The sequence below is a fragment of the Xiphophorus maculatus genome, chromosome 7 (genome assembly GCF_002775205.1).
Source record: "Xiphophorus maculatus strain JP 163 A chromosome 7, X_maculatus-5.0-male, whole genome shotgun sequence".
In the NCBI taxonomy this organism is placed as follows: domain Eukaryota; kingdom Metazoa; phylum Chordata; class Actinopteri; order Cyprinodontiformes; family Poeciliidae; genus Xiphophorus; species Xiphophorus maculatus.
The window spans coordinates 15,841,715-15,902,870 of record NC_036449.1 but is presented as its reverse complement, the minus strand read 5'-3'; the positions used below and the strand labels follow the sequence as shown (position 1 = coordinate 15,902,870).

The 61,156-nt window shown below is 37.6% G+C and overlaps 5 protein-coding genes across 6 annotated transcripts; 2 read left to right on the top strand and 3 right to left on the bottom strand.

The window, feature by feature from the left end:
- Window positions 1-433: 433 nt before the first annotated feature.
- Window positions 434-26,172, bottom strand: LOC102234260 (cytoplasmic dynein 1 intermediate chain 2-like). Of its 2 annotated transcripts, XM_023336819.1 has the most exons (17): window positions 26,090-26,172; window positions 23,861-23,972; window positions 23,391-23,508; window positions 21,017-21,104; window positions 19,993-20,082; window positions 19,591-19,706; window positions 11,841-11,930; window positions 10,785-10,947; window positions 10,606-10,705; window positions 8,939-9,064; window positions 5,338-5,484; window positions 5,136-5,249; window positions 4,564-4,697; window positions 3,471-3,615; window positions 2,105-2,245; window positions 1,855-1,980; window positions 434-1,347 (listed from the first exon to the last, which is right to left on the bottom strand). In XM_023336819.1, exons 2-17 carry the CDS (start codon window positions 23,960-23,962, stop codon window positions 1,234-1,236), a joined length of 1,914 nt encoding a protein of 637 aa, XP_023192587.1. In that variant the 5' UTR covers window positions 23,963-23,972; window positions 26,090-26,172; the 3' UTR covers window positions 434-1,233. The 2 variants fall into 2 exon arrangements, with proteins under 2 accessions (XP_023192587.1, XP_005799405.1); XM_005799348.3 differs by lacking the exon at window positions 19,993-20,082.
- Window positions 26,173-28,490: 2,318 nt separating this feature from the next.
- Window positions 28,491-31,667, bottom strand: LOC102234003 (cytochrome b reductase 1). The gene is made up of 4 exons (XM_005799345.2): window positions 31,173-31,667; window positions 29,845-30,053; window positions 29,496-29,650; window positions 28,491-29,412 (listed from the first exon to the last, which is right to left on the bottom strand). The coding sequence occupies exons 1-4, from the start codon at window positions 31,357-31,359 to the stop codon at window positions 29,151-29,153; spliced, it is 813 nt and encodes a 270-aa protein (XP_005799402.1). The 5' UTR covers window positions 31,360-31,667; the 3' UTR covers window positions 28,491-29,150.
- Window positions 31,668-32,367: 700 nt separating this feature from the next.
- On the bottom strand, window positions 32,368-38,446 carry dcaf17 (DDB1 and CUL4 associated factor 17). The gene is made up of 14 exons (XM_005799399.3): window positions 38,294-38,446; window positions 38,105-38,208; window positions 37,512-37,602; window positions 37,213-37,349; window positions 37,039-37,117; window positions 36,701-36,790; window positions 36,519-36,626; window positions 36,317-36,419; window positions 34,927-35,066; window positions 33,925-34,034; window positions 33,731-33,815; window positions 33,583-33,666; window positions 32,937-33,092; window positions 32,368-32,632 (listed from the first exon to the last, which is right to left on the bottom strand). The coding sequence occupies exons 1-14, from the start codon at window positions 38,420-38,422 to the stop codon at window positions 32,525-32,527; spliced, it is 1,524 nt and encodes a 507-aa protein (XP_005799456.2). The 5' UTR covers window positions 38,423-38,446; the 3' UTR covers window positions 32,368-32,524.
- Window positions 38,378-45,220, top strand: mettl8 (methyltransferase like 8). The gene is made up of 11 exons (XM_023337531.1): window positions 38,378-38,495; window positions 39,826-39,982; window positions 40,125-40,216; window positions 40,309-40,466; window positions 40,577-40,648; window positions 40,763-40,812; window positions 41,470-41,530; window positions 42,535-42,674; window positions 43,728-43,834; window positions 44,490-44,555; window positions 44,938-45,220. Exons 2-11 carry the CDS (start codon window positions 39,831-39,833, stop codon window positions 45,090-45,092), a joined length of 1,053 nt encoding a protein of 350 aa, XP_023193299.1. The 5' UTR covers window positions 38,378-38,495; window positions 39,826-39,830; the 3' UTR covers window positions 45,093-45,220.
- A 1,673-nt stretch (window positions 45,221-46,893) lies between these two features.
- tlk1 (tousled like kinase 1) lies at window positions 46,894-60,759 on the top strand. The gene is given in 23 exon segments (XM_014468869.2): window positions 46,894-46,959; window positions 46,961-46,996; window positions 46,998-47,037; window positions 52,618-52,739; window positions 52,845-52,916; window positions 54,348-54,423; window positions 54,526-54,569; window positions 54,702-54,797; window positions 54,881-54,967; window positions 55,074-55,166; window positions 55,286-55,396; window positions 55,477-55,613; window positions 55,724-55,912; window positions 56,621-56,687; window positions 57,041-57,138; window positions 57,317-57,398; window positions 57,492-57,583; window positions 57,684-57,773; window positions 57,856-58,025; window positions 58,109-58,244; window positions 58,379-58,490; window positions 58,559-58,666; window positions 59,696-60,759. Coding segments are annotated over 23 exon segments (2,271 nt in total). The 5' UTR covers window positions 46,894-46,917; the 3' UTR covers window positions 59,867-60,759.
- The last annotated feature ends 397 nt before the right edge of the window (window positions 60,760-61,156 follow it).

Here is a 61,156-nt window from a genome sequence, read left to right as displayed (position 1 = left end):
TCTTCCATTTTAATATTTAATGATTTAAACTATTTGAACCGATCTGTAGTCAATCTGGGATACTGTTTCAACAGAAAACCGTAACCTATTTTGAAAATAATTTGAATTGATGCACATTTTCTATCTACAGTACACGAGCCAAAATTCTGCATGCAGTAAAACACATGGATAGAAATGAAACCACTGTAGTTGGGAGTCGTCAAAACTCATAGAAGATGGAAAATTGGTCAGCATGTTAAAAAAACGCCAGGAATTTTAAACACACCAATACATAGCACCAATGACAAGAAATCTGTTTGGAGGAGACAAGGCGAGGCTTTTAAACTGCACAATGTAGTAACCCTTGCATGGTGGTGGCAACATCATGATATGGGCCTCGTGAGCCGACAGTGGTGCAGATGAATCTGTTTGGTGAAAATAAACAGGGAAGAGGCATGTATCCAGATTCTTTAATTAACCTGAAATCAACAGAAAATTGAAACTTGGACAAAAACCACACATCAGAACTGGCTTTGGAACAGAAAAACCAGGCCAACATCAAACTTCTGGAAAGGACCCAACCTAACTCAAATTTAAAATGTTCATGCTGAGAAATCAACCAATTTAAATTAGTTTGAGATAAAAGATCCATATATAAGAAAGAAGCTTGCAGATGTCTATATAAAAAAAAAAAGTGTACATGTATGCATGTACTGATGTTTAGTAATCATTCTATGCTGAAACTGAGTGGTTCAGTTTATCATTAAAAGCCTGTAGTTAATATGACCTTCGAGTCCAAGGTGAGTGAAAGAAAACCTCTGAAATGATCACACCACTGGATTATTTTAGACCTGGTTGGTTCATCATAACTTTAATAGAAATAGAACAACTAGAGCATGACTGACATTTCTGAGTTTGTGCAGTGGTGCATCTATTTGGCTTGCAAAACACAAAAGTTAAGGCTCTCGTCAACATGCACCAACATACTGACAGGTAAAGATTTTACAGATAAACATTAAGGCATCTGGTTGAAGAGAAGACGACCATTTTTTTTTATTTATTTATTTTTTAATAAATGGCTTCATGTTTGCGTCGCTGTTTGATAACCCTGCTGCTTGGATCTCTATTTGAGGAAGACTGGTGATGGAAATCGGAAAACATTTCATCCTACAGTCATGTGGTCAGAAAACAGGGCTGACAGTAACGAGCACCCAGCTGATCCCTTAAACGCCGCAGCGAGCCGCAGAGACGAGCTCACGCAGCCAGACGCTGAGCGGCGAGCTCCTCCGCGTCGTCTCTGTTCTCGTTGATCTCTGCCAGCGTGCAGACGAAGCGCGTCCACTCGTCGTTTCGCGGAACTGCAATTTGCTGAAAGGAGGGGCACAGAAGAGTTACTCCAGGCCATTTGCGCAGATAATGGCTAAATAACACAGACCCGAACTGCTCAGAGCGGTTCATTAAACGATCCTTTAAATACATCTCATTAGGCTGAAGTGAGTATTTTAAATAATTAATCACTCATTTGTGCAACAAATCTCAGGGTGGCTACACAGTTTGCATGTCAAATCTCTTCTCCAGAGTGAAATGTCCAGAGTTGTCATTATTTCTGGTTTATTTTTAAAGGTAAACTTTACTCTAAACTCAGCACATATTCAGATGTAGAAATTAGAAATTTAAATGTAGAAACTGCAACAAAAAAAAAAAAAAACAGGAAAATGTATGGATGGACAAACGGAAAGATGGATGGATGAAAATGAGGACAAAAACAAACGGGATATGGAATCACTTTCATTCCCTTTTTTAAGTTTTCATACCAATCATGACCTGGAAAATATTAGTGTAGCTCATGCCGGATCAACAGTCATGTTTGCTCACCTCTTTAACCTCATAAACAAGAACGCGTCCATCGGAGTCTCCCACTGCGATCTCTCTCCCGGTATGAGCCCATCTGACCCTGTTGAGGGCCGGGCTCCCCTCCACCACAACGCTAGCAGTGGGGACCTGAAACAACAACAGCAGCCGTGCAGAATATCAATCAGAGGAGGAACGGTGCTCTGCGGACAACTCTGCTGCTGCTGCTGCATGTGGAGGCCAGGAGAGGAAGGTGCCAGAGGAGGAACCGTACCTCAGTGTCGTTGTTCAGGTTCCACAGGTCCAGGTGGCCGATGCCGTCCACGCATGCAAACAGAGCCGGGTGAGTGGGAGACCACATGACGTCATACACGTAGTCGGAATTGTCTTCAAATGAGTAGAGCGGCTTGTTATTCTGCACAGGAGAAACACATGGGAGCACTCATTCTGATGAAAATAAAACATAATGTGAGTTTTTTCACACACTGGCTGCTCAGAAACTAGAAAATAAATCTTATTCTGATCATTTGTGACCCGACTGTTACTACGACTTTACTTACAACTACGATATTTAGACAGGACGTTAGAAATGACACAATGTTCACTTGCATATCACACACTGCTCTCTCTTCTGCCTGGATAATTTCTTGAAAACTTCAAAATAATGCAAGCAAGCTTAAAAGGTTACAAAAAAGAAACGGTTTTTATCTATATTTTCTCTTCATTACATTTGTTTAAATTGATAATTAAACCCGAGATTCTAGAAATGACAAAACACTGTATTGTTTAACATATTGTTTTACAGATTATATTTATTTAGACTTCGGATGTAGGTCAACTACTATTAAAGATGATTCAAATAAAAGTTTTTGAAAATATTTTTATTTAATTTGTAAGTGTTTGTAATTGCAATTGTAATTTTTAAGTGAAGAAAAATGTATTTGGAAATTGGATTTGGCTTGAAAAAGCAAGAGATTTTATTTTTAAGCCCTAAATGCACCTCTATGTATCTCCATCCATTTCCCCAGCTTCATTGTTTGCCACCGCCATATTTCACTGTGGGAATGAACTTCAACAGCGCATGTGTAAGACTCAATGCCCACAGGTCCAAATTCTGCGTGCCATAACGTTTCTCTGTGCCACTCTCAACTCCAACATGAATTGTGTGTCCAAGTATTATTTTATGAATCAAATTACATCTATTTTTATCTGTGCTCTGCCTGATTACATCAATGTGAAGAAATGTTCAATATTATTAAACTTTAGTTGGTACTCATTAAATGCAAAGACAGCTATTAGTCACATTTTTAACAGTTTAATGGGTTTCATCAGTACATACTGGTGGAATCGGCCCTTTAAAGACATTCATGATTTTGATGTGGCTCAAAATGAAAATGAGTTTGACGCAAAAGATGGAATTTATTTCCAGTTTAGGCAACTGGTTGCACTGCTTACATGGTAAGAGGGAGAAAAAGTGAAACTGGTTTGTTTTGTACAAAGATGCAGAATAAAATCCCAATAAAACACATTGAAGTCTCTTTCCCACATGACAAAATTAGAAAAAGTTGCTCCAAAACTCACAACCACTGCAGTTTAAGAAACCCCTCATATCTCCTCCGTTCGCCTTTTAGCAGTCTTACCTTGGTGCTCCACAGTTTGACGGTCCAGTCGAAGGATGAGGTGACAAACAGGTGGGAGAAGTCCAGCGGCCCTGCAGCTGTGTGGCAGTGGATCCCGGTGATGGGGCCGTGGTGGCCCTCAAACATCTCGCTGATCCCCGCTTTGCTGTGGAGCGCACAGATCCGAATGAGCGTGATAACGAGCAACAGATGTGAAGAAGTGACCCTCGGATTAGATACGCATGCTCACACTATGCCAAAGCTTTCAGAGCAACAAAACCCTAAAAAGGTTAACAGTTGGGTTTGCTGCTGTTCGTGACTATTTAAGCGTTTCATTAAGCATGAAGGGACTCAACAGGCGCAGACGGACCTCTCCTGGACACGCTCACAGTAATCATTTACTTAGATCATGTAATTAGCAGCAGGGAGGCAGAAAGTGCCCGCGTCCCTTCAACCACATGTTGCAGAGCTGTTATCCAACTGAGGCTCTGATAATTAATGTAGAGGGGTAAATACTCAGCATGAGTGATGCTTATGCATTATTAACTGCGATGAGAGTATCACACCATTGTAAATGAGGTGGAAAATTATTCCCCCCAATTACAGAGGTGATTCTGCTGTGCAGAACCTCGCAGCGATGCCCTCTCTGGATGCACTGCGGAGGTGGCTGACACGCCACCGAGCGGCTGCGCTGATTCAAGCCACATTTCGACACTCGGGGAGGGCAGCTCCGGACTCACAGACGGGAACATTGTGGGATGAACTGCAGTTTTAATTCTCTCTGGGACAACGGACTGTAAACAAACTGTCTGGAGCGCAGAAACACGCCAAGAGGGGAAAAAATGATTTGTTTCCCCTGCATGTGTGCCCTGTTTATATTGAATGACCTTTGCAAACATAAACTGACAAGCGGAAAAGAAAAACAGGATGACTGGGCAGGAGTGAAACCTCAAACAGCAGGAGATCAAGTGCTGGATTTGGGCTGTGCTGGGAAGCGAGTGGGCTTTATTTATTTGACACCCGGTCCTAGGTGGGCTTAACAGGTTGCCTCAGCTTCCTGCAGGAGTTATGGAAGAAAAAAAAAGAAAAAGGGGGCGGGGGACTGCGGTTGCACCTTCCATGACGACACGACATGTAGACGGAGCCGTCCTCGCTGCCCACCACAAAGTTGTTGACGTCTCCGAAAGGGAAGGACATGGAGGTGACGGCGACGGCTTTGGACTGCTTGAAGACGAGCTCCATGCTGTCCTGTGGAGGGAAAACATGGAACAACGTCCGTTACGGATATCGCGTTTTGTTGCCAAGAGCAACCTATTAAACTCAAAGCATAGTTCAATCGTGCGAACCCAGTACTTTGACATCAGGATCTTGGCAGGACAGGTGGTCCAAAACTACTTCCTTCAAAGTGAAGGACGAGTGAACTTGAATGTTGAAATAAATCGGAAGTGACATTCAGCATGAATGAGACTCAGGGTAACATGTTTTAGTCTCCAGTGAACAGAAAGAGAAGTTGTGGAAAGTGACGTCGATTTTCTGCGCTGTGTTAGAATTGTAGCCTGTAGTTTTAGCAATGGCAGCAGAAGAAGTGAAGTGTTGGCCACGCTTCCAAATATTGAATTAACATAAACAGACACTTCGCTCAGATCAGAGCTTCTCTGTTCGAACAGAGGTTTGAATTTTCCTCACCTGCGGCTGGGAGAGCATATCCAGACTCCAGGAGCAGATCTTGCCGTCCGTTGAGATGCTAATCAGGTTGTGGGCGTTCTGCGTGCCGACTACGTTCACACAATACACCGGGTGCTGCGAACGCAGTGAAGGTGAATTTATTTTCTGCTACTATGTTGAAGATAAATCAAGTTAATTCGCCCGCGTGGGGCGTCCGCAGTACCGTGTGTGCTGCTGCTGAGAGCGGGGTCCTCTGCACTGGGGTCCTCTTACTGCTCCTGTTGTCCCACAGAACGATCTGCCCAGAGTACGTCCCTCCAACCACGACGTTTGGGTGAAACTTTGCAAATGCCGCAGACATCACGGCCGACTGCAAGACCACAGACAAAAAGGTCAAACAGTGAGATCTCTGATACTTGTCAAACAAATGAAACATTTCAAGTGAACTTTTGAGGGAAAACTTGACTCAAGGTTTGCATTTCATTAACTGTGGGAGAGACAGACTAGAAAATGAGGTGATTTATTTTTTAGTGTTGCAATGCAACATACCCGAGTAAAGCTGATGCTTCCAGCTGAGAAAAGGTCAACAAAAACCGCCTCCGAGAACCAAACTGAACTGGTTTATGTACGTTTGGCTTCCAGGAGCCAAAATTTCTGTGAATCTTCTAAAAACGCTAATGAGTAATATTTCTTTAGGTTGTTCTTCATATTTTGCCTTCTTTTTCACTCATTTTGGTCACACTGCATTTTATTAAACCAATTAAAATGAACCACCTATTTTTTTCTATTCCTTCAAACATCACTTTCAGACGGGCCAAGTGCTGCAGACGACTGTCAGACTGCACAAATCACCAATATGTTCAGGTGTAGAGACAGAAGAGAAAATCTGAGAAAAAGCAAAGTCTAAAGACGAACTTGGTATGGCCTTCAGAAAGCCTGAATAAATTACTCTTTCGCCTGTCGCAATAAATTGGTAAATCAATCGCATAATAAAATTAAAATGAGCTTAATGATTTCCATTCTGGTGATTAACATTTTTTTGAAGGGTAGTTTTGTTTATAAAGACTCCATAATCCATTTTATTTATAATTTTGCTTGTGTGTGGTTTTTATTTCCATTTTCTTCATAGTTTGTGGTTGTGTTTTATTTTGGGTATTTAAAATGAATGGCAACTCCAGTGTTAAGTGTTCTGTACAAAATTAAAGTACGAGGGCAAACTTGCATTATGCCATTTCCAATATACGAGTTAAAAACAATATCAAAACAACAATATTATCATTTATCGCAGTTACTTCTTGGACAATTCCAGTAAAAATTGTTATTGTGACAGGTCCAATTACCCATAATATTTTTAAATGTTTCAGATCACCAAACTGAGTGAAGTTAAAATTGCATTTATTAAAGTAATTGCTCCCTAATCCCAATAACTAGTCAAGCAGTAGTGATAACTGGCAATGGACTGCATTGCTATGGAGGAACTATGGCCCACTCCTCTGTGAGCCTGAATTGTTTTAAAATCAGTCACAGTGTAGTGGATAGGAGCATAAACAACCTGTTTAAGGTCACTCCACATCAGGGGTCAGAACCTCCAGTTCTTAAAGGGCCGGTGTCCTGCAACTTTTAAATGTGCCCCTGGTCCAACACACCTGAATTAAATGACTAAATTACCCCCAGAGTTCTCCAAAATCCTGATAACCCGATTATTTCATTGAAGTGTGTTGAAGCAGAGATGCAGTTAAAAGTCGAAGGACAGCAGTTCTTGAGGACGGAAGTTGAAGACCCCTGCTTTACAGCATCTAAATCGATTTCAAGTCTAAGCTCAACTTTGCTTCTTGAGTCACTTAAAGGTCAGATATTCAATGTTAGAAAGCAGAGTTCATGTTTCCTTTGTTTTCAGCCAGTTGTCCTGGTCTTGAAACAGCAAAGCAGCTGCAGATAATCACACTGTGTTCTTTTTCTGAAATGCTGTTTAATGCCATGTGTAATCTTCCACAAATGTATTTTTTTTGTCTCTGTACACAGAATATTTTTTCGCAAAAGTCTTGGTCATCATAAAGATATGTTTGTGTTCATTTTGATCCACGGTGGTTTTGACCTTGATGGACGTTGCCTTTCAGTTGAGATTTATTCAAGTCCCAAATGGGCAATTAATGTTACAGCAAGTACATAATCAGTCTCTTTACTGAGTCATGAATGGTTTGCTAACCTCTCAAATCCTTTGAAAGCATTTTATTTCTCATCCGTTATTGAATTTCTTCCATGAAGTGTTGCTTTTTGACATGCTCTATCCTACTTCATGTTGTCACAATATCCATTTAAGTGACTTTTTCCATTTCATTTTTTTCAACTTCAGTGGAAACTCAAGGTACAACACCCAACGCTCCCATCAAGGTAAAACTAAGTACAGCAGTCGAGCTTCAAGCAGCATGTTTCTCGTCATCACACTCCAGCTGGAGTTGCAAGGCTCACAAACAAACTACTGCTGAACGTTCCCAGATCCAGACTGCAATCTGAAGAGACAGAGTCCCTGCCTAAAACCCACTTGTAATTCTAGGACTTCTTGATTTTTTTAATTTGGTACTTTATTTTATTAGTTGCATTTTAACAGAACTGTATTATTTTTATTTATCCTATCTTTGAAAATTACAGCTAAAATTAGCTTGAGTTATTAAACACAGAGAAGAGTGGGGGAAAATATTCTGCATTATTAAAAACCACCGTGAATTTAAAGAATCTGTATATTTGCTGCTATGTACGAAAAGCTAAATGAACGTGAAAGGCGTCATCATTTTTAATGTAGTGACATTACTTTAACAGCAAAAGGAATAATTATTGCTTTTCTTTTCTAATTAAAAGCTAAAAAAATCATGTTTTAAATTTCTGTTTTTGAATTTGTGTGTCATATTTAAATTGCTGCGACATTTTACTTCAAGTTTATCTTACTGACCCCATGATTACAGACAGGTAACTCATCACCTGCCTCATATTCTTCCAGAATATTAATAACCAGTGTGTTCTTTTCTGATTATGCTTCATAGTCAAATGAAAAGGTTCCATTTTGTCCAGGAAAACAAAAATGAAACCAGATTTGCATATCCACCAGTGTTGACAAACTAACTTTCTAATAGAATCCATGTTTGTTTGAACTGCAGTGAAGGTGTTATAAACACTCTGACCGCTTCAGCTACAACCACCTTTTAATCAAATAATCATCGAGAGGGAAATAATGCGACAAAAACGTAGAGAAAAAGAAAAAAACAGCCAGCTTTTGAGCCAACTTGGAAGCACAAAGCAAACTGCATTCACACTTCTGTTCAGTTTTATTCATCTCAGCAGCGAGCCTTCGATGACATCCGCTCTGAAGGCAACATGTGGTTCTACTCAACTCGTCTTGGTGAAGGAGCCTCGGGGCAGCATTAATATAAAGCTGAGCAGAGCCATGGCGCTCAACGGCTCTCCCAGCTCACTCTGTCTGAACACAGAGCCCTTGTTTAGATGCACATGATAACCAGCCCTGCGCCCCCTCCTCTTCCACACCCCCAAACCCACCCAGACTTAATCCTGCTGCAGCTCTTGGAGTCCGTTCAGGTCTTGCGCCACGGGTCTTCTCCAGAACATGTGTTTGTGGAAAGATGTGGTGGAGGTGAATGCCAGCGTGGTGAACTCACCATGTGAATGGAGGCAGGAAGGGGGAGCGAAAGGGTTGGCGCTGCTCCACACTTGTGGAGCGAGGTGGATTTTTGGGGGTGGGGCAGGAAAAAAAAAACAAAAAAAAAACAGAAGGGAGTTCAAGAAGGAAAAGTGAGGGATGTTGGTTTTGGTACCTGACAGTGGAAGACGTATTCTGGCGTGGCTTTCTTGTACTTCATGTTCCAGACTAAAGCCACGCCGTCTGGTTCGTGTGGAGCCTCCTCGTTGTTGTTGTAGGAGGCGACCAGGAGCTCAGGATACTAGTGAAAGAAAAAAGAAAACAAATGGATAAAATAGACACACTCCTCACATCTAGTTGTATTTGGAAAAGCAACAGCTGCCAGTATAGGGGTGGGCAATATGGCTTGAAAATAAAATCTCTGACTTTTTGTCATGTCAGATCCAATTTTAGTACATTTTTTCTCGCTTTCTTTTCTAAAAAACAACATCGCCAACATGAAGTATTTAATGTTTTTATTCAATCTCCTCTTCTGTGAATTTGTACGATGGAGTATTAGGGCCAGGCTACAAGAACTTTTGTTTAATTACGAGAATAAAGTCATAATATTAGCAGATCATATATTCGATTTTACCAGAAGAACATCTCAAAATTAAGAAAAAAAGTTGTTTTAATAAAAAAAAAAAAAAAGCTTCTAGTTATCAACCTCTGACATGAGCAGTTTAGTTGTGTGGCTTTTTTCTCCAAAATAGACCCAGTCGTTTGCTCAGTCGATTCAAGTCCTACTCCTGATAATGATTTAATGCTGACTTGTTAAAAGATAAAGTATTTTATTATTCGCAAAACTGATAGCAAAGTATAACTTCACAAGATGTTAAAATTCTTCATTTTAGTTTTTTGCTATTTTTTGTGAAGGAGCTTTCATAAAACTACAACTGAAGTCTCCTAATATAATGACTTTATTGATATTTGAGGCATGATTTTATTGTAAAACAAAATTGTAAAAAAAAAATTGGCCCTAATATTCTGTCGTAGCGTTGACCTGAAATCAAGATCCAAAAATTAAAATCTGTAAAACATGCTTGTCAAACAAGATGGCGAGTTGACATCACTCTGAACTATGGAAATAAAACGAGATGATGGATATTATTTATTTTTTTAACAAATAAAATTTTCAAAAGCCCAAACGTCTACGATGAAAAAGTGACTCTTTTCGTACATATTTGTGGCTCGTTTCACACAGCTAGTCCATTTCAGATCCTTAATAATATCCTTTATTCCTTTTATTATTTCATAAAAACATGACTACTCCAGGAACAGTTAAAAATTAAATTAAATTAAAAAAAACTTTGTTTCAAAATGGTGATAAAACTGCATCCAAAATCAAAAAGGAAACAGCATCTAAATATACAAACACGTTGTGGATGTTTGCAGGATGCTGCTGAGGTTTTTCAGGTGTTAATGTTGCTCTTGGCTAGAAATACAGTGAACAAAGAGGTGGTGCTCAGTCACTGTCAAAATCCATTGCAGAATCAGGAGTGAAATGACCTTAGACACCAGAGGAAATAAATCATTACAGCCGACGGACTCGGGTACAATGTGTACGGGACCAAACTTGGTTTTCCTGAGGGAGTTTTGGCTGAAAGGGAAATGTTGTCAAACTGAAGCAAGGTAACCATAAAACATGATCAAAGCCCTTTAAAAAGCCAATTAGAAACCATTACATTCAATTTTTCCTTCAATTTTTTTTTTTTTTTTTAAGAAAAAGGAGTTTGATTAAACAATTGCTTAATGGCGCTTTGAGGGATGTGTTAAAATGGTGCAACTGTCAGAGAAAATCACCAGCGGAGACCAGTCCAGACAGGTGACGACCCGATGTTTGGACCAGCGCTCGTCCATGAACTGCCTGTTCAGTGAAAGCTTTGCTCCCGCCTGAATTTCCCTGGAGAGGAAATAACATCAATCAATAAAAAGTAATACTTCAAATAAAAAATTACGGCTTTCGAATTAAGCACCATTACCCTTCCTTGTCCTCCAGGTCACGACCGCTGTAGTCAAATAAGATGTCCACGTGCTCAGAGAGCGCTCGCTCGATAATGCGGGTGCTCTGGTCGAAGAAGTTAGCAAACTCCTCGGAGTGGAGGATCTGGAGTTTTTCCTCCTCGGTCAGCTCATGCGGCGGGGCTTGACATAGAAACGGAAACTTATTGTTGTGGAGATGTGGAAAATAAAAAAAATTGGAAAAGTAAAAAAAGAAATCTAAAACCTTTCCATTTTTGTTAAGCCAAAACCACAAAGGTTAATGGATTTTATTGGGATTCTATGTGGCAGACCAGTACAAAGAGGAAGGACAATAACTTTTTTTTTTCTACAATTGAAATTCCTGAAAAGTTTCAGATGAGTTGCAGTTGCAAGGCTTACTAGCAACGTTGTTGCCTGTTCTCCGTGAAAAAATAGTTTAAGTCAGTCAGACGGATTGGAAGAAAATCTGCGAAAAGGATTTTTTTTTCACAGGTTTTCTTTGATTTCAATCACATTGTGTGGATCACACTGTGATGCTGCCACAACCATGTGTCACTGTGTGGATTACTACAAAGACTTTTGGTTTTTTTCCCCAAAAGTAGGTCAAAAAGCAACATTTTTGTCTCAACTGACCAGGGTAACCACCTGGCTTAAGGCAAATTGCAAGCTGGACTTTTTTATGGCGTTATAAGTATGGCAATTTCACACAATAGTTACTCTGTTGCCAGATATTTCCATCTGAGTTTTAGATCTCTGCAGATCCAGATTAATAGTAGGTCCTCTTTGCTGCTTCTCTAATTAATGTTCTGCCTGCCTGGCCTTGTGATGCTGGTGGTTTTCTTATGTTCTCTACCAAAGATCTGAGGTCAGAATTACAGTTCTAAAGGCAGTCGATTTTATTTTAAGGTAAAGGGCTCTGGATTCAAAAGCACTTTGTGATGGTCTATCTAAAGATGTATGAATGTCTTTGGGGGGCATCTATGTGATGCTCTGTAAAAATCCCAACAACTCCAATTGAAATTTTAGTACAGTTAGGATTAGTAGTAGTGAATTACCTTCTTCTTCTACTTCTTTCTGGTACAGTGTCTCAGTTTGGTCCTCGACTACTGGTTGAGCTGGAGCAATTTCTTCCTCCTCTTCTTCCTCTGTTGATCAAAAAGTCATAAAAACTCAGATTACAGATTAAACGAGCCTCTACAAACTTTATCTCCAGATGCGTAAAACAAACCCTAGAAGGTTACATCCTTGTGATTACCTGTTTTTTGTCAGATTTCTATATTACAATAGCATTTAAAAATCAAAATAAAGTGGAAAACTTTCTCAAGAGGAACGATTACGCCGCCAAACGGATGCTTCATGCAGCTTGGCTGTTTTATTTCACACCTTCATTATTTTCGCTTTCAATAAAAGCTCCACCCAGCGATTACGGGCGCAGCAATAGAGTGATTTTGTATCGCTGCCTTGCATTTGTTTGGTTTGTCAGCACTATGTTGCTTTTCAAAGAGGAACCTGCTCCTTCATAGAAGGGAAGTTTGTATTAAAGGGACACGGCGCAGCGGGTGTCTTGTTGTCATAGGGACCCCTGTCTTTCCCCAACTGTTAATGAGACACAATCCATTCAAAGGGAGTCTGGCTGTCAGTGTAGCCGTTTCCTCTGTGTCCCAGTTGCAGGTTGCCCCCTTATAGGCCACGGGGCAGAGGGTGAGGAGCAGCTGCCTCGGCCCATCCTTTTGGACTTGACCAGATGACGGCATGGTGCAAAAGCAGATGGTGATGCAGGGATTGTCTTACGCACTTCAGAGGTGGCATGGGGATGGCACAGAGGTTTTCCGCATGGCCGCCTCCAGACAAGCCTCCCCCTGAACGGCAAGCCTGCGCAATTACCGTCCTAGCAGGAGGTCCTGCAGCTCCTATTCAGGCTCCGAGAATGTACAACAAAATACAGGCCACACCAGCTGGCAAACTGCACACAGGTTTCACCTCAAAGAAGACTAACGTGATTCTTCCCAAGACATCTTCTCGAGGTGGTATTAAACGTAAAATGAAAGGAGAAAAGACGCAATTCAAACTGGGGAGGGGAACGTTCTTGCTTTGTTTCCAAAAGCGTTTGCAGTTAATCTAAGATCACCACACCACAAGCAAGAGTTTCTCTCCCAGTGCGATAATCTAAATGATAATGTCATCCATCACTTTGTCCATAAAGTGATTTATCCCTTTCCTCAGACGGAGGGTTGAGGGACGAAGGTTATTGGGAGCGCTGATGAGTTTACAGAATCGGGTTGATGACACGAGTCATTTCGACGTGCAGCCATACCCTACTCCCAACAGGAGAAGGTTAAAATCTTTCCTTTCAAGGGCCTCAATCAGGCTTAAAGGAAAACAGTAATCACTGTCTTTCAGCTAGTCCCGGCCGCGCTCGTCAGCCCTTTCCCTGGCGAGGCAGCCGGAGCAATCAACCTGCCAGGCATTAGGAGCGGACAGACAATCTGAAAATAAAGGGTATAATGCACCTGCCAGCCAAAATGGCCATTTGGAGAAAAGCTAGTGATCCTGGTGACCCCGCTGGGGGGCTGTGCGCGCGTGCGGGTGGGGGGTAGAAGCAGCAAGGGTGGGTGGGTTGCATTTAGCAGAATTCACCCGGATCACCAATGTCCCATACACTGACACCTCTTTCAAAGCAAGTCCAATTATGGCTTTTGTACCACTTAAGAAATAAAAGCTTTTTTGGGGGGGGAGGGGGAGAGTTGCAGTATAGGACAGGGAGTGGAGGGGTGGAAAGAGCAACGGCAAGTCCAAGTCAAAAGACAACCCATTAATGCAAACATGGTAAAGGATAAACAAGTATTAAACAACTGTTGTACCCAGCTGGAGAAGTCAGCCAGGCTTCGTCTTTAGCGCCGCACTTTAAGAACTCAAAGATCAGAGATGTACAGAGCAAAATTTTGAGATTAAATTTTAGTCTTTGGCTTTTTTAAAGCTTTGATTTGCTGATACAGATTTTAAAATGATATAAGCAACTATAGGAATGGCACTGAAAGGATTTTCTACAGTCTTTCTTATTTCCGCTGTTGGGGGTGCAGCAAATCAGCGCTAAGGAAATGAAATTGCACTTCTGGTTTGGCTGTTTTGCAAATGCTAGCCAGTAGCATGTCAAGTAGCCTTGCATCTAGGTATTTTAGCAGTCAACACTGCATTTTTTCCAACCAAATATTTTGAAAATGATCTACTGAAAAATCCACAAATAGGTGAATTTTCTACAAATAATTTAGAGTTACGGTCTAGAAAATCTATGGATAAATTTCTCCACGAATACTCCATTCAGTCTGTTATCTGATGAAAGTCCAGCTCTCTTGCAGCCTGAATTCACCACAATAAATCTCCACATGTCATTAAAATATAGCTACTTTTTAAATAGCTGTGATCCCTCTGCCTTCATCTAAAGCTAAGCGAAGAGTTGTGCTGCTACTGCAACCTGGTAAAGCTTAGCATCGTGTGATCAAGGATTAAAAACAAGATCTGATTTGAGTTTTCAACCAGCCAGCATATCACTGGTCTGGAACGATCAAGCTGAAAATCCTATGTTTCCAGGCATTAGCTGATATTTCTCTATTAAACATCATTTACAAACCCACAGAAAACCAGTAGTCTAATACCACAGACATACAATAGTACTACCATCGTTCATCTTAAAAGTAAAGTGGTTCTAACATAAGTATCTAAACCTTCTAAATAGCGAACGGCAGTATTGGTTGAAGGAAAAAAGTAAACCTCCGGGAGACTCGCATGTCAAAATCAAAAAGGGCGCACATTAATAAAAATCATACAATGAGAAAAATTAAAAAAAGAAAACATCACATTTTCTCCTTGAAATGATCAGCTACTCTACGACAGATATTCAAGCACTACTAATCATCAAGTGCATAAAAGCTGACCACAATTCCAAGTGGCACTTGAAGCAAGCAGGCCTTTAAGGACTTTATGATTAAAAGTTTTGACCTACCTCTAAATTTAAAATGATTAAAACAATCGCATTCAATTAAATATGAGATTTACTGAACCGCTCGGCATACTTGTGTTCCTGACAAGTCTTTTGAAATGCAGTGCTGAACCAACCAATCCACCCTCCACCCTCCCCACAGCGTCCAACAATATCTTATTCCATAATTACAGCCTTGTATTGAAGACAGCATATTGATGCAGTCTGGGAATACTGCAGCATTGACACGTTCACCAGTTTAGTAGATTAACACAACACTTCCTTTACTACAAACTCCACACATATGGAGAGCCATCAATGGATTGGAAACAGAAATTAGGAAACAAACAGAGCCAATGTAATTGTTGAAAATTACACCTGAGTCTTTCCTTTTTTGTCATCACAACTCTTCACAAGTTTCAGTGTTTCAGACACTAAATATATCAGAAGTAAGCATCAAGGGCACTCGAAGTTTAGCCGATATACTGAATGTATATTTTTTGCATGCAGAGCATGAATGTATGACATTTGAATATATATTAGCTGGCAAAATATCGCATCAAAGCAACCCTTTGCAAGAATGACAATCATGAGTTGATATGCTGTGCAACTCTAACGGAAAGTGTGCCGTTTACATTGCTGCAATGAAAAGTGTTTATTCAGTTAACTTTGCAGTCAGGATTTGTATTGAATTTAATAAACCAATTCTTTTAAATTCATTAGTGTTGTTTTGTGAATTTAAATGTCAGCTTTATCGCTCTGAAAGCAAAATATTCTTCTACAGGTTTGTTTTTTTAAACTCAATAAACTTTTATGATAGGAGTTAGTCATATGGTCTTGTACAGCCTCGGAGTACTAGTTAAACTAATTAGATGTCTCACAAATAGCACTGTGGAAAAAATCGAAAGAACTGAAGCCCAACAAAGTACAGATGCACCAGTTATCCTCTGTTCATCCTCCAATTTTCAGTCTGACCAAATTTCTTGACCAGTGACGAGATGATGAACCACAAAAAATTTGACTTTTATTTTTTAACAGCTAGGTGAATATTTTGTGCTACTATCAGCAGATCTTAGCAACAAATAACATTCCAGGTCAGCACTCCATTATGTCTATAAGGTGTTTTATATAAATATTACAGGAAGCACAAAAGGTTTAAGAGGTTACTTAAAAAAACAGTTTTTTCTAAGGTCTGTCTGCTGCTCACTTGGCTGAAAAGTCATCTTTAAAATATGATTTTAATGTTTTTTTCCATCATGCTTACTTGATAAGACTTTATTAACAGTAAGATGACAATTTAATCCAAAACATGATATTGTAAATGTAAAAAACATTTTTTCCCCAAATTATATTGAAAACGGCTGCAAATTATTTAACATCGGATCTAGGAAAACAAAAAAGGATACGATAAAGAAAGATAATGTATTGGTTTTGAGTATGGTTTTATTATTTTCTTAATATAGTTAGGACAAAAATTATTTATGAACACTGGTAAACTCAGGTTTAACACTGGTCGTTCAATTTTACCAGCATGTTTCTTCTGAGCAGAGGTAATGACATTTTGGAGTGGCCCGGACAGAGTCCAGACTTGAGTCTGTGGAGGGATTTAAAGATGAGGGTGATGGAAAGGAGGCCTTCCAATCTCAAAGACTTGGTGCTTCACCATCAAATTGTTAAAAAAAATGTTATTGTGGAAATATCTTCCCTTGATATAACTACAATCACACTTCTATCAAATCAAATTCCATATTTAAATTGAAGTAAAACCATTTTTTAGTCATTTTTTCAGATTGTTCAAATATTTTGCCAATTATACCTTACAACTATGGTGATTATAAAAACAATCAGATGCCTTCAGGTTTGTAATATCAAATAATGGAGCATCAGAACAATTTAGGTCCCAAAAATTATTACTTTTTTGTATTGTGGCTACAAATACTTTCTTCTACACATAAAAATAAGATAAAGACTACAAGATTTCAAGGTCACTAGGACATCAAGGATTGCTTAGTAGCTCCATTTTGCAGCATTAGCAGAAGCTTCTCAGGAAAAAAACAAACAAAAAAATTAGATAGCATTCTCCTTGATTGCTCATTGTTGTTCTCGCTTATAGGTGTGAACATAGCTGGTGATCTCGAATCTTCAACTCGTTTTTCTGGGATGTCAGGAACACACAGTGGGAACCCTCAACCTGCAGCAGCCAGTGCGCGATAGCCGCTCCCTCTAATGCCACCGCCTGCTGACCTTGAGAGTGCGGCACCGCTGCCTCCTTTCCACAACACAATAAATAACTCAATCAGAAAGCAGGCCAGACGCCACCCCACGCATCACAAATGTGGCAAACGGGAGCAAGATGGGGAGGCATCGCCGTCTCATCGGGCGCCAGAAGTGATGGTGTGAAAATGCACAATGTCACTGAGTGCGTTTTGTTATGTGCCTGTTCAGTGAAGGGAGAAGACAGGGGAAGCGAAGGAGTTGATGAAATGATTACATAGTGGCAGAGAGGGGAAGGGGGGGCTCTGTGTTGAACAGCTGGAAGAGAGCATCGTTGTTTAACACAGTCTTACTATACCCAGTGGAGGCCAGAGAAATAAGGAGCAAAAAAAGATGCTCTTCATCCTTCACTAGTTTGGTTTGTAGTATACCCCCACAAGCCCCTTTCCAAAACAAGAGAAAAATCTGACCTTATGCACTCTGCATGTCATCTCTGAATTTTCTACACATCAGTATGTTTAAAATCCAAACCAAGCTTTCATGGACTCTGAAGACGTGTGTTAACTGGTGCAAACTGAGATGAGTTAAAAGACAAATTCATCCAGTAGCTTAAAGTGAAGGTTCAAAACCAAAATCCTCATCAGGATGTCAGACAAGGCCATTATTCATCATCTGTCGTTGCAAAAAATAAAACAAAAACAAAAAAAAAAATCATCCAAGAACAAGCAGCTCAACTGGGAATATTGAATATTTAATACAACATGTGTTCAACATGTGGATTTCGGCACAAATATTCTGTTTGTCCATCCACATGAAAGCTTCAGAGCAGCAATTACATACATATCAACACGCTTCAGAGGCAATAAGCAGCTGAACGCACAGCGCTTCATATCTTCCGCTCCAATCGCATTTCTCCTTCCTGTCACTGGTTTCTCATCCTGCTCGCTAATTACACCAAAGCCGAGCTGATGGTGGGGTTCAGAGGAGCAGAGCCCGTCTGAACTGAGTCTCTGCTCTGACTTCTTGTGTTTCCTACATCTCATTTTCCCATCACTTTCATCTCAGGGCTTTGTAAAGCTTTTCCACACGTCATTCATTTTCCTCTTTTCCCCAAATATTCCCGTTACCTCCCCCTCCAACCTCAAGAAATAATACATATCTTAAAGAAGCAACATTTTGAAACCTTATTAGTCCGAACATAACGAATAAGTGGAGATGAACAGAGAAATCAGCTTGTGACCAGAACTAGATGATTTTTAGCTCGACCTGTAACTTGCAAATGCGAAACTCTTTTTGTCATTTCCTGCAGCGCTGCAGATGACATATCAAAGGACTACTAGGTCATGGTAGCAACAACACTCTTCAGTGTGGAAGTTGTTATAGCAGTAAGAAGACACAAAGGTAATTATTTTCAGTGTTGTTGAATTGCTTAAGTGAAATCAGAGAAGCGGTGGGATCCAGGAAGCTTTTTAAAAGACTAAATGTCTGTGTTTAATTCAAGCATTTAGGATGCTAAAAATAGCATTCTTTTCACATCAATTCTGTAATCATTTTCTTAATTTAAATAATAGTAAAACCTGTTTTGTCAGCAACTGAGCTCTCTTACATAGTGTGACGTCACCTCTGCTCCAAATAGGGTCACATTATTTAAAAGAAAGTCAAATAGCTTCAATATTATTGAATATTAGATCTAACTCACATTATTCTCATTCTTCTTTCCTTTCCACGGTGAACCCACCACTCCCTGTGAGCTTTAGCATCTTAATCGCTATGAACTATAACAGGTGTGGGTAAGACAGTTTGCACTTCATCCAACTTTGCAGCTACATTTGGAAGGTTACATTATTTCATTTACACCCTGATGATTAGTATATATTTGAAGAGAGTATGAAATGATCCTATTAATATTACTTTTTGCAACATTGCAAACACAAATGATTGCTTGGGTACAACATTTAGTAGGATAATACTACACAATTTTACACACTGTATATCAGTATATACTGATTGTACTGATACGAATTATAGGCAATAGTTTATATATCACGCAATATGCACTTACACTGGCCTGATGAATGGTCTCTAACTACCCTTAATGCCCCACAGCTGATGTGTATCTTTAACTGCTGAGACATTAAAGCTCACTGAGTGGCAGGGAAATTACATAATGGTAAAGAAAGAAAAGTGTCAGCAAATGTGGGTTAATTGTAATTAATATAGTCATCGTAATTTTCAAACATACTGTTGCAATTAAATATTTCCCTGATACCATGCAGTCCTACTGATGTCGCATCCAAGAAGTCCTTTTAAATTGCACACTCGGAAATTGCGATGTTGACTGTGATTTGATATATTGTGCAGCTCTCGCTTCTAACAAGATATTTAATGATCGCGTAGGGACAACTAAAAAAAAAAAAAAAAAATATATATATATATATATATATATATATATATATATATATATATATATATATATATATTAATTAATTTTAGAGAGAAAGTGGAATCAGCTAAAATTGGTAGAGACAGGGCAAAGTTGCATAAAAAAAGCACGGATTTCAGATTTTTGAAAAAAAAAAAAAAAAAAATCTAAAAAAAAAACAAACATAAATCACCTTCTTTAGCCTGGGCGGGGGCTGGTGTCTGAGTCTCCTTGGTGTAGGACACTGTTTCACGTGGTGGGAAGTCCACCTGTGTGACTTTGGCCATTCCCAGTTTTGGAGTCACACGCCTATAAAACACAGAACAACTCAAACTCTGCACCACCTAACATCAACCATCCTTAATATATTTTGCAACAATTCTCACCTCACTCAGAGAAACTCTTTAGCTTATCTAAAATAATTTGTCTTTCTTGGTACCGTGAAAGAAATTGATTAGTTCACAATTTATTAGAACTATATAATCAGATTTTTTCAACATGCATGACGTCACCGTTTCTCCTGGACTGAATCAACTTAACAATGACCCTGAAAGCTAAAGTAATCATGCCATAGATTGAGAGAAAGGAAAATGACCAGGAAAGGAGAGAAGAGAGTGTCCAGTACCCCAGCTCAGAATCAGAGTGAAGTTGAAGAGTGGACGGGTCAGAGTCCCAGTGCAGAGTCCTGATTAGTGTCACAGCAACAAGGCAGCATTAGTGACAGACAGACCGACAAGCAAGCACAAATGAAGAGACCAGATAATGTTAGCATCAGAACATGCTGATGGGAACGATCGAAAGTCTGTTCAATTTATACCATTACATATCCAATGCAGATTTAAATTCCCAGCAAAAAGAGAAAAAAACAGAAATTGAACAATGGATCTGTCCAAACTTTGTCACACCAAAGGCTTTGAGCGTTGTGTAGCCAGAATGGTGGCGGTGGAGAGGGGATCCCTCTGGGAGAAAACATGACCTCCATGTGTGTAGGAAATGGCCATGCTGGTGAGGGAAATGAGTCAACACGTAGTGGGAACAGCTCACCGGGCCTGATGGGACACTGGGGGAGCTTGAATTTCAGCCCAGGGAAGGGGGCTTTAATTAGGGGTTAAGAAGTCCCCCAGGCGTCACAGCAACCCGCTGTTTCATTGTTAATTTGGGAGCATTCTAATTTGGTGGCACATAAATGAAATAAACATGTCCTTGGTTGGCATAAATTTGTCATCATTCACTGCAGCAATGGCAGAGCTAATCTGAGTTTAAGCTAAACTGCAGGATTTACTGGCATCTGTAACCTTTATGTCACAGTAAAATGCAGCAACAGGCACATAAAAGCAAAATACACAAGCTGACAATGCGTCTCAGCACATTTACAGCAATATTTACAGCAAAACACATCTGCAATCTGCAAAAGGCTGATCACATGTCAAAGCAGGAGAAAAAAAAAGAAAAAGAGAATGATCTTTTATAAGAGACGCAATGAAGCAATAAATATCTAGAATTTGCTTTAGGTAGGAAATATCTTCCGAAACAGGGAAGCCTGGATGCTCTCCACACTTGTAAATTTCTGCGCTGCGGTTTGGACTCTTGCTGAGGGATTCTTGGGTGTGTTTGTGTACCTGGGTCCCACGGCTCCGTCAGAGTCCTGGCTGCCGGTTTCACTAGGAGTTTCCGCTGATTTGGGAGCAGGAGTCATGGGAGGAGGGGCTACGTTAGAGACAGAGACAGAATATGGTCGGTAAGCTGAATGGTTCACAACTCAACAGCAGAAACACATCAACGTGTTGTTGGATATGTTTTACCACTTAAATCTTGGAAGAATGTATTTTATGTGTAGGAAATAGTGAATTAAGCAAAGCATAATGCCTCAATTTGCAAAAAATTGTATCTGGATTAAAGAAAACATTCTAATACTTTTAGAAAAATTCAGCCAATAAAAACCTACGCACATCTAAGCAAACTTAAACTGCTTTAAAAACACAACCATGGTATCATTGTCTGATTTATGTTCCAAACAGCTTCTGACTTTTTAATGGATCTCTTCTGCCACCTGCTGTTTAAATAGAGAAATTGCTCAGACGTTTTGCACACAGGTTTGGGAAACTTTTACACACACACTTTCTTTTAGAAATACTTTTTGTATAAGGATTTTCTCCTAGATCAAGTGTCTGAAACCTGTGGCTTTTAAATGTAAAAGCAAAAGAAGAGGGTATTTTTAGCAGTTCCTTCATGTGGTTTTTGAAACATCACATACGGTTTCCACTACTAATGCAGTAAAAATTTGATTGATTGATGAGTACTTCTATGAGATTCTGTTCAAATCCCTCCCTTACCTTCTGCTTTATTTTTCATAAATATGAGACAACTCGGTTTGTAAAGAAAGACTATTTTCTCCAATAACAATTAAATAAATTGTACACAACATGTTTGAAACTTGATGAGTAAGTTTTTGTACCAGAGTTTCAAGCAGCGACTCTACTTAGTTGCTTTAGGCAGTGTAGAACCATCTCTTAATTGTAAAGATTGCTGAATTTGTTTCCAGATCAATTGGACATTTTTGGGAACAAATGGGTAATTTTCCTTTGGGAATCAATGAAGTATATTCTATTCTATCTCCGACAAGTTTTTATTAAATTCCCTTAGTATTGTGAGAGTGCATTATGTTCATTTTTATACTAAGTATCAGCTTTCTTCAGTTCTCATGGTTGTTGTCTATAGGACTTACAGTAGACTGCAAACTATTAGGAGAACAAGGCTGACATAAACTTACACAAAAACAAAACACCACAATATTATAATGCGGTTTGCTTTAAGAGTCAGTCAGTCTACGATTGTTAAAACAATAACCCAAATTGAAGAAATATTCAGTTATTTAGCATTGGTAACATAGTAGATATTCATTGCTATCACAGCCATCTTTATCTTTTTAAAACTTTATAAATTCTCTGCAACTTGTAAACACCACCATGCCGTAGTGTCAAATTTTATTCTGCAAATTTTGAGCAATACAGAGATAAAAGCAGATATGTTGCAAATGAACAATGTATGCATGTCTCAATGTTGCCCAAATTTAAGTTTCTCGACTCAATCTACAGACAAAACTTCAAATGTGCATTTTGACATATTTGTTGAAACTGTCACTATGTCTTGACAGTATCTTTCTCATATAATGTAGGACATACAGTCTGTGAATAAAAACATCTGCCTTCACCTAATGCTAACGAGATATAACCAATCAGACCCAGGAGGAGGGTATTACTGCTGTCATTCACAATCTTATGTGGCGTTTGCTCTCTGCTACGCTGCAGCTAGCAGAGACTGTTGTGAATACTCAGCCTACTAAACAAGAGGAGCTTGAGCTTCTCACAAATTATTTGCCTTATAGCATACTGTCACGACATGGTGACAGTTTTAACAAATATACATATTTGTTATTATATATATATATTTTACATAATTAATGCATTGTTGATCAATCAGATTATTTTCATCCCTGACAATTTCAGACACTTTTATTGTTTTACCATACAACAGAAAGAGCATTATCAATTATGAGACCTAGATAGAATCTGTATTGACGGATCCAATGAATTTGCGTACCTTAAAAACTTATGATTGCTAAAACTCATGTTACTTTATTACTCTTACAGTTAGAGGATAACATCAACCTGGATTTGTCTGCGTTTAAAACTAGCTTTAAACTGTCTGTGTTGTTTTTAACAACGTAGATAAACAGGCTCAGGAAATCTGATTTTTATTTTTTGTAGTGAAAAATGGAAAAGAAAAAAAAACTCCCAAACTTTCAAAACAGCCAGTCATGCACAACACAGTATCGAATTGAGTTTTTCTTTTTTTAAGTAGATTTAAGCAACTGTCTGACCTTTATAAATTATGCAGCTAAACAGTTGTGACTGAATTAGTTTTGATCTATGCAGTTCCATAATTACCAAGACAGTATATAGAAGCAATCCAGCATCAGATAAATAAACATACCAACTGCAGCATCTGGTGTTATCCCCATACTTTGCAGAAGAGCGTCAGCTTCTCGTCTTTTTTTCTCCAGGTCGGAGTCATCCTGCTGTTGTGAAATGTCTTTCTGCTGTTGGTCCGCCTGCGAACAGAGAAACATCAAGCATTCAGGACTATTTCAGGAATCAACATTACATTCAGCTGCTCTCGTTCAGACCTTGCTCTGAAGGAAGACAATAATTACCTTTCTAATTTAAACTAACAAGGAAAGAAACTCACAGCTGTCGCAGAAAATGGCAAATGCAAAAAGACTGAGATGAAGCTCAGTTACACTAGAAAGCCTGGAGGAAGAATCGTTTTAGAAGATTTGAACATTTCCATGATTGCTTTTCATTTCTGTCGTGTACATTGAACTTGGCCAAATATATTTTCCATTTCACTAATGAAGATACAATGTCGGACTACGACAAATCCTTAAGTCAGAAAATTCATACCTTCTTTCGCTCCTCCTCCTTCCTTCTTTTCTCCTCCCGGATTTGTGCCAAACGTAGCTTCTTCCTTTCGAGTTCTGCTTTCAGCTCACTTTTGTCAGACATGATGTCACAGCTGTGGGAAGGGAAGGAAAGAAATATACACTGCTCAAAAAAATAAAGGGAACACTCAAATAACACATCCTAGATCTGAATGAAAGAAATATTCCCATTGAATACTTTGTTCTGTACAAAGTTTCATTTGCACAACAGCATGTGAAATTGATTGTCAATCAGTGTTGCTTCCTAAGTGGACAGTTTGATTTCACAGAAGTTTGATTTACTTGGAGTTATATTGTGTTGTTTAAGTGTTCCCATTATTTTTTTGAGCAGTGTATATATACTGTATATATATGCTAAACTGTTGCATTAGATTTCCAAGAGGGATAAGTCAACTTTAAAAGTCACGCCTCTTTCTGATGATAAGCCTTCCACTTAAGGATTTCCTTAGAAAGATCCTAAAGGAAACTCACCTACACTTAATGGTTTTCTATGTTTCTTCTGCGACCACACCAGTTAAATATTTCTGATTGATTTTTGACAAGAGGGATTCTTTCTCAACAACAAATAGCTTTCTCAAAACAAAATGGGAATTTTGGTTTGCATTCATTGGCGTGCATATCTTTTAAAGTAAACTTCATCTACGCATGTCTAGAAATATACACAACTATCCAACAATCTTAGGACAGCCCTTAGCTTAATCATGCTTTCCATCACTTTTGCACTAAATTATTTACAAATATAATAAACAAAAAAAGCAAATATGTTTGAGTGTGACCAGAAAATAATGCAAATCAAGCTCATCTTACTAATGCAACTCAATAAGGAGAAAAGAGTAGATGCCATTCTTGCACAGCAAAACTTTTTTAGAAGGCGCTGTTTGCTTGAGAGGCAGCGCTTTCATAGCTTTGCTCTCTAATCTTTTCTAGCACAAGTTACAGCAAAGTGAGAGAATCTGGTAAGATGTGAACCAGGTTCCCGATTATGACAAGCCACAACTTTACATTAAGGGACCTTAATCGGCTACTGATCCAAGTGAAAGTAGGAGATATAAAAAGGGAAAAGTATATTTTTGTAACAAATCACTTTAAAGAACAAAACAAAAACAAAAAAAAAGCCTGACATATAAATTATGACTCAGTTGATCATCCACTGCCTCGTACCTCTATATGAATAATTGTTTTTTGGCAGCAACATATTATTGTCTGTTGGTTTGTTTTAATTTTAAAAAAGAAAGAAAATTAACTCCTTGTATTTACAAAATTATACAAAATACTTTCTGCTGTATAACTTTTTATTACATCTGGTGTAAGGACAAAAAAAAAACAACAACAGCCAAATGCACCTCGATGTGCTCACAAATAGTTAACACACTGCAGTACCTTTTAAACATAAAATATGTCACAGATTTTCATTTGTTTAAATAGCAGAAGTCAGTGTGCGTGGATCTCAGCTGTCAGTACTGATAACTTATTTAGTTGTAACACTTAATCTATTGTCTATATAATATGCGAGTGGGGAAAAAAATTCACGAAATTTTGTAAATACTAAGTCAGTGAAATGTTTTAGAAGATCTATATGAAAAAGTATAAATAAAAGCAAAGCATTAAACACATCTTTCAACAAGATGCTTTTTGGTCACTGTCCACTCACGGTCATTAGATTAGGTTAAATGAGCCCCACCCTAAAGCTAATACCTTATTTCCATATGTTCTTAGTTCAAAACATTGCTTGACTGATTGTAATTATATATATAAAAACGTTAAATGATATAATCTAAAACTTGTACAACTTTTAAACTTAAAGCCAATTCATTAAGCGTCGAAATTTAATGAATAAACTGCAACATTCAACCGCTGGCCTCTCTACTGCTAGCATTAGCCTTCCTTGTTTTTCATAATTTGCCTTGTAGCTTAATGCCGTCCTTTTTTTTTAAAATCAGCAAGCTTTCGCATTTCAGGTTACATTGTAACTTTTTATGGAATGTGTTAATATAGTTCATGCAACAGAAAATGTGTCAATTTAACCAACGCAAACCTGAAGCGACTGAGTTAGCTTAGCTGCTAGTCAACCGGTAGAAACTAAAAGCTGCTGAATAAAAGGCTAATTTAGATTCTAACACCACTACCAAAAAGTGAACTGATAAATGGCTTATCTTATAATCATCTTAATAATAAACCTTGGATTACAAACCTCGAAGTAGACTTCCAACTTGACCACCAAAACAAAACAATTGAGCTGCCAACTCAACTACAGGTGCCGAGTAGGTTCAAAAGGGAAAATAAACGGTCAAGCGATTCACAACAGGTGCAAAGAAGGAAAACATTAATACTTATTGTTTTGTACGGTATTCTAACGAATATAAAAATAAAATAGTAATTTGTTCAACATTATAAACTAACCTGTTGACAACTTTGAAAAAATTACCATTATTTTATATATATATATTCTAACAATATCATAATAACAGCAAAATTGATTTTAAGTCTAGATTTAGTCAAACTCAATGTCTCTAGAGATACCAGAGACCATAACCAGATTCTGTTGCATCTGGCAACAGAAGCTGTAAAGTTCAATTTCTCAGCTCAAGGATAATGCAGAGCAGTTCTGAAGTGGGTTGTGTGCCCAATTGTTGTGAAAAATAAGGCACATGTGTGTCCACATGCTTTAAAGGTTCATTCATTCATTCGTGTTGCTACAGTGATTTTATGGCTGGGAACTCTATATTGATAATGGCTTATGAACTTTTTGATGTACTCCTCTTGCAATAAAAGTTTAAAGACTATATTTACTTAGTTTATCTTAACTTCTTTGATGAGTTTTAGAGAGAAAAAATATTTGTAGAACATATAATGTCACATCTGGTTCATAACATAGTACTGCTCAGACATGTGCATTGAAATTATTGACTTGGACAACTTTCAACAGTGGAATCATAACAAATCTAAAAACTTAAAAATTAATAAAAAGCTGATAGAAAAGTTAACTTATTGTGAATTTTCTATCTATTTGCATGTTATTATTTTTACATCAGTGTCTATAAAAAGCATTCGCCTCTTTGGATGTCTTACTCTTTTAATACAATTACAAATCAATCATGAGAAACATAGTTGGGATTTTTGGCCAAAAAAAAAAATCTTTAATAGAGTAAGAACTGATTTCTACAAAATACTGCAAAATTAATGTAAAATAAGTGATTTTATAAATATTTACCTCCTTCAAGTCAGTATTCAGTAGTTGCAATCAGAGTATGGAGAATGTGTGGATAGGTCCCATTAAGACTTTCACATCTGGACACTGCAATTTTACTCCATGCTTCCTCGCAGAACTGTTCCAACTTTGTCCGGTTGCTGTGGCTGAGCTGTGACCTGCCATTTTCAAGTTCTCCCACAAATTCTCTATCGGATTGAGGTCTGGGCTTTGATTGGGCCACTCCAGAACATTTACCTTGTTGTCTTCAAATCATTTCTGTGAAGCTTTAGGTCACTGATGGCGTCATCTTCTTGATGGAAAATAAATGTTTTCCGAAGTTCTGTAGCAGGTGGAAACAAATTGCCCTCCAGGATTTCTTCATATTTTGCAGTATTTATTTTACCTTCTTCCTTTACCAACTTTCCAGGAGCTGCTGGTGAGAAGTGTCACCACAGCGTGATGCTGCTGCTGCCACCGCCATGCTTTACAGCAGGGATGGCATGCTTTTGGTGATGTGCAGTGTTTGGTCTGGAAGGTGATACTACAATCATTTGATCTCCATTTCATACCTTGTGAGACGAGCAGCACCAATTGGCTGGACCTCTGGTTAATTGGGTCGGTCACTTTAAAAGGGGTGAACATTTTAGCACTTATTTTGTGTTGCACATTTTTATTTGTCATAATATTGTGGAAATCAGTTTTTACCTGGAAATTAAATGTGCTTTTTGTCACCATGTCAAAAATATTTTTTTTTAAGCTATGATTGATCTGTAAAGAGTAAAACATCCAATGAGGCGAGAACTTTATAGCTATTGTATTCCACAGTAGAGACAAAATAAATGCAAAGCAAAACATGTAAAGCAACAAACAGTACAAAATTTATTAAAAACTCAGTAAAAGTAAAAAAAAGAAAATCATCTATATTAGGATAAAAAATTAACTGTGGGATTATTCTACAGTGCATATCTATTCCATTGTGAGCGTCTACATCCTGTTCCCACACAGATTATTGATATTTACATGCACATGTAGCAATAAATGTTGGTGAAATATAAACTAAAATAATATTTTGGTGTGCAAAAAAGTTACAATTCAAAGTTTAGTAGTATTTTAAGTTTTTTTGTATTTTCTAAACAGTGTATGCTGGTTTAACAATACAACCATCTTCATAATGTCAGTTTGTGTCACTGCTTGGGGACACCAGGTGGTCCCCTTTTGTGGTGTTGCAAACATTTACAGGGACTTGCATGTTGTGCAGAGACATATCAGGGCCAAATAATAGAGTGCAAATATCTTCAAACATCCCTTATCTTATTGGTCTTGGCTTTCAACTAAAGGATATTTGACAATTATTTTGCAGTTTGAAAGTTGAAAGACCAAAATGTAAAAATACCAAATTACATGCAACAAAAAAAAAATCTTCATTTGCAAAAAATCTGGGTGGGGGGTCATAATTTGAGAACTGAGTACAATACTGAGCTTGATGTCAATAAAGCATGCTGGTGGCTCTGGAATGATTTGGTGACTAAGCTGATGTCAGGTGCGGTGTCAAATTGTATATACAGTATATGTGAATGCAGGAAGGCATTTTTAAGATTATGGTCTGTCAAAAATAATACTTTCAACTACTTTAGACCAATGTCCAAAGCAGTAAAAACTTAGAACACAGAAAGAAAAAACAAACATAATGTAGTCATTCATGGTTTGGTCTCTGTAGTGATTCAACCTCAAAATGATTAAATCAACATTACATTATCTTGACAGATAAACTAAACAAAGGGCAGCCATGATCCAAAAGGAGACATTTGGATTGTCCTTCATGAACATTGGAGAAAGGTTCCTAAAGACTGATTAATTAAATAATAAGAAAGCTTGAAGAAGACAATGTAAAACAGAGAGATGGACACTGAAAATTATTGCAAACATTATGTGTATTTTTCACTTTTTAATGTTTGCATGTTTCAACAGATATTTCCTGGGAAACTAGAGATTATTTGAAGATATTTGCACAGCATTTTTTATTCCTATGATACAAACTGTCAGCCTACTGTAGCTCTCTGATTTATTTGCTATTCCTCTTCCTGACATCTCCATCGGTCTCACAATTGGCTCCATCTTCCAGTTCAGACATTGCCGGACCACCTTTGCTGTTGTCCTCACTTCCCCTGTTGGTATGCAGAGAATGTGCAATCTGGTCACTGGGGCGTTTCCAAGACGCTCGAGTGGCAATCCAGAGGATAAGAGCCCCGAAAACAACCAGGAGGAGTCCCAACACATTCACAAAGATTGCCTCTGGGGGAGAGTCTTTATACTTCGGGTTGGCCCTGTATGTTAGAGAAATAAATAATGTTACACTCATTTGTGCCAAACATTTACCTATAAACATCTGAATTGCTTAAATACTTACAGGCCAAAGATAAGTTTTTCTGTAATTCCCATGAGAGCAACTGCTATGATACTGGTGAAAAGAAAAAGACCGCTGTAGACATGGATGGGCATAAAAGCTGCTCTCCAGGCCACAGGTGTAACTGGTATCAGGTACAGGCCGACTCCGAGAACAAGCTGCCCATTGAAGAACAAGGGAAGGAAAAAAAAAGCTTATCAGATGCTTCAGTCATGCAACTTTTATTCCTCATGTCTTCATGATGCAGAAATGAGCAGGAAAAAACAACTTAAGCAATGAAAAAAAAAAAAAAACCTAAGTGTCGTAATCAATTATGCTGAGTAGGTTGTGAATGAAAATAGGGTCCATTTACCTGCAAACCATACAGTATAACTGCCATCAGGCCCAGCCAGCTGTGCAGACTGTACATGTTGGGGATCTTGGCAGCGTTGTGAAAGTCAAAAACGGCCACCATGGCAATAACAGCGAAAATGAAGGCTGTCAAGTTCAAGCCTGCATGGATGAACTTCATCATGAGTTTACTGCATTGCCAGGTCCAGGGAAGCCTGTAGACAATTATGGCTGCAAGAGAGGATCAGTGGCTCCATCAGTGCTTGAACCACATAAAAACAGCTGACTCATTAAGACTTACAAAAAAATGCAACTTTTTAAAGTTACACAATGTGAAATCGTTCTTGCTTCCTGCTGCTGATCTACACTGCCTTACAAAATTATTAATGTCCATTTAGGTTTTTTATTATTATTTTGTATCATTAAAACTTCAATATATTCTATTGGGATTTTATGTCATAGACAAACACTAAGAGGCACATTCCTAAAGGTTTACACTTAATTAATTATAGGTTTTTAACTGGGCCATTCCAGCACATGAATATGCCTTCACCTAAACAATTGTATTGTAGCTTTAGCTGTATGTTTCAGGTTGTTGTCAAATCCTTTGCAGCTTTGAAGAGATTTTTTTTCAAGGATTTTTATAAATTAAACTCTATTCATTTTCACACAAACTCAAGCCAGCATCCCGTTCCTGCCACTACCAGACTTCACAATGAGGATAGTGTGTTCAGCACAACGTGTAGTGTTAGTTCCCTGCATTTAAATACCTTAAAAATTTAAGTTCAACCTGATCAGCTGTCCACTCTCCATCGGTCCACATGTTTGCTGTGTATTGTAGAAAACTTGACACTTTTCCAAAAAGGCTGAATTTGTTACAACTATGAATTGAAAAGTGCTATGTGAGATGTTCACATCTTAAGATGTTTTTTTTTTTAACTAGGTCAGCTTTGAAGTTCTCAAGTACTTTATCCCAGACCTAACTGCAGTGTCCCTTGGTTTTCAGTAATGTTTTCCAATAGAAATACTTACCATAATTTTACTACTATTGGTCAAAAAACTGTGTATCTTTTTCCTTCCACTTCACAATTAGTGGACTTTGTGTTAAAATCCACCACTTAAAATCCCAAAATAAAGTTTAGAGCTGAAGCATGACAAAGTATGAAAAGATTAAACGGACATGGACATTTTTTCCTTTCAATTCACTGCCAACACCGCCCTCCCCCAAGATTCTGGAGGATAAACAGTCCCGTTCAACATGGTTTCTCCCACTAACTTCCTCTCTGGGCGTCTATAACAGCCACATTCTGTTTTCAGACTTCTTGGAATGAGAGTAGTCATCCATCTCACCTGTGCCCTGCAGGAAAATGAAGCCTGTGACGACCAGCACCGGATGCCAGTTGAATTCTGCCAGTCCTCCGTTCCAGTCCAAGCCTTCCTTAAAGTAGAGAACCCACCTCAGCACGAATATTATGGAGACAAACCCGACAGCTCCGGCAGCGGAGAGAGCGAACAGGAACTGCTTCAAATTCTCCATCGCGCATCAGTGAGCGAGAAGATCAGCACCCAGGGTCAGGAGGACGCGTCTGAACTGCAGCAGCTGTTTTCAAACATCCAAAAACTATTTCAAGCAAAAGAAACGAGGTCACGTGACAGGGAGGCACGTAACTGTTTGGAGGAGTGACATTTTGTAACTTGCGTGCTTACGGAGGATTCAGGACCCGTAAAAAAAAACAAAAAAACAGCTCTTTGTGCTGTGTCATCCTCTGACCTCAGCTGAACACTTGGCTGTTAAATGTTTTTCTCTCTGCAAGGCCAACCACAGACACAGAGTCAAGTCTGAATGACACAACTTTCAAAACAGCCGTTAAAAGCTAGTATTATGAGAGATGGCTCTCCGCCCAGAGCGTCACTCTATCTTATGAAAACTGTTGCATCAGTATCATTAAAAACATTTTTTTTCAGTTGTTCATTGTAAATCAATGAGTACTGGGCGCCAACTAGTGTCGCACTGTGTAACAGCTGGTAAGTGATATGCAGTATTTATTCAGTTCAATTAAAAATACAGCCAAAATTAATTAATTAATTAAATAAATAAATATAAATAATGTAATTATTGCAAAATGTATTAAATAAAGAAGCCAAATAATTATAAGCTTATTAGTTGATCTAATTTTGGCTTAACCGGCTCTCCGGGAGATTAAATGTCGCGGAAACTTAAACTGCACACATTTCTTCTAATAGTTGTAATAGATGATGATGGAAGTGGATCTAAAGAATCCTGTGACTAAGGAATTTGTTTTATCACTGTTAAGTGAAGAGAATCCTCTTGATTGTTTATTAAACTGTAACTTTTTAAGAAGCCTTAATCTGTCAGCAAAGTACTGTTTGAAATTGTTTGCACTGATGTTCAAATTAAAATGAAGGATTTCTAAATGTACTTTTAAAAATCTAAATAAAATGAGTATGTACTGTATGTGCGTGACAAAAAGCAAGAGAGAGAAAGCAGCTTTGAAAAGTATACAATTTATTGTTGTAAAAAAAAACAAAGTTTTTGCAGTTGTTAGTGATTACAGAAATTTACAATAAAGAAAACAGATATTCAGACAAAATAAAATATACAAGTATCCACAAGTTTACTACTCCTTCCAATAACTTTACAACATTGGAAAAAACATCACAATATCATTCAGTCAATTTTGTCATTTAGTGATGGTCCTGAGTTTATAAACATAGCAGCAGAACTGGCTGCCCTTTTGCTCAATGTGAACAATGGTGTCTCTGTCAAAGAACAGCTCATGTGGATAAGTCTGAAACAGAGGACAGAAATGCATTAACACACACACAGCTTGATGTTTATTTCTTTACTTTAGAACCCACTACGTTCTTATTTTGTACCACTCATAGCCAATTTTTCCGAATCTACTGCCATGCGGTACCAAGTAGTTAGTTTCTTTTGTTGAAGCATGGACATAATAGTTATAAACGTACTCAAACACAGAAAAATATATATTATTTTTAAAGGTTTTATATGACCCTTTTTCTACTGACAAGAAAAGGCTCATTAGTTAACGCAAAATATGTCAAATTAATAAGATTCTTTATATTACAAACCTCATCCCAAGGCTCATCCAGATCAATCTTTCGCTGTAACCGCCCTGTTTGGTTGTCATGCAGTTGGACATGAGCTCTGCCCTCCTCGCCCTCCCCGTTAGTTACCGCTATGGCCAGAAGGTCGAGTTCATCCTCGTATTCCAGCAACCGAAATGTCTGAAATATCAAAATCCACATCCAAGTATAGATTTATTATGTGTTGCTTTGGAACAAATCCTGCTAGTATGACTGGAAACCTTTTTGGTTCAGACAGCTAGATGGCGTTAGACTATGTTTAATTTAGAGATGATCCTTCATCAACTTGTAAGTGTTTTCAGAGAGTGTTCGCTCTTCTCTAAACAGATGAGTGATCAGATTTTGTGCAGATGGGATTGATTTATAGTAAAATATCTGTCTGCTAAATCTGCTGTCTGTTATATGTCTCTAGATTCTCGGCAACAGCATTAAGATGCATAAGCAGATTTAAACGCGAACAAGGGCAAAAACATGTATGTATTTTTGTTTTCATATGAATTAAACCAGGGGCCTCAGGGCCCAGGGGCAGTTATATCAGTTAACCTTGATATAACTGCCCCTGTACAAGTACAAGAAGTACTACGCCTGTGTGATTTTGTTTATATCAAGGTTCAGAACAATCTATTGGTACCTCCTGCATTGGGTCATCATCCAGTTGTTGAAATCTCGATCTCACTGTCCGGCCTGAAGACGTGACGGTGACACGAGGGGACGGCTGCAGAACGTGAGTATTAATAAAAGATCTCATATACAGTAAAGACGTTAAATATTACACCTACATGGCTTCGATGTGTTGTCAGAGAGTAATCCTCTAGCACCTCTGATGGCAAAGGACTGTTTAGTTCACTAATGACTTTCAGCACACTTCAAAAGAAAGACATACATAATCATGCAGTATGTGTAAGCGACACAGAAGACAACAATGCCGTTTTATAATACTATTTATATTGTTAACCTTGACCGGATCACTCACTTTATAGTGTTAGGTCCAATGTGGATGACTCTCCCTGAATCAGCTGGATGGAAGAAGATGACGTCACTCTCAAGAGAGCAACAGTTCATGTTCTGGATTCCATTTTTTGCCTAATATCATAAAGATTTATAGTTAAAGGCATGGTGCAAACCCAGCTTACAGCTGGGCAAAACTCAACCATCACAGCATCAACATCTTGCACACTTAAATTGGACAACACGTGACATGCTGTGGCTTTTTTCATTATCAACAATATTTTGCTACCATCAGTCGCTTGCAAAACTAATTCACACCCTTTGAACTTTGTCATATTTTCTCATGCTACAGTGACAAACATTAATATAATCTGTTTGGATTTTTTGTGAAAAACCAACACAAAGTAGTGAAAAATTGCTTCATAAAAGAAAAATCACAGTTTCATAAATTGTCTAAAAACTGAAAAGTGTGTTGTGCATTTGCATTCAGTCCACTGTATTCTGATATTCCTGAATAAAATTCAGGGCAATCATTTGCCTTCAGACGTCACCTAATTAGTAAATAAAATCCACCCGTGTTTCCCTCAATATAAATCCAGATGTTCTTTGAGAGAATCAGAAATTAAACATCATCATGAAAAACAGGGGAATCAACAGAAAGGTCTGAGAGGAGGTTGTAAAGTTTAAAGCACAATTAAGTTACCAAACACTGACGTATTAGACGTCTCACAGAGCTCTGTTCAATACATCAACAGAAGAGTATTGGAAGCATACATAAGAAAGAATGGGTTGCAACTGATGTTGCCATTGCAATACTTAGCCAGTATTTTTATATTGCAAGGTTTTCTAATATTATGTCTAGTCAAAGTCTAATGATACACCATTCAAAGCTTACTGATTTGTACTTTAAAGAGCACTAATCAGGTCCATGTTTGTAATTTGTCCCAAATACTGATGAACAAATCATTTGCTCATCAGTCAAAAAACAGATGTTGTACTGCGAAGATGAAGAAAACTCTAAATTTACCAAAGTGCTGTCCTTGAGTGCAGAGATGTAGTGAGTCCCTCTGTGTTTTTTGTGTGGTGGAGTGTAAATGTAGTGCCAAGGGAAGCCGCCGATCTGGATACCATTGTGAGAGAATGCCTCAAAAAGAAGTGGTGGCGGTTCTGTGAAATAAAAAAAAACACATATTTCCAGTAACAATTTGTGTGTGTGTCTGTATTTTTTATTACTTTATTGGCTCTAGTGGCCTTCATTTGAAAGTGGTTAGACAGGAAAATGGATAATGAGAGAGAGGGAAGACCTTCAGCAAAGGTCATCAGGTCGGGACTCGAACCTGTGACTGATGTGTCAAGGACAAGAGCCTCCTTACGTGGGTTGTGCTTTACTCTGCGCCACCATAGCACCCAACAATTTATGTTTAACTCCTTCTAACTTGTACCTATTCTATGAAGGAGGTTCAAAAGACCCAGGGTTTGTTGAAGTGAACTTGCTCAAGTTACCCTAACAATGGAGATTAAATTTGAGTGGTTATATGTTTATACTAGCATGTCAAACAGACGGAGTTGAAATCTAAGAATCAATCCCAATAAAGCAGCAGGATCGCTTGCAAAAAACCAGCCACCCGCTCCGACATTTCATGTTTTCTATTGCAATAAGTTATTGTGCTGCAGGTGTTTTCGGTTCTGAATACAGAACAATTCCAACCACATATTTGAGGTTAAGCCACTGTTGATTTTAAAGTTTTTTTGCACTGAAAACGCTGCCCAGCAGACAAATATCCTCCCATCTCATTTTCTGTCATCCAGACATCCAGTAATTTCTAGCATCCACAAACATTTCTACAGAATGCTACATTTATTAATTTAATTAAAAAAATATAAACTAAACTGGCATATAATGAAGGAAAAAAGTAAAAGTGGAGAAAAAAAACCTTTCATTTAAAGAGTTAAAATTTCAGAAAATGTATGAATAATAAGAGGGAAGAAAAGAATATTAAAAAAAAGGCCAACCCAAAATTTGTCCAACAAGCATCTTTGTGTCGTTATAAACAATGTTGCCAAAAAATTAACAATTAATCAGAATTAATGTTGGTTGCAATCTTAGATGCTACCACGCGGGGATAATACCACCCAGAGAGTATTAATTTATTTTTTGGGTGGTATTTTTAATTTACATTTCATTGTAACAAGAAGCGTTCTTGTTATAAGAAGAGACGGCTTCTTTATTATTTGTTTTTCTTAGTTGGAGGCTGGAGAAAAATTTACTTTTTGTATTTATTCATAAAAAAATTGCTAACACTTTTAAGTTAAGAAAATTTTCTGAATATTTGCTATGGTAATGAGGACTGAAGTTTATAAAGGCTTAATAGATGGAGAACTAAATGAAGGAATGCCACAGGGTTAAAGTGCCTCACCTGTGATCTGGATGTTAACTGGGATACCAAATGGAACGTCCCCGACGGTTCTATGTCCCAGCAGGGGACTCTGCTGTCCCAATGTCAACTCTTCAATTAAGCACTAACAACAAAGACAGTTATTTTTCATCTAATGTATTCTATAAACACATTTCAAAGATAGCTTGTTAATGGAGATCGTTCCAGCTGAACACATACATACTCTTTGGACAACGTGTTCAAAACTGTACAGTTTCACTGACTTGTTACTGTAAGACACAGCAAGGACACCCTGGGACAGAACCACATCTGTAACACCACTTCCAAATCCCTGAAATAAAATAATTTCCATTTTATAACATGAATCCCAAATCAGGTACACTTATATGATTAAATTAACTATACCTTTTTATTTATCTCCAAAATCCCCACAATTTGCAAGGGGAAAACATGAAAAATGGCCATGTGCATGACTACATTCTGCGATATACCTGCCTGAGGGAGAAAAAGCAAAACAATTACATAGATTTTGTTAGATATGTTATTAAAAGGAAACAAAAATGTTTAATTCTTAAAGTAGACCCCCTTACTACATAAAAACCATTGTTTCTTGATTTATTCATTCATTTATTTCAGAATAACAACTCAAGATGCTTAAATTATCATTAAATTAGGAATATAGGCTTTCAATGTCTATAAAAGTGCAATATGTTTCAAATTAGCTTAAAATAATAGATTTTTACCTGTCTTGCCAAGGGTGTTTCTTTGTTCTGAACAGATTTAATGTAAAATGTTTCTTGTGGAACATTCCAGGCAAGATATCTACAAAACAGAAGTGCAAGGTTTAAAATATACTTTTATAACAAAAAAATAAATTATAACCCATCAAAGGACAAAGAGCTGAGTGTTAAATATACCTGTACTTGTATTTAGGAGAGAGATAAATTCTCTGCAGCTCTTTTCCTGTTTCAGCTGAAATGCGGCAGAGCCAGTTATCTGCTGTCAGAGCTAAGAGGCAGGGTTTATGTTCAGAGGGAGAGGATAAAGTTTTGTCCTGAAACAAACCAACAAAATCAACAAAATCAGGATATACTTTATTGATTAAATATAATTCTAAAGTTGACTTGTAAATTGTTGTAATAGAAGGTAGTTTATCTTTGCAAAAACAGTTACATGTCACAAATGAAGTACATAAATATTTCTAAATTTTACTCACAAGAGGGCTCTGACAAAGCAGAGCATCTTCAATCTTCTGCTGTTTGGACTTCTTTGGGAATTTGTATAAATTCTGGGGCTGATCGTGGACACTAAAATCAGAAGATTTATGTTACATACTAGAACAATATAATGTAAGTAATACTATAGCAGACAAGGGAGCTTTGATCTGTCTGAGGAGAAATCTTAATGTAAAAATACAGACTCTGGCAAAAAGTCTAACAGATAAAATCTGAATGCAGTGTCTGAACTCTGAAGCCTAAATTATTTCAATTCTGCTAGCAAAGTGTTGTTGAAAACTGCAAACAATGGAAAGAAATAATCTACTTGCCACCTCTACATGTCACCAATGTACACATTTATCCCAGAGTAGCTGCTTGTATGTGCTTTACTTTACAACAGCAATTAGTTTTGCTAGCTAAAACTGCACTAAAGTATGGTATACCTTTGGCTGTACAAGACTGTCCCTTTTATAATTCAGGTTCCCTGACATGTTTTTGAGAGACAGCTGTGCTCAAATTGCTGAAGTCTCAACATTGAACTTAATAAATTAGATTACTCTGTAAATAATACAAGTGAATAATCCATACTCACCAACTGTAGCAGTTCTGGTAATTATCAAAGTAGATTCTACCACTGTCGTACATTATTGCTGTTTTTGAAGTCTTGCTCCAAACTTTAATGAAGCTCCTGTTTTCCTGCAGTGAGGCAACAATTGTGTATAGTAAAATATATATTGAAAGCAGGAATTGATACAATTTTAAAGTGCTTCCTTTATGTTACATGAAGAGTGATGCTCCTGAGGATTTTCAAGCAGAATCTGTGTAAAGTCCCAGTATCCCGGATCCCTCTGCTCCTCTGGTTCAGCAAATCAGCTGTGCTAGAAGTCATCATTCTGCGGGGTGGCGCCATCTGCAGGCGGAGCTTCTCAACAAACCAAAGCCTCCAAAGGTTCAATCAAACGGCACACGAGATCCAGAACTAGGTAAGGATGGGGATGTTCTCCAACCCGAAGAGCTATTTACCAAATTTTATCTTTCCCAGATCGCAGTAGTTCTCAGCGTAAGTTAGCATGGAAGCCATCAGATATAGCTTTTATTTTTAGCTAAAAACCTCGATCATAGATATTTTTGCCAAAAGTGATTTGCATATCTACATAGTCAGAGGGACCTGTCCCAAAGTTAGGAAAAGTTTGGTATAATTTACAGGTCATCGATTTTATCTGAGGAAATTAATGTCGCTTTTCGGTTGGTGTTGTAGTTAGCTGGCCGTTAGCCTGTTCAGCTGCATGTTTGCCAAGCGTCTTCTTCTACGGACAAAATAAGAAAACATTTCCGACTGAAACCACAGCGCCGACATTCGTTAGCTTTAGTTTGTTGATGTAGTTTTATTAGATCCACTTATTTCCTGTAATACACGTGTTAAAACATAGACAAAAATACAAACAAGTCAGACACTCTTGTGCGCTTTCAAATCACCACATAAGCTATTTTCCATTTATATTCTGCTCATTTTGTAATATATTGCTTTCTGTTTTGGTTACCTTGTTTTCATGTTTTGTTCAGTATTTTGTTTCCTTTGGGGCGTTTACATCAATTCATCCATTTATTATATGCATTAATTTTGTGTTTCTTTTTTTACTTTAGAGAATAATAATGATGCAGTTTCTAATCTGTAATTCTTTTCAGTGCAAATTGAACATTTGTTAAATAATTGTGGATAAGTAGTCATGAGATTCATTTACAATTTCTGAAACATTATGGATTATGGTTTTACAAGTACAAAATTGCATTTTCAAAATATTCATATACACATTGTTACAGATCCACCATACTTAACACTGGGCTTGTTAAGTAGCCCACGTACTTATCAATTTTCCACGTACTTATCCATTTTTTTCCCCCAGCTGTTTGTAGCTGAAAATCTCAAACTTAGTCTACTTAAAAAGTAAAGTATGAATTAAAAAACATGCTTCTGTGGTATTTATTTTAATTTTTAATTTTAATTGTGCCTACATGTGTGGCAGTTGAGCTTTTGTGAAAACAATTATTATTTAATGTGGAATTCTGTTATTTTTTTCTTAACTGTATAAATGTGCTCAGATTAAAGGTTGGTTTTTTTTCAGTGTGAGGCTGTGCTGCCTCAGTTAAAGATTAATTTATTTTAGTGGGGTTTTTTTGTTGTTGTTTTTTGCGTACAATTTCTAAGGACCCAGTAAATATGCTGGCCTTATTTTAAAACTGCGTGTTGTTATTAACAATTATGTTTCTGTTTCAGTCTCTAACTATAGATTTGAACTCCTTGATCTTTTGCAGAGTAAATGCATAAACAATGGAGCTGCTCTGTGGTCAAACAAGCTTCTGCTTTCTTCTGGTTTTATGTGAGATTAAAGAGCACTAAGGCAAGACCTACAGCTCCTTTGGGTTCACGAATTCTGACAAACCCTGATGACATCTTTAAACACAACATGTGGTCAGTTTCCATCTGTTTTTACCTTCCTAAAGTCTCTCGTTTATCTTTATGAATCAAACACTAACATGGGAAAATCTAGTTTATCCTCCACTTAAGTCAAGACAGCAGTTCTTTTAGTTTTTTTTAATGTTTTCACTATTAGGGACCATGTGCAGTGGACAAAGGAGGACCAAGAAGCTGCTCGGCAGAGGGCAGAAGAAAATTCAAGTATACGACTTCCTTTAACAGAGCAAGGTTACGAACATGTTGCCACATGATAATTTGCCTCATCACGTTACGTAATGTAAAAAAAAAAGTTAAACATTAATCCAATTTCCTTCCTTCAGGTAAATTTAGCACAAATGCTTGCCAGTACTGGGACCAGTTTTACGAGGTGCATCAGGATAAATTCTTCAAAGATCGCAGGTGGCTGTTTTTAGAGTTCCCAGAATTGCTTCCTTCATCTGCAGAAGAAAAGAGGACAAATGCATGCCGCAGTCATCAGGTAGCAGCAGAGCCAGCTAGCAGTAGCTCCCGCACTAATGGGGAAACGGGACACTGTCAACACAATGATCCCATTCAGCACAGCCAAAAACAGATACCTTTTATTTCCAGGAAGCAGCAGCAGAACCAAATGAAACCATCTCTCCTTTTCCTGGACAGCATGCGTCTTTCAGGATTTTGGAGGTTTTAAAAAATGTTCACTTTCTTCATGTTTATGCTTATCCCTTTCCTTAGTTTTAGATTTTTAGAGTGTTATTTAACTTCTTTAACTTGACCTTTCACTGTATCTCTTCTCAGGTTGGATGTGGAGTTGGTAACAGTGTATTTCCCATTGTTAATACCATAAAGTAGGTCATATTTTTAACTGATTTACACATAATTATTTACATAAAGATTTATATGTTTGATATTTGATCACTCTAATGTTTTATCTACAGATGTACTGATTGGGCTCATGTTCTCATTTTTTCTTTCTTCTTTTAACATGCAAAATGTTGTATGTGTAAACTTTGATTTAATTCAATTAAAATGATCAAACTTTGACCCTGAAAGAGAACAGATTCACCGCATGTTCCATGATTGAGGTAGTAGCATTAGATCCAATGTTAAAAGAAGTTGCAAGAATATCATTTACATTCATGAATCAAATCATATGTTTGTCGGGTTTATCTGATTTTAATTAAACACCAAACGAAGTGCATCAAAAGAATGAACTGTTTGCTGATGAGTTTCCTGGCAGAAAAAGTGGAAGTTTCCAGTTTTTAATAATTTAAAAAAGGAAAAAAAAAATGTGCTGATCAGTGGTTACTTGGCCAATGTGATATTTGGATAGTTCACCAGTTTTATTTTGACATTAAGCAGGTAACTCCTGAAATTTTCAAGGTCCATGTTTTGTTGAAGTGATGAAGGATTCTTGATTCAAAGGAACAAAATTATCCAAAGCTGCAGTACATATCCACTTATGGTTATGTGATATTTTCAGAGCTGGTTCTTTTGTTTCACAGGAACACAGACTCCTTTTTATACTGCTGTGACTTCTCCGCTCGTGCCATTCAGCTGGTTAAGGTAAAACTTATTAGTATAAAAAACTAAGTAATAATGTTGAATAATGTTGAATTCTAAATGAACAGACAGTTATGCATTTCTACTTCATTAATAAAACTTGAGCGAGATGTTTATATCAACCAAGATTAACTTGTTTCAAAGAGTCCTGTTATACTGAATTTGTTGAAAACAGGACTCTTCAAAAGTATTAATTTTATGTGAACTTATTTGACACACTGAATATGAACTTATTACAAATTTCAATGTATCTCTATCCCTTGGATTTTTTTTTCTTACAGTGCTTTTTTGATAAATCCTGTTAGAAGCAGTGAAGCAGACGCTTACCGTCCTGCTGAATATTCAACAAGAACTTCAATAGAACAGTTTAACACAAATCATATTCCTGTGTTAGAACGGTCCAGATAAAATCCAGGCCTAAATTCATTTTACAATCTGTAGGAAGATTTGAAAATTCTTCCTACAGAGAACTTTCTAGAGGTCTCAGATACTTTCTTTGCTCTCTAAATGAGATATTTGTAATAAGCCTAGTCAGTGATCTGTTTTGTATCAAATTAAATCTCTATGGTGAGGATTGAAGACAAGAGGGCTTGAAAAAGACCCCCAGAACCTTCAAGATTTTACAGCTTGCATGGAATAATGCAGCCAAATCACACCTGAGCCATGCACAAGAATAACCTTTTATTAAAGTAATGTCTTGAAGTTGTCATTACCAAATAGGGCTTTTTAAAACAAAGTACTGGTACTTAACACATTTTTGTAATTTCATTCAGCAATCTTGAAATAATCCTTATCTTTCCATTTTTTGCACTCATAACTTCTTTGGTGATTACTTTGCAGTGATATATTTGTATTTGAAGATTATTTGGGTTATTGCAGGCATATTTAATCTTAGAAAAACATTGATTTGTTTAAAACTTATTTTACACACCAATGAAAATCTCCCACATTAATTTGGGAACAGAGACAATTTAGTGAATGTGACTTAGTTTATTTCCCTCTAACAGGACCATCCAGACTATGATGATTCTGTGTGTCATGCCTTTGTCCACGACATTTGTGAGGAGGCGGACTCTTTCCCTTTTCCTCCTCAGAGCCTGGATACTATCCTAGCAGTCTTTGTGCTCTCTTCCATCCATCCTCAGCGGTAGGTGAAGATTACAGTATAAAGAAGAGTTATTTATCAGCGAGCTGCTCATTCACCTTTCACAACCCTCCAACCCTCCTCTTCATGTTCCCTCGACTTTGAGTACCTATTTGTTTTTTAAGGCCCCAGTACGATGCCACTTAAAAGTATTCATATCCCTTGGGTTCTTTTTCTTACTCTGCTGTTTTGATAAATCCTTAGAAGCAGTGAAGGAGATGTTTACCTTCCTGTTGGACATCCAACCAGAACTTCATTAGAGCAGTATAAAACAAATCATATTCCAGTGTTAGAATGGTCCAGTTAAAGTCCAGACCTAAATACAAATGAGAGTCTGTAGGAAGACTTTAAAATGTATGTTCTCAGATGTGTCATGCTCTCCAATTCAACTGATCTTGACCTATTTTACAAAGAAGAAATAGAATATTCTTAGAATAGAATATTTCAGGCTGTGTAAAGCTTGTAGAAAAATACTCCAAAACACTTGCAGTTATAACTGCAGCAAAAGGTGCTCTACATATTATGGACCACAAATGCAAGCAATACTTTTGAGACTTTTAGTTAGAAAATATTTTCATGCTATGCATTTTTTATTCCACTTCAAAATTGTGCCAACTTTGTGTTAGACTAGCACCTAAAGTTGTAACAAAATTCAGAATAAGTACTGTCTCACACAGGATGGATACAAATACAATTCACACAAATCAGATTTATTTGTTAAATAAAAAACCTGCATATTGTTTTCCTTCAACTTCAGGATTCTGCAGTACTTGGTGTGATTCTGTCATATAAAATCTACCATAATAAAATACAATTTTATGGTTGTGATTTGACAAAATGTGAAGAGGTTCAAGGAATATTTATACATAAGCTGGGTGTCAGTTCAATGAAGTACAAGTTAAGAGCTGTGCAGCAGCTGTTTCTGAACAGGAGAAGTATATGTAAATGTTTTCATTGCTTGCTTGCTGCTTGATGGATCACACCTCCATTGACTTTCATTTGCTGTTCACTTACAAATCAACAGTATTTGATTATTTGTATTCTGTTTATTTACAGAGTGCAAAAAGTTGTGAACCAACTTTCAACATATTTGAAGGATGGAGGAGTTTTCCTCTTCCGTGATTATGGGAGATATGACTTTTCACAGCTAAGGTTTAAGAAAGGTGAGGCTCCTCATTGACTTTAAAACAAAATATGTATTTGAATAAGAATGTCAGGATTATTACACAATATGCATTTAAAAAATTCCAGGGTTTTCCTGACTTAATTTCTTGATCTCTCATTTAATGTTCTTATTAAAAAAAGAAAAAATATATAAGTTCACCATGAAATTGCCAATTTTCCTATAGCTCGTTGTAAGGACGGTGAGTGAGTGAATGAATGAGTGAATTAATTAAATCATTAATAAATGATAATAAAGACACCAGGAAAGGAGGAAAAACATAAGGCAAGGGGAAAAGGAGAAACAACAGAAAGAAGTACGGGTACAAAGAAGTAAGGAATTAAATAAGGAAGAAGATGAGAGTAGATGAAAGGACAAGGTGGCAAAGGAGAATAGGAGAGAGGAAAGAAGTACACAAGGAAGTATACGAGGAAGAAAAAAGGATAGACACAACACAACTAGAGTAATAGGCTAGCACAGGTTTTTAAATTTATTTATTTATTTTATTCATACCTTGAAAATAAATTTGAAATAAATACCTTGAAATAAATTTTTATACTTTTGCAGATTTTCTTGACTGTGTAGAAACCCTAGTAGTATATTTTTCCAAATACATATGCCTTCCTGTAATTATTTTGTATTTTTCTAATATTTAGGTCGATGTTTATCAGACAATTTCTACACACGTGGAGATGGAACCTGCGTTTACTTTTTTACCAAAGGTATTGGTAATGACCTAATGTTGTATGCATGTATTCATGCCTAATACAGTACAGTGATGGTGACATTGTCCAGGACTTATGACACCGAACTCAGCTTTGCTGAAGCAAGCAGTTGTGTACTTGTAGCCCTGGTGAATAATGTAAATCCATTCCAATATTTTCTGACTTTATATATTTTTGAATTTATCACATTTTTGAACAAGAAAAAAAATGTAATAACATTTTTTATCCAGTTTAGAGAGAATTTGAAAACTGTATTTAAGAAAATCTGAGTTATAATTGCACATTATTTCTGGATGACTATTAACCTAGAATTTGGAAATTATTTTTGTAGGGGAAAAAAAGCTCTGGTCACTGATTATGTTTTATGCAACATTTACAGAAGAGGTCCATAAATTATTTTCCAAAGCTGGACTTGAAGAAATTCAGAATCTTGAAGACAAACGACTACAAGTGAATCGTGGGAAGAAAGTTGCAATGCGTCGAGTGTGGATGCAGAGCAAGTACAGGAAACCACCTCTACCATCACCATCCTAGAGACCCAATAGCACAGCTGTGTGTTTGTGTGTTAATATATATATATATATATTTGTACTATTTAAATCTCTATTCTGTTATAAAATTTCAGCTGCAGCAAAATAAGTAAAATAAACTAATAAAACATACTGTTGTCTTTTCATCTTACTATATTAATAATAGCATGACTCTTGTAAGACAACTTAGTTAGAGTCATTGGATTTCTGTCTACCTAATATACAATACAAAAGATATTAGAAAATTTAGGTTTAAGTAACCTAATCAGATTGGAAGAACTGACTGATTTTATTGTCAGCCTACTACTTTAACTTTGTCAAATTTTGCACTTTAATAATAGTGTTTTGCAGTCATGCCCACACTACAACCACAATCTCCAATGTGTTTTATTATGCATTTGTGTGATAGTATAACACAAAACTGAGCATAATTGTGAAGGGGAATGAAAAAAATGCATGGTTTGAAAAGTATTTCTCAAATTAGAATCTTTGGATGTAGTCACCTTTTGCTGCAATTACAGCTGCAAATTTTTCAGGATTTATCTTTATCTCTTGCACTTACTGAAACTGTTGCCCATTCTTTGCAAAATAGCTCAAGTTCTGTCAGATTTATTGGAAAGCATTTGAGAATAGTACTTCCCAAATCTTGCTATGGACTTGTTCTGGACTTTGTGCTATTCTAATGAATATGCTTTGTTCTGACTCTGCTATCTTAGCTCTTACTGCAGATAGAGTTCACATTGACAGTTCTGTCAACAGATTCTAGTAGCTGAGTTGTGGATCTCCTCCAGAGTTATAACTATCTTCCCAGCTGCTTCTCTGATTAATGCCTTTAATGTCTTCCCTGTCAGCTTAGTTGTACGGCCCAATCAGTTGTGTACTGCTTTTTTCATGTTTTGGTGATAGATATAAAGTTGCTCCATATTATATCTAAAGCTTGGGATATTGCTTTAAAATGTAGCAATATTTAAAACTTTTCCATAACTTTATCCCTGACCTGTTGGTCACTGGTTGCAGTGGGGGAGTATTTTTAGAGTGTGTAAGAGTAAACATGGCTAAGCACAAATTTATAAAACATGTTTTAGATTTTCATTTATTAGAAAAAGTAAACTCATGATTCATTTAAAAATATGCAGAAATACATACGATTAAAATAAAAATACTTAGAAGATTATGGTTGTATGGCAATATGTGAAAACACTAAAACGGTGTGAATACTTTTGCAAGGCACTGCACATGCCATTTAGAATAAAAGTGATAGCCTCGCTTTATTCTTTTTATTACAAATGAACAGCAGGCACATTTTATGAAGGGAAACTTGAAAGCTGTGGACTGTTGAGTTTTCGGTTACTTTGTTGAAATGTGATTCTTGTTTGTTTGCCTTATTAAATGTATAATGTGTAATAATAATAATAACAACAACAATAATAATAATAATACTCTTATATACTCTTAATAATAATCTTGTCTTCTGATGTCCAAGGTTGATTTATTTTCTACATGTAATTATCAGCCATGATTGTGGACATCGCCACGCACGCTCAGACAGAACGCATCCCCTCCACGAGAAGAATTTTTGCACACGCTGCGTGACGTTTCACAGACAACCACTCGAAGACGGAGAGAGGTGGCCCTGGAGCCCGGACGCTCTGCTTAGGTAAAAAAAAGAGAGGTTTGTGCCCTAAAAGAACAGCAGTTTTCCCGTTTTCTGTCCCTGGTGGTCGGTGTTACCTGTGTGAAAAAAACAACATGCGGTCCACCGCACGGCTCGCTTCCCAGTCCGTGTGAGCGACCTGCGCTGCGGCACCTACAGATAAAAAAGTAGCTTGATGAGAATCCAAAGTAGTGGAAGTTTGGAGGGGACGCCATCTTTGGTCCCAGCTCTCCACGTCCCCAACACGGACTGTGTTTTCAGCAGCATACCACGGCGGGGGTGAAGGCCTCGGAAGGTATCGTTAAACGTATTTAAAGTCTCTACATATTCCCCATTTGGAACTTTGACAGAGGATTAAAGCAGTTCTTCTAAAACTACCGAACAAATTCGGTTCGCGAAAGCTGCTCGGCACTAGCTAACGTTCACAGTGAAGCGTCAGCTTCAAAGTCCATTGAGGCTGTTTGGGCTAGCTTGTAGCACCGAAGACAGGACCGTAGCTTAGTGCCCAGGCCAGTGTTGTAACCTTTTAGACAAATAACCTGCACTGATGCAGAAGAATCTTTGTGGAGGGACACATTTAGACGTTGTAATCGACGCTTGTTTTACAAAACCATCACGTCGTTGGGATGGCTAGCTCTTGAAAACTAGTCAGTTGATGCAAGTAGAACAACCAAGCAGTTTCTGGAAGTGTTAATGTTACATCGATGGAGTCCTAACAAGCAAGGTAAAGGTGTGCAATCCTTTGTGTCCCGATTGTAGCTTTACATACAGAAATTTGGATTATGTTGTATCTAATGATTGGATGTACTTAACGGGACAGGAGTGCATTGAATCGGCTAGTAATTCAGATACATTAGGCAGTTTGAAGATGTCCCTTTGCTATGGATGCTAACATACTGGACGCTTGCTATCCCTGTTTGACCTCATCTCTTTATTTGAGTTTGTGAAACAGCCAAGGGGGATGAAAGCTGTTGTAACTCTGTATTATGTGGCTCTTGTGCCTACTTTAGGGTCAGCATTTTTCACCAGATATTGCGGTGATGGAGGAGTGAGCTGTTATGGCTTCCCCTCTGCTCCTTGTATTATCTCTGTAACATACAGTGATTGACAACAGTGGTGACAACAATGCCACTTGTCATTGTTAAATATGCGTTTCTCCTGCTCTGAAGTTGAAGGTGTCAGTGAATTAGCTCAGGTGTAAACTCTACACTCATATCATGGCTGGGATTTATTTCTGACTCTGATTGAGTCGTCCTTAAACAGGTGGTCAGTCTGCTGAACAGCATGGAGTTAAAATGACATCCACAACAAGGGCTGTAAGGGTTCAACCGCAGGCTCCTGCAGGGGCTTGAAAATAGATAACAGTCATACACTGAGGCCTTGTGTTTGAGACAGAAGGAAATCCTTGATACAAAGCACAAATGTGTATGTGAAATTGGTATGCATGTTCTGTCTAACATTGGGGGGTATTGTAGGGCTCCTTAAGCCTGTTGTGAGTGCTATACAAGTCTGATGTTACATTTTTTCCCAAGAAACCACATTTGTTAATCTAAAGTGTCAAATCATAACAAGTACAGGTGAGAGATACTCAAAAAGTAAAAGAATATTTACACAAAAATTAAATACTGAAATGTAGAGCATCATCTATTTCTCCTGCTGCAGACACAGTTATGTTTTTACAACATTTTTTGGTATTCTGATTGAAAAAAAAAAAAAAAGCTTTGTATCTAAAACGAACTCGCGCTCAATTTAATAGTAACTATAATGTGCTAATTGTGTTGAGTGTTCTCCCTTTTTGCTGCACCGCTGTTTACAGTCTAAAAAAGTACAATGAGCTCATATTATTACATGGTTAATTGGTCAGGCTATCAGCTCAGATAGCCATCCTGTTGTTGGCTTCTAAATAGATGAGTGCAGTTTGTTCTCCTTCTTTCAGCCAGTGGACAAGCAGTCAGTAGCAGCATGTCTGGGAGGGGCAGGACTACTTCACCCAACAGCCTAGAAAAATAACAGTAACTTAGGTCATTCTGGCACATTTTCCTCTACCTAATTAAAAAAGACTTTTAGCATTAAGGAGTGGTGCAGAAAGCTTGACCAATTTTAAAAGTTTAAAGGGGGAAAAATGTAATAACTCAATTTATGTTGTGGTGCATATCACAAGCACCTACCTAATTAGGGGAATTGAAAGAGCAGCTGTTCAGTAAAATATTTTTCAGTTGCTTTTGTAATGAGTTATTAAAGTTTTTTGTTAGTCAAAAGAAAAGGTTGTTTTGCAAAATAAAGCACTCAAGATGTGTTTTAAATATAGCACTTTGCATCAAATGCTGACCTCTTGGTCTTGGCTGATCTCTGTTTAGCAGATCTCACATGACACAGATCTCACGTGTCCAAATATTGCCGAATCAATCGTCATGCTTTTCTTGTTCTTTTTGACAAATAGAGAACACGCACGTTGCATTGGAAAATCCACATCAAACAATCCGAAACTCCACAATATTCAACCTTTTTTAAGTGAGACATTTGTGATGTAGTCCACACAATCTGGACGGCTGAAATCATTGGAACCTGCCGTTGACATGGATCCAAATCAGACACAAAGATTGCAATGAAAACCAGCAAAAGGAAGAGTTTTAGAAGCACCACTTCCCTTGAGGGTTGCTTGAATGCCTACAACAGCTGCTTCCTGTGGATTTTGCAGTTCTTATTTTGGAGATCATCATTAGCAACAGTGAACATACCAGTCATTTATTACCAACATGATTTATATTTGCCAAGTCAAGCTGGTGGAGGTATAAGGTGAAAGTAACGAGCTGAAAATGAGGTATCTGATTTACTCACACACTTATTTTATTCAGGTGTATGCTCTCCTTACAAAATAATCTAAGTAATTGACGGCAGCTTTTTGTTTTGCTTTCGACTTGTGGCTCCTTGAATATGAAGCAAATGCAGACGGTATTCCTGTGGTTAGACAGATGATTTCGACAACAAAATGTGCTGCTGCAGGTTTGATTGGAAGTCAAAGACCTATTGTGGAGAAACGCAACAAGAATAGTTCTTGGGAAGGGGAGGAGGAAATTGAATGGCTGCCAAATTGTTTCCAACATTTTTCTTATTGCACAGGAGGTGGAATTTCTATTGCATTCATCAGGAAATTTTCCAGCGAAGAGATTTGAGGTTTACGGAGGAAACTCCCTAGAATGGTGAATTATAGATACATCTGAAGAAGAAAAAGTGATGCCAAATATGTCCTGGTCTCAAGAGTTCTGCAATTTCACTTTCTGTAATAGTACATTTAAATTATAGTTGTAACATAGAGACCCAATGGTCTTTCTTTCTGTTTTTATTTTGTAGATTTTGGTAAACCTTTAGTTGTGTAAGTTCTGAATACTATTGGTCTTTCTTTGGCTTTGCATTACTTTAATTCAACCAACAATCAATAAGTGTAGTACTTCAGTATTTACAGAGTAATAATTCTTATTTAGCTTTAAAAGAGAATTCATGACTTAACAATGTAGCAATTTAAGTCCTGACTTCTTAAAACATGTTACGTTTTCTGTACATAACAAAATTGTTTGAATTTATTTCTAAATTAATGAACAAAATAATTTGTTAGACATTGAATCTATACTTAATAGGTGGTTCTGTGGATGAACTTAAAGGAAAATAATAATTTTAACACTTGGAAGTGTATTTCATATATTTTTGAGCTCTATTTAAAAGTGGTGGCATGTCATTTATATGTGTTACATCTTGTACTATTATCATTACAAGCAGTTTTCATAGTTGTATGTTATTTGCTGAAATAAGCTTCCTTTGTGCATTACATGCAGAGGATCCAGTTTTTATTTTAGGTATTGTGGGAAATCATGTCCCAGATTATTTAAATCTGTTGTAGAAGTGGCATTTTGTGTGCACATATTACAATATCAGCTTGGAAAATGTATCTAATATGAATTAGATTTATTGGCATTTTACGTCAAACATATTTTGACTACTATTGTTTCTGTCAGTGGGTTCACTGTTGCAGTATCTGTGTCGTGTAGGTATACTGTTATAATTTACCACCTGGACATTTTACAGCAGTAAATCTCAAACCTGCCTCTGCCAGTTTTAGCTGATTCAGATTTTAAAGAGCTAGAAATAAATTATGTTTTCTACTGAAAATTTAACCTAGTAATAAAGGGTTCATAGTGCAAACAAACAAAACAATAGTTTCTCAAAAGCAACTTTCAGTCACAAAATGTTTTACAAATTTAGTAAAACGCTCCATGTTGTGGAACAGGTATATCCGTACAAATAAAACAGAACCACAATAAATGCAGCATTTAGTCCTTTACAGGACGGGTAATAGTTCACAACTTCTTTCCACAAACAAAATTTGGTACATTGTCAAATTTTAGGGATGCATGATACAACGGTAGAAATATTGGTATTGACTGTTTGTCAATTTTTAACATATCAGTATCATCCGATAGCTAAACTGACCCAATATAGACAACCAATGATTATTTCCATGTTGTTGCCGTTTATGTTTCAGGAGAGGGACGAGGTTGGCCATGTGGTATTTTCTTGGTCATGTGACATGACAGTGATGTAGTGCAGGATTGGGAGATGTTTAACAGAAGCAGAGAAGTAATATTAGTGTTGTGTTAGGTGTTTCACTGTGTTGAAATGGCATTATAATGTATATAATATCAAAAATATTATTGGGTATCAATCAGCCCAAATGTCTCTATATAGGTGCACTCCTAATTAATTTATTGTTACTAAAAAATTTGGTTTAAGCAGCATTTTGGTCATGATTGATTCATATTAAGGGGAGAGGCAAGCTCACCTTGTTGCAGAGAGAACAGCCATGTTGGATGGTACAGTAGGTAAACAGGATTTTTGTTTTATTTCAAAAAAGGCAAAATGATTAGTGAGTTGATAATTTAACCTGTTTTTAGCATGTTGTGTTAGTCCAACCATGATTAGCTTTAAAGGGTTAGCCTGACTAGTGTGTATCAGTGTATAAGTAGATTCTTATGTTGATGTTTCCTGATCCGGCATCTTTTAACTGAATATAAAAGGGAAAACTCTTTCTGTTATTTACTGACTGCAATCATAGCAGCATGAACAAACCCAGCATGCCTCAGTAGAAAGTACATTTTCCTCTCTAGGAGCTTTCTTCAGCCTTTGTTTTCTCACAGTTAATTTTATACACTTCACAGCTTTAAGTCTTTGTCCAGCTAAAACAGTTTCCACTTGATATGTTCACTGATCAGAATTAAGATTTGAGTTTCTGACCAGTTGGTTCCTGACTGGTTGCTGAATTCCTTTTATTATTTTCACACTTCTTTATTTTTCCCTCCTTTTAAACACGTCTTGAATATTTCAACCTCTTGAAATGCTGGATGCTTTGCTGAGGCCCGGGTAGCTTTTCAAAATGGTTGTCTCATTAAAGCACAGGTTTAGTGTGCCGGCACCTCTGAGTCTGCAGCAACACAGAATCCCAAGGAGCTCCTGTATCATTCCCACCGGAGCGCAGTATTCAGCATCGCCTAGCAATCGAAAGATTCCTGTTGAACTCTCAGGATGGCAGCGCTTTGTAGCACAGAAAAGGCTGTAACCTCCGCTCTGTTATAAAATAGATTTGATACCTGCAGTATTCTTAACAATATAGGATTGTTTAAGTGTGGGAAAGAGTAAACTGTATTTAAAAAAATGTACAGTTTTTTCCACTGGAGTGGATTTTTTCAGTTCCCTTTGAGAATGGATATAAATGAGTTCTTTGTGTTAATGTTCTTACTACTGATTCTGTGCCATCTGCTCTTTATGGAGCAATGAAAAACTTCAATTAAGTAGACTACTAAATAACAGGTGTTTATCCACCCAGGCACCATGGAGGAGCTGCACAGCCTGGACCCCCGCAGACAGGAACTGCTGGAGGCTCGTTTTATGGGCGGGGTCAGTGGCAGCACAGGGGGAAGCACGTGCAGCACAAGTGGAGGAACCAAAGTGAGTCAGTGTGCTAAGTTGGTTAAAGTGGTGAAGGGTTTGTTTTTTATACTTTTTGGGGTCTCTCAAACTGATTCCAAGCTAAATGTTTTCTGTTTCCTGCAGGGACTGACCAACAATGAATGTTCAAATCATAGTTTTGGAAGTTTGGGATCCTTAAGTGACAAGGAGTCCGAGGTAAGGCAGAAACATTTCAAGTATGGCTTTAGAACCGTTTTACACTCATTACAGTCAGATTGACTAAACTACAATCCCAACTTAATGATCAGATTTTGCATTTAGAGGCACACACTAAATTGAACTGCAGTAGTTGTCACAATAAATGTCAAATCGTATGGGCCATGTATATCTCAGAAATATATGACCAGCTGAATAGTCTTTCTGTCCTATAAATTTCAGTGGCGAACAACCTCTTTGCAAAAGGAAAAAACAATTGTGAAACAAGCTGAACTTCTTTTGTTGAGCCATTCTGGAGGAAAGATGTCGACTCAACAAAGCAGCTGTTTTGTGAAGCTGCAGTTTGGTTGGCAAGTTTGCAATTGGAGGAGGGAAAGTTAGAAAACTCAGGAGGCTGCGGTGGATGACTGACTCAGACATCAAGGCACCTTAGAAAATTCCCCAGCTGTGTTGTTAAAATAAACAATGCAGAATTTCTTAATTTTGATAGTGAAAAAATTATGAATGGACAAAGTGTTCTTAATGCTGGATGTCTTTAAAAAGCTGCTCTTCTAATCATTGACAACTGAAAACTGGATTGTGTTAGTGTTGAGCTTGTATGTGTATCGCCATGCAGTGGTTTTAGTTGGTGTTTTGTTGAAGGGTTTGTGTTTCTCCCAAATGTCAACTGGTTGGATTTTGGATACATGAACAACAACCTAATCTATTTCTTTTTTAAACAAATATTCAAGGTGCCCCTTAGCTTCTGTTTTTGTGATTAAATCACTTCTATTTTAGATTATGTAGATGGATAGCTGTAAACTTTGTATTTTGTTCATTCAGCATTTGGAAGCAGTCACAGTCTGTATAACAGAGTTATGATGAAGTGATTGAGACCACATGTTAAAATACTGCAATATGTGTCACGTTTTGCAATAATTGGATCCATTTTTTTGCTCTGCAAATGCAATTTTCAGTTTTTTAGTTTTCTCTTTAAAGTTAAATAAACACCTCCAGGCTGTTTTTATTGAGTATATTTGGGGATTATGCTTGTGGTCTTTTAAAAATAAAAAATGTTCCAGTAAATCTTTGGTTTGTGCTAAAACTGTCCTGTTTTTCCTCATTTAATTCTGGTCTGATGTAAAAAAGAGGCAGTTTTACTGCATATTTGGTGGGTATATTAAACATACCCAGTATAAAATATATTTTATAAGAGCTGTTGCGGTTTGAAGATTTCACTTTGGCACTTATGGACTTGTTCAACAGAAGTGATCCTGGTTTATGGAAATACTGAACTAATAAGATTACATACAGAAAAATCAAACCCAGATTACAATCAGCAGTGTAAAGAGTTTGGGATTGGCTGCTTGCTCACTAAAGCCTCTGTCCAGATGGATAACAGGTTGGGAGTTGTGTTGTAACAATCTCTTTCTTTCAAATGTCATATTTCAGACTCCAGAGAAGAAACAGTCAGAAACAACTAGAGGCAGAAAAAGGAAGCCTGAGATCCAGTCAGAGAGCAGCCAAGGTTTAATTTTTTTTAAATTTTGGGTCTTTTCTTAAGTAAGTCCAAAATATCTGAGAGAACATTTCTTTTCAACCTAAAAACTTCCTCCTTTTCTCTTTGAAGGAAAATCAGCTGTGCGAGGACCCAAAATAAGTGATTACTTTGATGTAAGGTTGCAGTTTTATATTCCTTATACATTTCTTCACCTTTCATGGCTTGTTTTAATCTTCTATTAATGAGAAGAGACCTCTACGGTTTCTAGATGTGCAACTTGAACAGTCTTCTTTATCGCCTCATAGTTTCAGGGAGGGAACGGGTCCAGTCCTGTGAGAGGCCTCCCCCCAGTGCTCCGCTCACCCCAGAACTCACATTCCCAGTCGGCTCAGGGCGTTGCTGTAAGTCATCCTCAGATCCACATCTTCTTTGGTTGCTCCATTTAATGCAAGTCAGTCTTAAAAATGATCTTCTTCTGTTTCAGGTTAGACAAAATAGTTCTTCTCCTACTAATATGTCTTTTGTGGACCAGATGCCAAATCCAAAGCAACTATCGGTCAAATTTGTTCAGGTGAGGAGGATGGCTGAACTCTTGCATCAATATATCATTTTTAGTAGCTTGTATTAGTATGAGAATCCTCCACTAACATTTCTGTTCTGTTTGTTTTTTACTCTAGACTGACCTTACAGTTTTGAAGTTGGCTGCCCTTGAAAGTACAAAGAACCTAGACCTTGAGAAGAAGGAGGGTAGAATAGATGACTTGCTAAGGGTAAGAGACAAACAGGACAGGTTTCTGATCACATTAGTGCCTAACAAATTAAATAAAGCCTTCCTAGTTTTTTTTAAAAATGTTATGTAGCTGATGTGTTTCCTGATCCTGCTTCTTAGGTAAACTGTGATCTCAGGCGGCAGATAGACGAGCAGCAAAAATTACTTGAAAAGTATAAGGAACGCTTGAATAAATGCATCACCATGAGCAAAAAGTTGCTTATAGAAAAGGTACATTAGGTTTCTTTCTTTTTACAGTTGAGATAATTTGTGAAATACGATGCAAATCATTGTTTGGTATGATTGTTCAGAGCACACAGGAGAAGCAGGCCTGTCGGGAGAAGAGCATGCAGGATAGGTTACGTCTGGGCCATTTCACCACCGTGAGACACGGCGCCTCCTTCACAGAGCAGTGGACAGACGGCTACGCCTTCCAGAACCTCGTCAAGTAAAAACCGTTCACCTTAATCGCTCGACTAAAACAAATGACTTTTAATGCTGGAGATCATTTTGACTTGTGGGCTTTGAAAAATGCAAATCCCATATTTGCATTAACAGGCAGCAGGAGTGGATAAATCAACAGAGAGAAGACATCGAGAGGCAGAGGAAACTTCTTGCCAAGAGGAAGCCTCCGTCCTCCAGCAACTCCCAAGCACCAACCACAAACTCAGAGCCAAAGCAACGCAAAACCAAGGCAGTGAATGGAGCAGAGAGCGATCCCTTTCTAAAACCCAGCCTACCTCAACTGTAAGACTCTGCATGCGGTATCTTTAAAAGTTGTAGCTTGGGTGAAGATTTTATATCTATATTGTTGTAGAAATGTGGGTTTTGCTCTGTACTATGTAACGGTCAGAGTTTCCTATGGAGTCTGAAAGAGGCTGGAGTTTAATATTGGTGTTTTCTGGATAAGTTTGTTAAAAACAAAGTACATTGCCAGAGTGTATTATTTAATTTTCTATGTCTTCCTTTCTGCCTGTGTTACTTCCTGCACTTTTTCCTTTTCACTTTTTTCTAATCTTTTCTATTTTATTACGATTTTCCCGTTAGGTTTCCTATTTCCTTCCTCTCATCTTTTTGTTTTTGTTTTTCTTTTATTTTATCCTTGCTGTTTTCATTTCTTTCTTATTGACCTCCTTATTTGCTTTTGTGCTTTCTCATTTTTCCTGTTTCTTTCTTACATTTATTTTTTAATTCTTAATTTTAGTTTTTCCCTGTATTCTTCCATTCTTTCCAATTTTCCCACTTTATTATCCTCAACTCCTTCTTTCCGTTCCGTTTCCTTTCCCTGCTTCATCTACTTCCTTTTTATTCTTGATTTCTTCTTTTGTTCTGATTAATAGAGCTGCAGTTAATTCACTCAATTCTGGTTTCATACTTTAAGCATTTATTCTTTTCCAGTGAACTGAGAGCTGTACTGTGAGTAATCTCCCCCTCTTTGCCTCTCATCCTGATTAGGCTGACTCTAGCAGAATACCATGAACAGGAAGAGATCTTCAAACTGCGACTTGGACATCTGAAGAAGGTTTGTATGAGATCACATATTTTCCATAATCACTGCATATTGGATACAATATTCTTTTTTTTTTGTTTGGTTGGTTGGTTTTTGCAGCAGTTGGCTTCAGTCATTTTTTTTAAACATGACTGAAGCATTATCTAGTGATAATGATTGAGTTTTAGGTTTCACACTAACATTATTTAGTGTGAAACCTAAAACTCAACTATTAGAAAATAGTTAAATGCTTTGATTTCCCATATTGTTTAAGGCCAATCCAGCAGTTTTACTTTGGCAGGTTGTGATGATCTCCTCTCCTCGCTGTCGGTTCTCTAAAGTTGCCTCTTTGCATTTGTGTGTTTACGTGTTTGAATCATTTATAGGAAGAAGCTGAGATCCAGGCTGAGCTGGAGCGCCTGGAGAGAGTCCGCAACCTTCACATTAGGGAGCTGAAGAGAATAAATAATGAAGACAGCTCCCAGTGAGTCTATATATAATCCTTTGACAGATGCTGCATTGACATTGGAACATAATGTGCACACACAGATACTATCAACATCCACTAAACTGTTTTAAAGTCTGTTATTGCTTGACAAAAAGCTATGTGGAGAATGAGCTGAAATAATAAATGATGTTTTTCTCCCGTTCTCCACCTTAAGATTTAAAGATCACCCCACGCTAAATGAACGGTATCTGCTCCTACACCTCTTGGGTCGGGGAGGCTTTAGTGAAGTTTACAAGGTGGGCTTGAAAGTGTTGCTGTCTCAGATTAAAGACTTAAAGGTCACCTGGTGCTGGGTTGTTTAAATAACATTTACTACATGTGCTCTTCAGGCTTTTGACTTGATTGAACAACGATATGCTGCTGTGAAGATTCACCAACTTAATAAGAACTGGAGAGAAGAGAAAAAGGAGAACTATCACAAGTATGTGGGTCTAACAGGAAACCAATAGTTCATAATCTACTGTGTCTGGACCTCGTTTTTTTTTTGTTTAACGGTGTTAAAACCGCATCATTTTTGCCAGGCATGCATGTCGAGAGTACAGAATACACAAGGAGCTGGACCATCCCAGGATCGTAAAACTTTACGACTACTTCTCACTGGATACAGACACGTCAGTAACTGCCTGGATTCTTGTTCTTTCCGTGGTCTCTTGTTCATAATTTCTCGGCTATAATCATTGACTCATTGAACAGGTTTTGTACAGTCATGGAGTACTGCGAGGGCAACGACTTGGATTTCTACTTGAAGCAGCATAAGCTAATGTCTGAGAAAGAGGCGCGGTCTATCGTCATGCAGATTGTGAACGCACTAAAATATCTAAACGAAATCAAACCTCCCATCATCCATTATGACCTTAAACCAGGTAAACGCGCCGTCTGAACACTTACTGCCTCTTAACGTTTGATCACAGATTCAGTGTTGACCTTACTGTACTTTGACATGCAGGTAACATCTTGCTAGTGGACGGCACAGCCTGCGGGGAAATAAAAATCACAGACTTTGGTCTTTCCAAAATAATGGATGACGACAACTATGGCGTTGATGGGATGGACCTGACGTCGCAGGGGGCAGGAACCTACTGGTGAGGGAAACATGCGGTCTGCATGAAGGCATCATATTATAATACAATGCTGCAATGCTCCCGGTTAAAACAAGTTGTATTTAATGTGTATTTAATGTGTCTAAGACCTTAAACCGTATTGATCTGGTTCAAAGGTACCTTCCTCCTGAATGTTTTGTGGTTGGTAAAGAACCGCCAAAGATCTCCAATAAGGTGGATGTGTGGTCAGTCGGTGTCATCTTTTTCCAGTGTTTGTATGGAAGAAAGGTGAGACAGTTTGATAATATTTGTCTTTTGGTAACTTGAGCCTGAACCAAGTTTTCCCTGTTTTCCAGCCGTTTGGCCACAACCAGTCGCAGCAGGACATTCTGCAGGAGAACACTATTCTCAAAGCTACTGAGGTCCAGTTTCCTGTAAAGCCAGTTGTCAGTAATGAAGCTAAGGTAGTACTGACTTGCTTGTTTTGGATTGTTTTAAGAAGGTGTGTCTTTATATATTTATTATACATTATCTGTATTGGAAAATTTCAAAAATGAATATTTTTCCAGCTCCAAGCAGCCTCGATACAGTGTAGAAGTTCTAAACTAGAAAGATCTGATTATATAAAAATAACTTGACTATATCTTATGTTTGGTTTTAGTATTTGACCTTTTCTTGTTTCAATTATTTGCACTCAAACTGGTTTTTAGATGTCATATTCTAGGCCATCACATGTTGATTTACGATAATTCTATATTAATCAGCATGTTAAGGTACCATCCGCCCTTGATAAAAGGGTGTAGTAAGCCTTTAATTTGATATCTTTTAATACAGCAGTACACACAAAACACAAAAACAAACAAACAACCTAATTAAGATACATTTATACATCAGGGAAGAACAGAATAAATGTTATTTTGTTTTATGAAAATTCCTCTAATTTATTAGACTTTTTATCAAAACCATTTTTATTCATACTTTATTTCCATTTGAGAGTCTGGGAACATTTAATGCATGATCTATTACCACATTTCCAGGAGCTTGGCTTGTTTTCTGAGGCTGTTATCACCTGGTTTATTACTGCATTTATTAGGGTAAAATAAATTACATGGGTAAAAATTTACTCCAGAAAAGGTACTTGGTTCAGAGGCAATGCTTTTTTAAAAATGTACTAGGGATATTTGGATAGAGTTTTGTAGAGGAAGACAGCAAAGTTCTTTAAACTCATTAAAGTTTTTATCAACATATTTATTCAGTCATATCAGTGTAAATTGTCTAAAGCTTGTTTTTTCCCTCAACCTTAAATTAAATAGATTCTAAATTGTTCACTGCTGTTGGTGAGAAAGTTCTCATCAAGACTTGGTCAATGTCAGAATGTATCAGAACCTGTAACTTTTTATTAGAAATGGCTGAAATCAACTCTGCAGTCTAAACTTTAAGAACCCAGACTGGACATCAGTTAATGAACCGATTTTCCTTTTTCCTCTCTTCAGGCCTTCATAAGACGCTGCCTGGCCTACAGGAAGGAGGATCGAGTCGACGTTCTCCAGCTGGGCAGCGACCCCTACCTGCTCCCTCAAATGCGAAGATCGAGCTCCTCTGGAAATCTACAGATGAGCGCTGCTAGCGCTGGCTCAGCCTCATCCAGTCTCATCTCATACTGACAGTTTTGAACTTTATAAGAGAGGCGAAGCAAGAACTCAAGTTGCAACTGTGAGGCTCATCGGGAGGCCTGGACTTGTGACGGGAGCAGCAGAAAGAGCAGGACCGGAGAGCGGGGATGTCTGTTGGCCTCCTCCGACCTGCGCCTGGATTCTTCTCCTTTATCAGGACTTTTATCAGTGGAAGGATGGAGAAGTCGTGTTTTACAGAACGTGTGTTGGGATGGGCGTCCGACAAAAGCACTGAAACTATGTATTTTGAAGAAAATGTGACTGGACACCCCGTAGAGAAGTTGCAGATGAATGGAGCATTCAGTGGCTGAATGGAGATTCGGCTGTGTGCCATTAAGACTGTCCTGCCAGGATGCAAGTGATTCAGCTGCTAGAAGTTAATTTACTGTGAGGAGAAGTGAGTCATCGTTATGTAGAATTAAAGAAATTTCACTATTGATTTGGATAATTGTTCTGTTTTTTGTTTTTTTCCCCCACAAATGTTAGGCTTTAATTTGAGTAACTTAGCCATGGGAATGTAATGTGTAGCATATAAGTGGCATCTAGTGTCATGTAGGCTGGAGCAGCATACTTACATACATTAAATGCACAAAGTAACCAAATGTAGAAAAAATGATGTATAAAACCCTATGCAGGAATATTAACATATAAATTGGAAACTGTATATGCTGTATAGGTGAATTTTCAAATTTCGAGCTGCAGCAGTGATGTGTTAAAGGAGTTAAAAGTTTTCCTGACATAAAATGAGTTTCCTGGAGTGTTTTCATTTTGCTGCTTTGCCGCTCTTACTTTTTCAAGGGCTGTATGTTCCACTTTGGGTACAAGTTGTACAGTTCTGCTTAGAGTGAATAATAAATTCCAAGAAATGGTTGTTTTTCTCCCTCGATGAATGTTGTTGATGACCTGATATCCAATTCCTATCAATATTTACTGGTGCCTTTCAGTGTAGAATATAATCAAAACTAAATTGCACAGGAGAGGCTCAGGCTCCGACAACGGATTAACCGGATGATTGGTTGGATCCAAAACTAAATTCAGTGAAAATCAGATACTTTACAGTAGGTTTTTTTTGTGTTAATTTTTGTAATTATGACTTACAACTCATAAAAACTCACTCTGGTATCCTATATTATGCAGGACCATTAAACTGATTAATACAAATGTCACAAATGTGCTAAAATATAGGCCAACAAATTACAAAATTTGTCCACAATGTCAATTGCTGCTGGAAGGTTTGCTTTTTCCTTCCACACCACACTTTCATCCTTGTAGATGTTCAGT

Bases quoted from the DNA above. Each gene is read 5' to 3' on its own strand.
- LOC102234003 (XM_005799345.2), bottom strand. From the start codon at position 31,359: ATGGAGAATTTGAAGCAGTTCCTGTTCGCTCTCTCCGCTGCCGGAGCT. The intron at 29,651-29,844 runs GTAAATGGACCC...TTCAATGGGCAG, and splicing joins TTATACTGTATGGTTTGCAG to CTTGTTCTCGGAGTCGGCCT. The intron at 29,413-29,495 runs GTAAGTATTTAA...TCTAACATACAG, and splicing joins GAAAAACTTATCTTTGGCCT to GGCCAACCCGAAGTATAAAG.
- mettl8 (XM_023337531.1), top strand. From the start codon at position 39,831: ATGCATAAACAATGGAGCTGCTCTGTGGTCAAACAAGCTTCTGCTTTC. The intron at 40,813-41,469 runs GTAGGTCATATT...TTTGTTTCACAG, and splicing joins CCCATTGTTAATACCATAAA to GAACACAGACTCCTTTTTAT. The intron at 43,835-44,489 runs GTGAGGCTCCTC...TCTAATATTTAG, and splicing joins ACAGCTAAGGTTTAAGAAAG to GTCGATGTTTATCAGACAAT.
- dcaf17 (XM_005799399.3), bottom strand. From the start codon at position 38,422: ATGGCGCCACCCCGCAGAATGATGACTTCTAGCACAGCTGATTTGCTG. The intron at 37,603-38,104 runs GTGAGTATGGAT...TTCTGATTTTAG, and splicing joins TACCAGAACTGCTACAGTTG to TGTCCACGATCAGCCCCAGA. The intron at 35,067-36,316 runs GTGAGGCACTTT...TTTATTTCACAG, and splicing joins AGTTAACATCCAGATCACAG to AACCGCCACCACTTCTTTTT.
- LOC102234260 (XM_023336819.1), bottom strand. From the start codon at position 23,962: ATGTCTGACAAAAGTGAGCTGAAAGCAGAACTCGAAAGGAAGAAGCTA. The intron at 20,083-21,016 runs GTACACAAACAC...GACACTAATCAG, and splicing joins GACGGAGCCGTGGGACCCAG to GACTCTGCACTGGGACTCTG. The intron at 5,485-8,938 runs GTACCAAAACCA...GTGGTCTTGCAG, and splicing joins AATACGTCTTCCACTGTCAG to TCGGCCGTGATGTCTGCGGC.